This window comes from Benincasa hispida, chromosome 2 (genome assembly GCF_027475165.1).
Source record: "Benincasa hispida cultivar pf3 chromosome 2, pf3_genome.v1.1, whole genome shotgun sequence".
NCBI lineage: Eukaryota > Viridiplantae > Streptophyta > Magnoliopsida > Cucurbitales > Cucurbitaceae > Benincasa > Benincasa hispida.
This window is the reverse complement of record NC_143479.1, coordinates 15,386,963-15,459,051: the sequence shown is the minus strand read 5'-3', so window position 1 is coordinate 15,459,051 and position 72,089 is coordinate 15,386,963. Positions and strand designations below refer to the sequence as shown.

General features: G+C 35.1%; 4 protein-coding genes and 1 long non-coding RNA gene across 10 annotated transcripts; 2 read left to right on the top strand and 3 right to left on the bottom strand.

The window, feature by feature from the left end:
* Window positions 1-1,980: 1,980 nt before the first annotated feature.
* On the bottom strand, window positions 1,981-3,440 carry LOC150037670 (uncharacterized). Its single transcript, XR_016527642.1, has 2 exons — window positions 3,251-3,440; window positions 1,981-3,134 (listed from the first exon to the last, which is right to left on the bottom strand). It is a non-coding gene; the product is annotated as an uncharacterized LOC150037670 (long non-coding RNA).
* Window positions 3,441-20,473: 17,033 nt separating this feature from the next.
* Window positions 20,474-24,941, top strand: LOC120071511 (ATP-dependent RNA helicase). The gene is made up of 2 exons (XM_039023834.2): window positions 20,474-20,806; window positions 24,629-24,941. The coding sequence occupies exon 1, from the start codon at window positions 20,513-20,515 to the stop codon at window positions 20,783-20,785; it is 273 nt and encodes a 90-aa protein (XP_038879762.1). The 5' UTR covers window positions 20,474-20,512; the 3' UTR covers window positions 20,786-20,806; window positions 24,629-24,941.
* Window positions 24,942-26,712: 1,771 nt separating this feature from the next.
* Window positions 26,713-35,737, top strand: PRHA (pathogenesis related homeodomain protein A). 2 transcript variants are annotated; one of them, XM_090310886.1, is made up of 11 exons: window positions 26,713-27,351; window positions 28,920-29,542; window positions 31,123-31,288; window positions 31,787-31,910; window positions 31,999-32,111; window positions 32,241-32,594; window positions 33,263-33,493; window positions 33,597-33,686; window positions 33,793-33,843; window positions 34,102-34,299; window positions 35,374-35,737. In XM_090310886.1, exons 2-11 carry the CDS (start codon window positions 28,998-29,000, stop codon window positions 35,647-35,649), a joined length of 2,148 nt encoding a protein of 715 aa, XP_090167012.1. In that variant the 5' UTR covers window positions 26,713-27,351; window positions 28,920-28,997; the 3' UTR covers window positions 35,650-35,737. The 2 variants fall into 2 exon arrangements, with proteins under 2 accessions (XP_090167012.1, XP_090167013.1); XM_090310887.1 differs by lacking the exon at window positions 26,713-27,351 and adding an exon at window positions 28,216-28,280.
* On the bottom strand, window positions 33,655-51,746 carry LOC120070708 (RING/FYVE/PHD zinc finger superfamily protein). Of its 4 annotated transcripts, XR_016527765.1 has the most exons (9): window positions 51,282-51,706; window positions 49,437-50,476; window positions 42,094-42,154; window positions 41,872-41,987; window positions 41,269-41,359; window positions 40,373-40,420; window positions 38,205-38,307; window positions 34,043-34,218; window positions 33,655-33,947 (listed from the first exon to the last, which is right to left on the bottom strand). XR_016527765.1 is itself a non-coding variant. In XM_090310888.1 (7 exons), the coding sequence occupies exons 2-7, from the start codon at window positions 50,474-50,476 to the stop codon at window positions 38,209-38,211; spliced, it is 1,455 nt and encodes a 484-aa protein (XP_090167014.1). In that variant the 5' UTR covers window positions 50,477-50,688; window positions 51,282-51,746; the 3' UTR covers window positions 37,907-38,208. The 4 variants fall into 4 exon arrangements, 3 of the variants coding, with proteins under 3 accessions (XP_090167014.1, XP_038878484.1, XP_038878482.1); XM_090310888.1 differs by lacking the exons at window positions 33,655-33,947; window positions 34,043-34,218 and having other exon boundaries at window positions 37,907-38,307; window positions 49,437-50,688; window positions 51,282-51,746; XM_039022556.2 differs by lacking the exons at window positions 33,655-33,947; window positions 34,043-34,218 and having other exon boundaries at window positions 37,907-38,307; window positions 49,437-50,435; window positions 51,282-51,746.
* Window positions 51,747-53,641: 1,895 nt separating this feature from the next.
* Window positions 53,642-70,027, bottom strand: EMB2191 (Cytidine/deoxycytidylate deaminase family protein). 2 transcript variants are annotated; one of them, XM_039024655.2, is made up of 7 exons: window positions 69,790-70,027; window positions 68,985-69,022; window positions 68,633-68,699; window positions 60,311-60,470; window positions 60,060-60,156; window positions 54,364-54,464; window positions 53,642-54,173 (listed from the first exon to the last, which is right to left on the bottom strand). In XM_039024655.2, exons 1-7 carry the CDS (start codon window positions 69,859-69,861, stop codon window positions 54,127-54,129), a joined length of 582 nt encoding a protein of 193 aa, XP_038880583.1. In that variant the 5' UTR covers window positions 69,862-70,027; the 3' UTR covers window positions 53,642-54,126. The 2 variants fall into 2 exon arrangements, with proteins under 2 accessions (XP_038880583.1, XP_038880582.1); XM_039024654.2 differs by having other exon boundaries at window positions 69,899-70,022.
* Window positions 70,028-72,089: the final 2,062 nt, after the last annotated feature.

The window sequence follows — 72,089 nt, the reverse complement described above, 5'->3', positions numbered from 1 at the left end:
GGTATGAATCTAGGGACACAAGTTTTTCCTTCCGCATCTTTTTAGTTTTTGCCTTGAGAGAAAATCAAGAGAACTTGTACCTTGTGTTATAAAATAAAGAAGTTTTTCATTTCTCCCAAAACAATTCAAGTAAGTTCATATTTCCAATACCTACTTTATTTACATCAATTTATCTCTATCAAGAGAACTTGTACCTTGTGTTATAAAATAAAGAAGTTTTTCATTTCTCCCAAACAATTCAAGTAAGTTCATATTTCCAATACCTACTTTATTTACATCAATTTATCTTTATCAATTTTTATAATTTCAACAACTAATATAGTCTTCTTTTATTAACTTTCAATTTACACAAAGTTTTCATCATCATTTCAAACACACATATTATATTAAACCTTTGCCTCATAATACCAACATACTCATTCCATTGCATCATCATAATTTTTCATTCCATAAGAATCATCATTTCACTTCTCTCTTTGCCACGTGTCAGCCATGCATGCTTCCATAAATTCCATGTACTTTATATTCTCCATACTTCCTTTTAGTTTTTGCCTTGAGAGAAAATCAAGAGAATTTGTACCTTGTATTATAAAATAAAGTTCTTCATTTCTCCCAAACAATTCAAGTAAGTTCATATTTCCAATACCTACTTTATTTACATCAATTTTTATAATTTCAACAACTAATTTAGTCTTATTTTATTAACTTTCAATTTACACAAAGTTTTCATCATCATTTCAAACACATATTATATTAAACACTTGCCTCATCAAATACCAACATATTCATCATTCACCATAATTTTACATTCTATTCTATCATCATAATTTTCCATTCCAAAAGAATCATCATTTCACTTCTCTCTTTGCCACATGTCAGCCATGCATGCTTCTACCAACTCCATCAACTCCATATTCTTCATGCAAATGGCATTTGCATTCTCTCTTTACCACGTGTCAGTCGTGCATGTTTCCATCAACTCCATCAACTCTATATTCTTCATGCAAATGACATTTGCATTCTCACGTGTCAGCCATGCATGCTTCTACCAACTCCATCAACTCCATATTCTTCATGCAAATGGCATTTACATGAAGCATGGAAGAAATTGAAGAAATGGACACGTGATATATGTGTAGCATGAAGAATATGAAGTTGATGGAGTTGGTAGAAACATGCATGGCTAACACGTGACAAAGAGAGAAGTGAAATGATGATTCTTTTGGAATAGAAAATTATGATGATAGAATGGAATGCGTATGTTGGTATTGATGAGGCAAAGGTTTAATATAATATGTGTGTTTGAAATAATGATGAAAACTTTGTGTAAATTGAAAGTTAATAAAAGAAGACTAAATTAGTTATTGAAATTATAAAAATTGATGCAAATAAAGAAAAATTGATGTAAATAAAGTAGGTATTGGAAATATGAACTTACTTGAATTGTCTGGGAGAAATGAACTTCTTTATATATATATACGTATGTTCAATATATTTGTATCTTGTATCGCTATATCATATTCGTATCATGTATCTATATTTGTGCTTCTTAGAGACCACACAGCCATTTCAAGACCAACGAACAGGTGTAGTTTTTTAAAGACCAAAACCCTGCTTTTGGAAACGATCCTTTTTCGTTTTTGAATATTCTTAACAATTTTGAAAACGTTTTCAAATTAAAATAACAAAAAACTCAATTAGATGATTAAATCCGTTTTTTATAAAAAGTAAAAATAAAAACTAATTGGTTATTAGATGGCCCCTTAGTTATTGCAATCACAATTTCTAAAAATAGGTTTGAAAAATAAATATCTACCGAATTCAAAAGAAGACAAAAAAACAAAATATATCAAATATGTTATATTTACAATTTTTCCTTTAAACACAAACTAAAATTCAATAACTTATCAAACACAAAATAAAATGTTTAAGAATTTAAAAAGAGGTTCTTCTAATGATAGAATGATCTAACAAACACAATTCTAAAATCCAAATATCAAACATGTAATTAACATACAATACATCATTGAAAAATGTCAATTTCCCTTCTTTCAACTTTATTCAAAAGAGAGAAATTACATTATCTTTATAACTATGCCAATCGCTAATCATCCATCATCTCCCGCCAAAATCTTTTGAAGAGAAACGATAGAGAAGGAATCTATTCGACAAACCGAGAAAAAAAGGGACAAAAAAATGTTGGCCGTCGCTCAGATTGATCCAATATCTTGAAGGTCTCATACTTTGGATTATACAAAATAGAAAATCTACATTTGATGAGGCACAATATCTCTCCATCTTCATAGCATTTGATGAATTTAAAGTATGTATTCTCAGATCTCATCAACCAATCTTTTGGTAGATCCTTAATAAGAAATTCTCTTCTCCATATATCTCCCCTTCCACAATTTTGCATCTTCCACACTTCAATCTCATAAGATGGGTGCATGAAAAGAAAAGTAACGTAAACACTGTCATTAAATACCTCTAAGGTCACCGGTATAGATGGAAATGGCTCCAAGATCACCTGTAAAGAACGGGCAATTACTGGAAGACAAATTGTTGATTCAATCCTCTCATTTTCGAGATCGAAACGACATATGACATACTCAATCCCATTTCCTCTGTTGCCCAGACAAATCCAATACAAACCTCCATTAAAGTAAACACCATTCTCTCGAATGAAAAAAGGTACATGTTGTACACATCTCCATTGATGGTTATTATTGCTTCCACCAAATGTGAAAATTTCAAAATTGTATTCCCTATAAGGAAATTTGGGTACTCTAACCACTTTGTATCGCTTTGTCTTAAGGCCGAAACCAAATCCGTAAGCGTAAGAATCAAGTGAACGTGGATGGGGATACAAAGCTATATCATCTTCATATGAATTGTCGCCTCAAGGAATTCTAAAGTACTCATTCGTCATCGGATTTAATATCTCCAAATTACTAACAAGTTTATTGACAGGGGTGTCAATTAACAACAGTCCATTACAAGAACACATAATATAGAGGTGCGACAAATAATCCTCAGAACCAATCGAGGCCACAAGACTCATCGATCCAAAATATTCTGGATCAAAGTTGATGCAATGCATTTTGTGACCAAGCGTCGTACAGAGAAACAGAGTACTGTGTGGAATGATTATAGAAGATGAAGAAAAGTAGTTTAAAATCAAATCATTCCAATTTTTACAGACCACCCTGCAGGCGGGCAGATTGAGGACCGGAAGTTTCGAGAATATTACCTCAAACACATTTGGTGAAAGCCTCAGATTTATGTTCATCGTAGTCCTCTTCCTTTTCAGCTTCTCCATCTTTGATGTAATTTCAATGAGAATCCCAAGGGAACAAAATTTGTGATTGCGAAGAAGATGAAGCGAGCCCGGTACAGCTAGGGCTTTCTTTTTTTTTCTTTTTGTGTTGAATCCCAATTATAATTTCGCTGGCTTGGTTTTTAAGCGTTTTTCCGTTATCTATTTTTTTTTTTTTTTTCTTTAGCCGTTTCATTATCGTCAAGACGTCAACTAGTGTATTGTTTTTTAATTTAAAATTTATTTTGATTTTATTGGATAATCATTTTATTTTTTTATTTTTATTTTAAAAGATTAAGCTTATAATATCTACATTTCTTGCCAAATTCTAAAAATAAAAACTAACTTTTTGAAAGCTATTTTTTTTAGTTATCAAATTTTGACTGGTTTTTTACACCATAGGTGATTAGTTAATAAAAGGAGAAATTTGAAGGTGGAAATAGTATTCATAGGCTTAATTTTCAAAAACAAAAACAAAAAATAAATATTACCAAACGAGACCTTAATTTTATATTATTTAGGTCAAAGCTTATAATTAAATAGGATTATTACTATTATTTTTATAACACGATTACAGAGATAAAAGATACTTAGTTTTTGTAACAATGAAATGAAATCATATCTTAATTAATTTTGTTGTGAAATTGAGGAGCACAACGAAATACGGATATAGAGAAAATATAATATAATAATATTAAATATATAAATATAAAATAAAATAACTAAAATTATAAAATTGGATAATATGAAAATTAGTGAAATTTTAAAGTGGAATTCTCACCAATGTATGTATGATTTTAAGAGCCACCAAATGCCACTATTCATAGCCAAAGTGGTAAGTAGGATGTGGATTTACATAAACACCAAACATGAATAATTACAAGGCACATGGACAACATGAAAATGTGACACATGGCTTTTGGGACACTAAGCAATAGACATCTATATATATGAAATATGCCTTGTTAAAACCTTACTAGAAAAAAACTCAATGAAAAAAAAAACCCTAACGAAAGAAAAAGAATACAATATATTTACTCCCCTCATGAAAACATCACTTTGATGGAGTAAATTAACATGTAGCGGAGAAAACCAGAATCAATAAGCACTCTAATTATACTTAATTTGAGTTTAAAACGTGTTTCAAAGTAACTATTATAGAAAAGGGTTTGCTGAACACAATACCTTTAATGAAACCTCTTCAAAAACCAGTTGAGCTCCACGTAAAGTTGCTTCAATCTACAAGTAGACCACCACGAAGATCTTCTCTACTATTCTCTTGCAAGGATTGTGTAGTAAAGACACTAAATTGAGTTGGATTTGATGAAGACTGAAGAGGATTTAGAGAGGGTTATGAATTTTGCAGAATTCTTGTAGAAGTTTTAAATGTTTGGTTAATCATTCAGCCCAACACTCTAATTTATAAAGCTTTCATCATGCAATCTCAAAGCTTGCATGAAGGTCAACTCACCTTCATGGATTGAGGGGAATTGGATGGATAAGGTGCTTGCACCATAGTGGAGATTTCCAACTTTTGGAAATTTCCATTTTGTGTTTTCAAAATTGATTTCTAAAATCAATTTACAAATAAACTAATTTATTTGTTTATTAGTTTTATAAAAATTAATTTAATTAATTAATTTTAAATATAATTAAGTAATTAAACATTTTAATTAATTTTGTTACTTTAATATCCAATATTAAAATAATAAAATACCAATTTCACTACAATGAATTTAACTTCATATAATTAATATTTAAATCATAATTTAAACATTAATTGATTCTCCAATTTTGTTTATTTTCTATAAAATTAAACATTTCGATTGTATAGAATACAATTAATAGAAACCCTAATTGAATTCGAATATTTCAAATTCTAAACCCTAATTTCAAATCTCATCAAGATTATTCAATTTATTAATCAAAATTACGAGCTATAGAGGGATCTTATGGACCTACAGATCATGAGCTCTAACGATTTGCAATTAATTGGTTAAACTCTTTAAACCGAATTAATCATTATTCGTTAACTACCAAGACATTCCATGATAATTGCACTCTCCTCACTGTAGATATATTTTTGTCCATTTTAACCATAATCGGTAAGTCAATTCTTCACAGGTCTTTCATATTTACAGTTGGGTCAAAGAGTACTGTTTTACCCCTGTAAATACATCTTGCTCCTTAAGCTCCCACTGATCCTCTAATGAACAATTGATTTATAGTCCAACTTATAGATCATAACCCTCTCTTCCATAAGAGGGTGGGGCCCCGTTGTTTAAGACAATGCATCAGCATTTAAGAGAACAACTCATCTGCTAACCTTAAATCGGGTAGAAGTGAAATTCCATATTGCAAAGCTATGTCCCCAGCTATCTATCCGGTCTTATCCCCAAAATGAGAGGCTTATTGACCAGTGTTATTGGACTACTATCATCTATGCAAATCAAAGGATAATCCCGAATAAATAGGAATTTATAGTTAGCTCAGGATTAAGATCAAGTTATCCTAGGTCATTGAGTTTGAGATAGTCAATTTTAACAGTAAACGATTGTTATAAAGAAAATTGACTATTTCGAAGTCCGGTCTTATGCAAACTCATTGCACAGGATGCCCCCACTCACATGTCTCCACATGAATGATTTTTGGATCACATCATTTGTATCGATATACAAAATGGGTCGCATCCAATAGTGTCACAAGGATGAGGTACTCAATCTCATTCGTATACTTATAGACCATTTTGGCTACATACTAGAACTTGATCCTCTCTTATGTCGACGCATAAAGTTAAAGTATTCATATTATAACCATGGATTTGTTTATTGGATTTTCATAAAAGAATGTAATATCAATAATAATATATTGAAAATACTCAACAACATTTTTATTGATAAATAGAATATGTTAACAATATTTATGAATTGCGAGTTTAGGACATTCTCAACAATCCCTCACTTGGATTGACACTCCAGTGAGACAAACATATAAATTTATAATGTTTACAATATTGAGAAATAAAGAGAGATAAATACAATAAACTAGGGCATCAAAAATACCCTTTGACATTCTCCAACTTGTCTTAGATTATGATACTCGTAGTCCTAGTCCAACCAGGTGGCCCTCGAACACTCTAACTGAGAGGGCCTTCGTAAAAGAATCAGCAAGGTTGTATTGTGAGGCTATCTGCGTGACTATCACATCTCCTCAGCCTAAGATCTATCTGATGAGATGATACTTTCTTTCGATATGTTTTCCATGTTTATGACTTCTTGGTTCCTTGGAATTAGCAAATGCACCACTGTTGTCACAATACAGAATTATAGACAGGTGCATATTTGGAACCACTTCCAAATCTGTCAGGAACTTGCGCAGCCACACTGCTTCTTTAGCTGCTTCGCATGCAGCTACGTATTTTGCTTCCATCATGGAGTCAGCTATACAACTTTGTTTAATGATTCTTCATACTATAGCTCCTCCGTTAAGAGTAAAAACTGATCATGAAGTAGATTTTTTAGAACCTACGTCAGTTTGAAAATCAGAATCAGTGTACCCTGTAAGGATCAAATCCTCAGGTTCATACACAGGCATATAGTGAAGGAAATCTAAAACATAGACATCCAGTGAGCGGAAGTGGATAGTTCCAAATCCCATTGAGAAAGAACACATACAATTACAGTCTAAACGGAAACGATTATACATAAATAGTAAATTACAATATGCTTATTTAAATGAACAAACAGAGATAGAGTATGCAAACTTTTGAGAACTTTTCTTCAAGTATCTCTCGATCGTTCAGCAAATCGTTCAATCAGCATGAACTTCAAATGCAACGATCAGAACTCGATCTCAACGAACATCTGAATGAACCTCAATCGCAATTGAGTCTAACTCGATTCTCGAACAGAATTAGAACACCACCACAATGGTACTTTGGTATTCTCGGTGTGAAAATCCAAGAGTTGTGGGCTTTGTATAATTTTGGATTGAGAAAAGCAAGAGGTAAATGATTGAGTAAGTGGGAGATGAATGTTGTCTATCGTATAGATGAAGTACTCGATCGTTTAGAAAGATGAAGCCTATCATATAGACTTTGTTACTCGATTGTGTAGCAACGAGTAAACGAGTAACTATCGTTAATAAACTCGTAACTCGATCGTGTTGCTCTCATGCTATCGTGCCTTTCTGTGAATATTCCTAATGAATCATCAATGAATTTTGAAAAACTATTTTCCTTTTTCTCACAATGACCATAAAAATTCCAATAACTCTCACTCAGTTCGATTATTAGAGAAAAAAAAATAATTAATTATCATATAATTAATATGTCATAAATAAATATAATAATCAACTTATCATATTATATTTATAACATATAGTTTTAATATTTCATCATATGAAACATACAAACCATAGTTCTTTTTTTATTTTATGGTATTTAATATAAATCATATTTATATTAAATCATCCAATTAATGTATCTAATACATCATATCAATTATATCACATATAATTGAATTTCCTCTTGTTAATTTGAACACTTCAAATTAACCTAAAATTCGATTCTCAACTTGAACCTACTAAGGGGACCTCATAGACCTGTAGCTTGAAGCTCCAACAGTACGTGAATAACTTATTAAACTCTTTAATCGCGAGATCCACCATCTGTTAACTGTTGTTCACTCCACTATAGACCGACAGCTGCACTCTTCGCATTACAGATATATTTCTGTGTCCATATGACCAATCAACGGTGCGATGACCCTTCACAAATCGCTTGTAAGTACAAGTGGGCCAATTCACTGTTTTGCCCCGTGTAGTTACATTTAACTTCTTAAGTACCACTGATTCCTCTAATGAACAATAAATTATAGTCCTACTATGACTATGTTCTCTCGGGCCAGGAGAGGGTGTGGCCACTATGTTCAAGACCTAAAATCAGCTTTTAAGGAAGCAATTTATCTACTTACCCCTGCTTCGGGAAAGGAGTGAATTCCGTCTTGTGTAGCTAAGTTCCTAACTCCCCAATCAGATGAATCCCCAAAATGGTAGGCTAGTTGAGTTGGCAATCTGGTCACTCTCACCCATAAAAATCAAATGACCACCCTCATAGGCAGGAGTTTCCAACTCACTTAGGATTAAGGTTATGTCACATATGGTCATTTTAGTAAAATGTAAGTCTCAATTATCAACGACGTTATATAAAGAGATTAATCATCTCGTGGTCCGGTCTTATACAAACTCTTTGTATAGGATACCCCCAGTTGAATGTCTCCACATGAATGGTCAAGATCATACCATTTGTAGCACTTTACAACACTTGTAACATCTACAAAGCGGATTGTATCCATAGTGTCATCAGGATAAGATATCCCTTCTTTATTCATCTACTACAGACCATTTAGGTTATTACTTAAAGCATGATCCACTTGTATATCTCCACATGCATGCTTAAGTTACAAGAAATAACCACGGATCTTAGTTTATTGGATTTGAGTAAATGCTTATAAAATAACATTTATTTTAGTAATAACAATATGTGTACAAAATGTTTACAAACTACGAGACCATCGGGAGAATTAGGACACCAATCCCAACATATAGTTTCTCGATCACCTGAGATACTTGAGGATGTTTTTTACAGATGTCTAATGACTATGTCTTGGGTTAGATTGGAACCTGCTGACGATTCTAACTATAAAGCATATGTCAGGACGTGCACATAACATAGCTTACATCAGACTCCCAACTGCCGATGCATATGAAATTCTTTTCATTTCCTCAATTTCTTGAGGTGTCTTAGGACACTGTTCCTTTGGCAGATGAATTTCATGTGTAAAAGGTAACATACCATTTTTGAAATTTTGCATATTATATCTCGACAACATTTTGTCAATATAAGATGCTTGAGATAGTGTTAGGATTTTGTTCTTTCGATTTCGAAAAATTTGAATCCCAAGAACATATTGAGCATTTCCCAAATCTTTTATTTGGAATTGTGATGCTAATCATCTTTTTATATCAGCAAGGAAACTTGTCTCATTCCCAATGAGCAAGATATCATCAACATAAAATACTAAGAAAGCTACGGTTTTGTGACTATTTTCTTGTATACACAAGGTTTGTCAACATTCTGTTCAAAGCCATAAGATTTGATCACAGTGTCAAACCTTATATTCCAAGATCTAGAAGCTTGCTTCAATCCATAAATGGATCTTTTTGTTGGGGATGATGCCCTAACCTCGCGTGTCCTGTAGTTTGTAAACACAGTTTTGAATAAACGTTTGTGATGTATAATATATGATATTTTCTTCACTTTTGTCTATAAACTTTGGATGTTTTATTTGCTTTACCACAAACCAATAAATTAAGATCCCTGGTTGTCGTTTGTAACTTAAACATGTATGTGGAGACACACAAGTGGATCATGTCTTAGTGATAACCAAAATGGTCTATAGTATATGGATATAGGAGGAAAACCTTATCCTGGTAACGCTATGGATGCGGCCCGCTTTGTAGAATAGTTACAAGTGTTGTGACTGTGTTGTGACTTGCTACAGATGGTCTGATCCTGATCATTCATGTGGAGACATGCGAGTGGGGGCATCTTATACAAAGAGTTTGTATAAGACCGGACCACGAAGTGTTACAGTCTCGTTATATAACGTCGTTCATGACAGAGACTTCATTTCACTAGAATGGCTATAGGTAACATGACCTCAATTCTGAGTGAGTTGAGAACTCATGCCTTTAAGGGCGGTCCTTTGATTTACATGGGTGTGAGTGGCTAGATCGTCGACTCAAACCTACCACTTTGAGGTTTCGTCTGATATGGGAGCTGGGAACTCAGCTACACAAGATGGAATTTACTCATTCCCTGAAACAGGGGTAAGTAGATAGATTGTTCCCTTAAGGTCTGATTCTAGAGCTTGAACGATGTGGCGCCACACACCTTTTAATGGCCCGAGAGGTGTCTACACATAGTAGGACTATGTTGCATCGTTCAGTATTGTTCATTAGAAGGATCAGTGGTACTTAAGGAATTAGATGTAACTATAGAGGCAAAATGGTAAATTGGCCCAGCTATACTTACGAGCATCTATGAAGGGTTATGTACTGTTGATTGATTATTTCCGATGAACACAAAAATATATCTATGGTGAGAAGAGTGTAGTTTTCAGTCTTTAGTGGAATGTCTGGCAGTTAACGGATGGTGGATCTCGTGGCTAAAGATTTTAGTTAGCTATTCACGTATGGTTGGAGCTTCGAGCCATAGGTCCAAAAGATCCCCTTAATAGCTCAATGGATTCAAATTGAGAATCAGTTTTTAGGTTAGTTTGAAGTGTTCAAATTGACAAGAGAGAGTTCGATTATATACTATATGATCGAACTAGTCGATTATATATGATATGGTTGAATTTATGTATGAGATACATTTTTTTGGAGGAAAATGATATAAATATGATTTATATCTAGTGGAGGAGAAAAATACTATGGTTCATATGTTACATTTGATGTGATATTAAACCATAGGTTAATAAATATAATATGATTATATTTATTATTTAATTTGACGATTATAGGATAATTGTTGTACCGATTTTTTCTCCGTAACCGAATGATAGTGGGAGGTTGCATTCAGTTTTCGTAACTGAATGATAAAAGGAAAATTGTTTTCATTTTGCAAGAGATTAAACATTGACTCACGTTTTGTGTATACTGCCTATTGCATAGTAAATCGATAGCCTACACGATAGCTCAACATTTCTAAACGATTGTATACACGCGTGCTGCTTACTAAACGATCTCATAGGATTTGCTAAACGATCGTCTAGCTTTTTCCTAAACGATCGCGTGCCTGAGCGTTTACTAAACGATCGTCTATACGATCGCAACCATTTTACTAAACGATCGTGTATCTCTTCCTAAACGATCAAGCATAGTATATACGATAAACACCCGATATTCTCCCACTTGCTTGGTCGTGGTATACGATCTTTTCTTCCTTCTTCCCTCTACCAAATCCAACAGAGTCCACACCTCTGGATTCTCACACCAAGAATACCAAGGGTTCTAAGTGATAGTGTCTGCCTTGCTGCCGTGTTCGTGAGAAGGTCGTTCGTGGGTAGACGATTTGGTGGACGATTGCTTGGATTTTCTCAGCGAGAGCAAGAGGAGCAGTCATTGGACGAGAACAAGTTCTAAGGCGAAGAAGGGTTCTTCAACTGGTATGTATTTCGTTCTCTTGTTGTTTATTTTTCAAAGCATGCTTGTAATTAGTTGTTACATGCATATCTATTCTGTTTGATTGTGAATGCGTTAATTTTGTCACAATAAGTTTGGAACGATCTCGCTTCTGCTCAGAGGTACTCTTTGACCAAATGGATCTTTTAAGCATACAAACTTTGTATTCTTAACCCTGTTCAATGAACCCTTCTGGTTGAGACATAAAAATACTTTCATCAAGATGGCCATTCAAAAAAGTTATCTTGACATCCATTTGTCATATTTCATAGTTATAATATGCAGTAATGGATAAGAGTATTCTTATTGATTTTATCATGGTAACAGAAGAGAAGGTTTCTTCATAGTCAACCCTCTCCTTTTGGTTAAAACATTTTGCCAAGTCTGGTTTTATAGTTTTGCATGTTGCCAATTTGGTCTCTTTTCCTCTTGTAGATCTATTTGCAACCTATAGGTTTAACCTCATGTGGTTGATCTATAAGATCTCAGACAGAATTGAAGTACATGGACTCCATTTCTACGTCCATGGCTTTTATCCATTGTTCCCTATTAACATCTTCTGTTTAAAGGTCAATGGATCCTCTAGACCATCATCAAGTATGATGTTTTGAGTTTCTATTAAACCCATGTAGCGTTAGACGGATTAATAACACTCCCACTACGTTGAGGCATTCTCAACTCTTAAGAATAATGTGATGGGGCAACATCTGTTGTTGATGGACCAACTTGATCAACAACTTTTGTTGATTTGTCTGTAATATCTTTGGTCATTTCTTTCAAGATTAGTTTACTGCGAGGTTGATGACTAATGATCTTCTTCCAATAATGTAGCATTTTTCGAAACAAATATTTTATATTCTTGGGGATCATAGAACAACCCACCTTTTGTTTCTTTAGGGTATCCAATAAAGAGGCCTAATTTTGAACGCCATTCCAATTTCTTAGGGTTTTGTACTAACACATGTGCCAAACATCCCCAGACACGAAAGTAATGTAAATTACCTTTACATCCTTTCCACAGCTCATATGGTGTTTTAAAAACGCTTTTTGAGGGAACCGTGTTCAGAATATATACCGCAATTTGTACTGCATACCCCCAAAAGGATTGAGGTAACTGAGCAAAACTCATCATTGATCGAACCATGTCTAACAAGGTTCGGTTTCTCCTTTCTGCAACACCGTTTTGTTGTGGTGTTTCAGGTACTATGAGTTAGGATTGAATTCCATGATCTACCAAATAGTTCTGAAATTGTAAATCCATATACTCACTACCTCGATCTGATTAAAGTGTCTTAATTTTTTTACCTGATAAGTTTTTTGTTTTGATATTGAATTCCTTGAACTTTTCAAGAGTTTCAAACTTGTGACTTATTAAGTAAATATAGCCACATCTAAAATAGTCGTCAATAAAACTGACAAAATATTCATATCCACCTCATGTTCTTACATTCATTGGACCATAAAGGTCTGAATGTATAAGTTTGAGGGGTTATTTGGCACGACGACCTTTTCCAGAAAAAGAATTTTTAGTCATTTTTCCTTCAAGACATGTCACAAGGAGGTAAAGAACTGTCTTCTAACTGATTTAGATGATCATTTTTAACTAATCTCTCAATCCTGTTGAGATTTATGTGACCAAATCTGAGATGCCAAAGATAGGCGTTAGGAGAAATTTTCCGTTTTCTACTTTGAGTTTCTGCCATTTTAAACATCTCTATATTTAAAATGGCTTTTGCTTCAGGTGGTTTTAACACATACAAGTTATTTTCAAGTCTAGCAGAACAAATATGAACACCTCTTGAAAAAACAAACACTTTATTAAGTTCAAAAAATACTTTATACATATTTTCCAGTAGACATGATATGGAGATCAAGTTTCTTTTCATCTTTAGTACATAGAATACATTTCTTAACAAGATAAAATATTCTCCAAAAATAAAAAACTTGACATCTCCACTGCTTCAGCTGAAATTACTTCTCTTGTTTCCACTTTGAAAGTCATTTCATACTCTAATAGTTGATTCCAAGAACTAGTTTCCTGTAGAAAAGTGCAAACATGGTTAGCGGCTCCTGAATCTAATATCCAGGTCAAGTGAGAATTTTTCACTAAACATGTTTCAATTACAAGTAATCTAATTTACTTTGATTTACCTTCCGCTTTCTTCTCAGCCAAATACTTTGGGCAGTTTCGTTTCCAGTGCCCATCTTCTCCACAATGGAAACATTTTCCTTTGGGAGCCTTGTTTTTCTTTACAGTGGGTTGTTTATTTTTTTTCCCTTTTTCTTCATATGTACACTTTTGTATTTAGATGATGAAGAGACAGACTTCTTTTTGTCAGAGGGTTTCATTCTTGACGATGAACCCTTCAGAAATTTCTTTTGTCTTGAAACAACATTTGTTTCATTCTCTTTCAATTTCATCATTTACTGATAAGTCTGTAGTTCGTTTAATAAAGTAGTTAAATTGTAATTAATTTTATTCATTACGGCATTAGTACGGAAGGTTGGGTAGCTCTTCAGAAGAGACTGTAATATCATACTAACTTGACTAGTTTCATCTATGGTAGCCTTGTGAGCTTCTGCAACGTTAAAATGAACTATCATGTCTAAGACATATTCCCTGACATTGGTTCCATCTTTCATGTGCGAGTTATAAACATACTTTATAGCCTCAAGTCGTACAGAAGATTACGGTTGCCCGAACATTTCCTGTAATGACACCATAATTTCACGAGTTGTGGGCATGGCTTCACGTTTCTTGTTGAGCACATCGAATATGCATGCATAAATGTAACTCTTATATTATATGCATGAGCATGCTCTTACGTAATTTAAATCATGCCTTTCTAAACCATAACACTTATAATAAAGAGATGATGCATGACCAATGCATAACTTAAGGTGGGATTTTCTATATGTACATACCATATGACATATAAAATAAACCATACATCTCATGTATAAAACCACAGATTAATGGACCGAAATGAACCACCATTAAAACCAGAATGAAAAATTCTATCTATTACATTTTTCCACCGACCAAACCGGTTCACAGGTGAACCGAGACTTGAACCACTAGGCCAAGCTTCCATCGTATAGTAAACGTCTTCAGGTAAACGACCGTGTAGCGCAAACTAGACAATAGCACGAATGTAAACGATCGCTTAGACGACAACGAGGTTGCGAAGCCTGATCATCTAGACGATCACTTAACACGCGACAGGTAAATGATTTACCACGCAATTTACTCTGAGATCATATAGTCAGTAACTAAGCGATAAGGCTTGCTAAGCTATACGATCGTCTAGTGCGTGCACGCGTGCGTTAAACGACACCCGAGTATCCGATATTCAAAAATCGTATACACGACCCGACCAATGCTTGATCGTTTTCTTCCTTGAAGAACAACAATCCTTGCTTTGAAGCTTCTCATGAATGACTCAAAACTCAAACTAACTTTGAATACAGACTTGATAGCAATTAATTATGCCCAAAAATGAAGAGACCTTTACAATTAACTATAAATGTAAAAGAATTTAACAAACTGAGGTTTCATCCCAAAAAATTCTATTAATCCACAAACTAATTAACAATTAAAACAGAGAGTAAAAATGCTTTTACCCACTGAAAATGTAAATGCAATTCTTTGTATCAATAAATTTGGAATATCATAAACCAGGCTTTGATACCAATTGAAGGAACTCTTATACAAGAGTACTTATGAGCGGAAGTGGATCTTTCCAATTCATTGTGATAGAATTTTCACATATACATTCACACATACAAATATGCATTAACGACACTAAATTACCAGCATGCTTAAAGGATAAATGACAAGAGAACGAGTAAACATATAAGTTGAAGACTTTCTTCTCGGCAAGACTCGCTCTCTCTATGAACGAACTCCTTTCGCTCTCGCTAGACTAATAAGCAATCGTTCAATAACACCTTGGTCGTCTTCCACGAACAATTTCGCACGAACAATAGGAAATGAGGACGACACCGCCACTCGGAGCCCTTAGTATTCTCGGAGTGAGAATCCAAAGTATGAGCTTTGTTCGGATTTGGTAGAGGTGAGGAGGAAAGGCTATTGTGTACAAAGATCAAGCAAATGGGAGAAGACAACAACTATCGTATAGTTAGGATGCTTGATTGTTTAGGCGAGGTACACGATCGTGTAGGAAAAGTTAAATGATCGTCTATACAATCGTTTAGTAAGGCCCGGGCACTAAGCGATCGTTTAGTAAATGGAACGCGATCATCTAGAAAATGCGCGTGCAAGTGTAAGTGGTCGTTTAGTAAACTGGCACTATCGTAAAGGCTATGAAAATACTACGTGATCGTTTGCTAAACACTCTGTGAGCAAATATGCGTATATTTTGCAAAATGAAAACCATTTTCATTTTATTCTTTAGTTACGAAAAACCAAATTGTACTTTTCACTAACGCATGATTACGGAGAAATCGTTGGGAAATTATCTCATAACTGTCCAATTAATAAAATAATAAATATAATCCTATTATATTCATAACCTATAGTTTGATATCATATATCAATCATAACATTTTCTCCTCTACTTGATATAAATCATATTTATATCCAATTTCCTCCAAATTAATGTATCTCATACATTTGGTCAATCATATCATATATAATTAACCGGTTCAATTATATCATATATAATCAAACTCTCTTTTGTCAATTTGAACATTTCAAAATGACCCAAAAACTGATTCCCAACTTGAATTCAAGCTACCAAGGGGACCTTTTGGACCTATGGCTCAAAGCTCCAATGGTACATGAATAGCTGACTAAACTCTTTAGTCACAAGATCTTCCGTTAACTGTCAGGCATTCCACTTAAGACCGATAGTTGAACTCTTCTTACCACAGATATATTTTTGTGTCCATTGGAACCAATCATCAATATGATTACCCTTCATAGATGCTCGTAAGTACAGTTGGGCCAATTTACCATTTACCCCTGTAGTTATATCTTACTCCTTAAGTACCACTGATCCCTCTAATGAACAATACAACATAGTCCTACTATGTGTGAACACCTCTCGGGCCATGGGAAGGTGTATGGTGCCATATTGTTCAAGCCCCAGGATCAGACCTTAAGGGAGCTATCTATCTACTTACTCTTGCTTTAGAGACTGAATGAATTTCATCTTGTGTAGCTGAGTTCCTAGCTCCCAAATCAGATGAATCCCCAAAGTGGTAGCTCCCAAATCAGATGAATCCCCAAAGTGGTAAGTTGAGTCTGCGACCTGGACACTCGCACCCATGCAAATCAAAGAATTGCCCTCAATGGCAGGAGTTCACAACTCACTCAGAATTGAGGTCATGTTACCTATGGTCATCCTAGTGAAGTAAAGTCTCTGACATGAATGGCGTTATATAATGAGACGTTAACACTTCGTGGTCAGATCTTATACAAACTCTTTGTATAGGACGCCCCCGCTCACATGTCCCCTACGCGAATGATCAGGATCAGACCATCTGTGACAAGTCATAACACTTGTAACCATTCCACAAAGCATGACGCATCCGTAGCATTACCAGGATAAGGTTTCCCTCCTATATTCATATACTATAGACCATTTTGGTTGTCTCTTAAGACATGATCTACTTGTATGTCACCACATACATGCTTAAGTTACATAAAGACAACCAGAGATTTTAGTTTATTGGTTTGTGGTAAAGCAAATAAAACATCCAATGTACAAAGTCAAGAAGTGAAGTAAATATCATATACTATACATCACAAGTATTCGTACAAACTATTTACAAACTACATGACACGATACTTTAGGGCATTATCCCCAACAATATAGGCTTTGGGTCATGTGTTGGGATGTTTAGCCCTTTGGGGGCATATCTGCATGCACGTATGAGAGTTTTAAAGGTAATGACACTGAGTGTTGAAGATCACTCTTCATCAGTCGAGGAGATGAAGCTAATGATTAATAGTTTCTCAACTTCGACTAAGGTCAAGTATCATTTTAGATTATTTACTTTAAAGTATTATTGTTTTATGAATGAATTGCTTAGAATTTGTGATCATGCAACATTTTCATACCTGATGATTTCTACGAGTATTACAGACTTATGAATGTTATGTTGAAAGTTTATTGAGTGATTTTACAAGTCTCACATGGCAAATATAGTTTGACAAGTTTATAAATATTTTATAAAGTAAAACTATATGTTCCTACAAAGATACCACTCACTGGGTTTAGCTCATGTTTTCCTTGTTTTATATTCCCCCCCCCCACCCCCCCCCCCCCCCTTTTCCCCCAGGTGACAGTTGAGTTTTCGAAGGCATAGTGCTGTCATACCTTGCTGAAGATAGGTAACTTCACTTAGTACATATATAGGTTTCATTGTCATACTCAAGAGAGGCATGGGAATTGTAAGGTCTATTGTGTAACTCATGTACGGGTCCGTTGGAGTTGTGTAAATAATCTAATAAAGCCTTTTGAGGAGGGTTTATATAACCGTAAATCAATATAACATATTAAGATGTTCTTGCTGGTTAGCATGTATAGAAGAGTTTATAATTGAATGAGCTATATAATTATCTATTAGAATGAGTAGGTGAATAGGTTAAACAAGTCTCAGGTTGGCAGTAGATGTCATAAGAGGGTTGACATTTGCTGTCTTCACATCCCTTTTCAGGTTAAGAGAGTAATTTGGGACGGGGTGTGACAATTTATAACAATTTTAACAATTATAAAGTGGGTCATATCCATAGTATATGGTGGGTCATATACTGTAGACCATTTATGTTATTACTCAAACATGATCTATTTGTATGTCAATCTCATATATATTTATGTTATATAAAATAACAATGGATTTTAGTTTATTTGATTGAGTTAATACATAAATAAAATAACTTTTATTTTATTAATAACAATTCGTTTATACAAGTTTTCAAACTATGAAAATAAAGAGATTTAGGACACCAATCCCAACATTTCCATCACCAAATCTTTTGGTAGGTCCTTAATAACAAATTCTCATTCGCTGTGAATCTTCCCTTCCACAATTTTGCATTCTCCGCACTTCAATTGATGAATGTGAAAGAAAAGTTGCATAAACACTGTCATTAAATGCCTCCAAAGCCATCTTTCTAGAAGAGCCAATTTTTGGAAGAGAAATTGTTGATTCAATCTTCTCGTTTTCAAGATCAAAACAATCTATGACATACTCAAATAATCCATTTACTCTTGCTTCTAAACTAATCCAATATAGAGCTCCATTAAAGCAAACACCATTATTTTGAATAAAAAGGTACAAGTTCTACACATTTCCATTGATTGTTTCCACCAAATGTGAATTTCCAAACTGTAGTATATGTAAAAAAGATATGGGTACCCTAACCACCTTATATTACTTTGTCTTAAAGGCTAAAACCAAATATGTAAGCATAAAAGTCTCTATATATTGTCACTTTCAGGAAGTCTAAAGTACTCATTCGTCATCGGAGTTAATATGTTCAAATGGTACTCATTGATGATGGGATTTAATTTTTATTTGTCCAAATGAACAAATCTATTGACATCCTTGTGAATTAAAACCAATGCATTGTAAAAACACACAATTTTGACATCCTTGGGTAGGGTTAGTTTTGTTTTTAGGTTGAGTTGAATTTTTATATTTTTGTCGGGTTAGGTTGAATCTTGGATTTAATAAAAGATTTTGAATTGCTCCAACTCAAACCAAATTACTAATATATATATATATATATATATATATATATATATATATATATATATATATATATACTTCTAATTTGTGATTTTTTAATGTTTTCTTTGTTTAAAGTTTGCAGCAGACTATATCGAAGATAATTGGTATTTAAGATTTGAATTTTGTGAAATATTAGTTATTAGAAATGTGTTTTACATAAATTTAAATATTTTAAATTAATAAAAAAATAATAATCCGACAACCCAATGCAATTCAACCCGAATTAGGTTAGGTTGGGTTTGGTTAAGTTGGATTGGAGACCATATTTGTTGTCAACCAAACCAATCCGAATTTTTTGGTTGGTCTAAAAAAACCTCCACAACTCAATTCATGTACACCCCTATTTCAAACTTATACAATCGTTACAATTTCTTGATTTTTAAAATTTAATTTTAATACTTAAATGGTTGAATATTAAATATTAAAAATTTGAGAGTGTAATTAGTTTAACCTAATAACCATACATAGGAAGCTTATAGGCGCATAAAACTAGGGAGAAAAAGTGGAAAAACAAAACAAAGGGATTAAGCACCTCAAACAAATAAAAAGTTGGATAAAAGATCTACCTAAGAGCTGGAAAAAAATGCCTAAAAAATGAATATAAAAGAAAACTGCAACGAAATATTAAAAAAGAGAGATACTCATAGAATTGGCAGTGTAATATAGTTAAATTATAGATAAAATTTAGATTTTATTTTAAATTAAATCTATCTATATATATATGGAATAAATTTATTTTAATCAATCTAGTTTCAAATTATTTTAAAATTAGTAAATGTTTAATCATAATAAATAACATAAATTATCTAAAATAACAATATAATCATCAAATAAAATGGAAAAGAAATTTTAAAAAAAAATCTTTTCTAACCTGTTTAAAATAATATAGATATAGATAGATTGATAGATTGATGGTTTGATCATTCTTTTTTTTTCCTTTAAAAAAACAACTTCATCTAATGTATTTGACCACGATACAATCAAAATTAGTAAATTCGGGAGACTTAGCCATTTGGCAACGACATTTGTCAAAATCCAAACCGTCCAATCTACAAAATGGGGCCAGGTAATAAACGGTCACGATTGGAACGCCATCTCTCCCTTGCGAAAACGCTTCTATCGATCCCGATCTTGTATTTCAGGGTTAGGGTTTGAGATTTGTGTTACTCTGCAAATCAGACAGAGATGGCAATGAAGCAGTTCTTCTCCGAAATCAGGGGCTTGAAGGTTAAGGAGCTGCCCGCATACGTGAAGCCGATGCTCTCCATTGATTCTGCTAAGAAGGCAGTGCAGAGAGGTCTCGACAATTACAACGCCAAGTACATTCAAACTGGTTCTATTGACCCTCTCTATCATGTCTGCTTTGGCGGTATGATCTTTTCGTACCTTGTTGCGCTTCCTGAGGAACGGCGCCACCTTGAACATCAGCAACACGCCAAAGAACATGGTGGCCACTGATTGAGTTCTTTATATTTTGAGGTACGGTTTTCAATGTGGAGTATTTGTCTTAGTATTGGTTTGAGTAATTAGGATTTTGTAGATCAAATCGTTCTGTATGTGTTGGGTCTTCTTGGATTGATTGATTATGGTTCAATTCGCGCATCTATTGAAATGGGTATTTGTGATCTGAAACTTCGGATTTTCTCTGATCGATGGAATTCGTTTCCCTTTTTCATTGTCAACTAGCTTTGGGTGCCGAGATTGAGTTTGTTTCCATTGATATTTGTTTTTTATCACCCTTCATTTTCTGAGATTTGGACCTGGAAACCAAGACAATTGTTATTACTGTGTTGTATTTGGTTGATGCTGGCGCTCAAATGATCATAACTTTTTCTTTTTTTTTTGTGATTACTATTGTTAATACATCATGAGCTATGAAACATAGACACAGATACGGCTACACAATACGAATACGATTGGATACGGCGATTCGTCAATTTCTAAAAACTAAGATATCGATACGTCTAATGATGTCTCATTTTTTTTTATATATATTTTTTAATATATATATATTTCTAAAAAACGAGTATACATGATACGTTGAAGATACATTCTTTTTCTTTAAAAAAAATCTAGAATATAGATAAATTTAGCCTGCAAGTTAATAACAATAACATAAATAGAATACAAACACTGTAATACAATACAAAAAAAGCAACATCTAAGATGTTAGAGTATAATAGTTAATAAAATGCAATAGAAAAGTGACTCATATTGCAAAGAAGAAGAAGAAGATTAGAGAGAGAAGTATGAAGATAAACGAAGAACTTATTGTTGAAGATATCCAAATAGTTTATATTTTGGTGGACTTTGTGGGGACTCAAATGTGAAGATGGAGATTAGATAATTCTAGTTTAGGATTTGGTCCATGATTTATTTATTTTTTTCTTTTAGTTTTAGACTCGAGTAGTGATCTTTTTAAATAGATTGCCTAATTTTAGATTGGGAAAGATTAGATGAATTACTTGTCTTTTTTTCTTAAAAAAAAAGGTACGCATAGAAATAGATATGCGATTATACGTATCTGGAGAGTATTTGAAGGTATAGATATGTCAAATTGCATGTTAGATACATATCTGGGAAATATCTGGAGATATCGATATCCGATACGTGTTTGATACTGATTCTTTGCCTCACATGAGGTATCTGTGTTTCATTGATCATGAGTATTGTTTCCTGGGGAGTCTGTTAATTTTTAATTGTATGAGAGCATTCAGCATATGATACATGTACAGATTTTTTTTTTTTTTGGGGTGAAATCTTCCAAGCGTCTATTTTTCTCACGCCATTTTGATTTGGAGAAAAAGGGACGAGAATCGAAGAATGTGTATACCGGCCCCGGTCGAAGAAACTATTTGGATTAAAGAAAAATGAAACGGTGACTTTTTTTTTAGTTTTTAGTTATATATATACACACACTGACACACACATATAATACATACATATTACCACACTTGTCACTAAAAGAATGAGAAGAGATTAATCAATTCTCTTGTTTATATTACAACTTACCAAACCCATTTCAGTAGATTGTTGCATTATCTGTACTTATTTTTTTCTGTTCTCATAAAACCTATTTTAGGTGCATTTATAATTGACTGTATTTAGCTCCTTAATAAGGAAAATTCTTCTAATTCTGGCATAGTCCGGGGTCTTGAGATTTTTTTGTGTTTGGCTGACCGTGGATATGACTTCTCAAGTGTAAAGCATCCAGATTTACAGCCCATAACATGACCCTGGGCTTTTGTTGACCTCGTAGGCTTGTAGGCTTGAACTTTTAGTACTTGAATGTTAGTGCCACGAAGACTAATTTTCCATAATTTAAAAGTGACGTGCATTTTCACCACTTCATTCTTTATTACTTATTCATTAAAATAATCTATGCATGTTTGGTGTTTGAAAGATGATAGAAAGAGGAGATAATACTGTGTAACTGAATGACTGCTTTTTCATGGGACATAGAGGCACGAGTGACATCTTTTCTTTTTCCAAGTTTAATGGTCGGTGTTTAATGGTGCATGTGAGTATCGTTCATTGTGAGCTTGTGAGGTCTAGCCTTGCAGTTTTGAGTTTGTCACATCCACTTTTTCTCCAGAATTAGGACATCTCATTGCTCTTGATGATTTCTTGTAGTTCCCTGTTGAAAGAAACATGTCTGATATGCATAATTACCGTAATTATAGCCTTAAAAGATATTAGTACTCTTACCGTATTAGTAAGTCTTTTTTTTTTTTAATTAATTAATACTACTAAGTCTATCTTATTTCCTAAGAATAAAGTTTCGTTGCTTTCTGTTGCTGCTTGTTTGTTCCTTTTCAATATGTTGAATCTGTTGTCTTTTGTGCTTTGGCTTCTTACAAGGCCTAGCAGGTGAAAGTAAAGTGATTAAAAGAGTAGGATAACAAGTATCTAAATGTAGAATATTTAAGGAAATAAAGTACCCATGTTAGGAGTCCTAGAATTGCTTACCTTTGCCAGAATTTAAGCCTCCTTTCATTGCATTCTGTGCAAATGACTGCAGATCAGTGAATAATCTAATGGAATACGAGTCTGGAATTGTATTGACCAATCCTCGTCCAAAGTAATTTGCTTTATAGTTGGGTCTAGTAGTTGACTTGTGTTGTGGATCTGGCTGGGCGAATCGAACCGAATGCAATGGGGAGGAAGAAGTGGCATACGCTTGGGGTAGGTTGTCTAACATTGAATGTTGATGCTACTAATCATCTGAGCAAAATGGGGTTTTGGTTTGGGGCTGTAATCAGAGATGAATTTGGTGTGTTGGCAGCAGTCCACACCATCTTTCGTTCGGAGAGAGTTTGGAGGCAGAGGCGGAGGAAAGTGCTGTTGGGGGGTGGGAGTTATCAGGTGTGGATTGAAATTGATGCTGAAGTTGTTGTTAAGAAAATACATCTTTGAGTGTTGCCCTCTCTCCTTGGGGAGTTATTTATGCAGAGATCTACAATTTGATGATTAGACTGAGAACCACTAGTTTAAATTTTGCCCCTAGATCTTGTAGTAAGGTGCCTCATAATCTGGTTGCCCATGCTGTTCATTAATCTTCTTCTGATATTTGGACCCATTTATTTTCTAATTGGCTCACCTAGATTGTTGGAGCTGAGAAGGAAGAAGTGGGGCTGTAATTGTTTCTCTTCGTGAATGAAGTTATTTTTTGTCCCAGAAAGAAATATAGTTGACTTTTGTTGTGACAGCCTCCATAGACCAGGAAAAGACAAGATATATGTTTTTTTTTTTTTTTGGAAAGGAAATATCGATGGGGTGAAAAGAGACTAATGCTAAAAATACAAGAGACTCAAAATAGGATACAAAATCATGATAGAAAGTGAATTTAAACAACAAAACATAACAGAGTTGTGAGTACAAATATAAAAGCTTTCTAATTGAGACAAATATCTTGAATAGATATCCTACAAAGCTTTTAGAAAGAGAACACCATGACGAGGCCTTCAGACAAGAAGACCCAAACCAGATCATTCTAAGAAAAATGTTTGTTATGAAAAATTCTCAGATCCGTTCAAACCACAGGTGAGGTAATAAAGCTTTCACTGTATTAAACCATAAGACTTTTGACTTTAAAGCTATGGCCAGACCAATTAGTAGATGAGATATATGCTTTTTCTTAGCACAAATTTTCGTGCAGGTTTTTCAATCTTGCTTATACAGTTATACTTATTCATGTGATTGTATAGTAAACTCACGCCTCTTTCGATGCTGGAGATTTAGATTTCATTTATATTTCAAAACTTAACTCCCCTTTTTATACTTTTTTGGTTATTTTTACAGGGTGAAGGTGCCACAAAGGTGTTTCTGGTCAATAATTTGTTTCCCGAATGATTTTGTATCCTAGTCTTACTGGCTGAAACTTGCAATTATTTTCTTTAACATTCGGTGCCAGAGGAAATAAACAGACTTTTCTGTGATTGTTAACCATATATGGCAATCATTTTTGAGGTGCAGCACAAGTTCGTGGCTGTTTTCTTTACTTTCTTGCACGTGATCCTTCCCCCATCATGCTTGTTTCTCTAGTTAGTTCTTTGTCAAAGGCCTATAAAACTATTGCTGCAGACTTCAAATGCAAATTGATGTCTTTCATTTCCTCTGTGTTGTTAAAAAAGTAATCTATAAGATTACTATGATGAATTGAATACCCCTTCTGATTCTGAGTAATGATCAAGTTGAATACCTCACTAATTTTTCAAATGGTCACGAAATTTTGAGATAATCTGCATAAATCATTGAAACTTGGAAATTACTTGAGATGACAAATTTAATACTTCTTCTGTATGCTTTTATTTTCCAACATTATTTGTATTTATACTCTTTTAAGTCGCAACACAGGAAGCCAAAGAGAAAAAATGTGAAAAAGTCTTTTCACACAAGGAATTATAAGTTTTCTTTTCATAGATTATCCATTATTGGATTTGATGGGTGATTTTTTAATTTTTGTACAATAAATTTGCATTCTTAATGGATTCGGTTTGGTGCCATTGATGGTTATCGGAGAAAGAGTAGCAGAATAATGGAATTTCAAGTCATTTTCTTATTAATTGTCTAAATTTACAAAGAAAGGTTAATGGCTATAAACAACTAATAAATAGCAAAGACTTTAGATTGAGAGTTCATAACTGAAAAAGAATGAAAATAATAATAAGACAGTGTATAATACCAAGTGTTATAATTAAAGTCAACCATATTTGTTTTTGCTATCCGTATAAGAGGATCTTTTAAATTTTTCCACACTTCCACCACCTGTATTCAGTTGTCCGATTAGAATGCTTGAATTTGGTAGGATTTCATATGAAATGAAAGTAAATTACTTAGGTCTGTTTAGTAATAATTTAAGTCTCTTTAAGCCAAATTTTGAGGACTAAAAAAAAGCTACTTTCAAAAAGTTTTTGTTTTTTGAATTTGGTTAAGAATTTAACTATTATACTTAACAAATATGCAAATCATTATAAGAAATATGAATGAAATAGACTTGATTTCCAAACTAAAAACCAAATAGTTATGTTTTATATTTTTGTTTTTATTCAAAGTACTTAAGAGCGAGATACAAATGATTGTAAGAAATAATGAGAAAATAGACTTAATTTTCAAAAATTAAAAATAAAAAATGAAATAGTTACCAAATGGGATATTAATTAATCTTGTCAGATTCTAATTTTCAATTAAGACATCCGTTAAAATTCTATATTAGTAAATTCTTAACTCCAAATCCAAAATTTAAAATCCTTTCTTAAACTTTCTTTAATCCAAACATAAAAGAGGGGGAAAAAAGACCAATTGCTTCATAAAGTTTGAACTAAATGTTATTATATTTATGATAATATTGATATTTTAATCTATAGTTCTACATTTTTATGGTGTTAATATTGAGATAGGAGGTGAATTGATATTTTCATTATATCGTGAAAAAAAAATCATGAAATATTAAAATAAATAAATAAATAAGCAACAAATTCTTCTCTAACACCCGTAAACAAGGAGGGAAATTACACAATCCAAAAAGAAGAAAAAAAATCTTTTCAAATCAAAGAACCAATAACATTAATAATGTTTCCCTATGCAACAAAATCGTCCTTCCCATTTAGTAGCATAATGACTTTCAATGTATCAGACTCTATTTTAATCAAACGTAAACATTAATAGCATTTCTGCTTTTAGAAAACTGACATTTTACATTGTATTGGTCTCTAATTTTGTATATGTGTATGTATATAAAATTATCCAATTTGATCAAAATCTAATCATTTTAATACAATGATTAATAATGTAAACAAGCCAATAATAATAATAATAATATTATTATTATTAATATCAACGATATCAATACAATGCCAAAAGGTCTCGTCTTGTAAGTTGTTCCCAAAATTTACCTCAACTTGATTTTATTATATCTTAAATAATAATTATTAAGAATTTAAACCCAAGTTCAACAAATAATGAGAACAATTTCTCTTTCAAGATTACTTCATAGTTGAACTAGGAATTCCCACATGTAGTCTCCCTTGGCGTTTGAATAATCGCTTATTTTAGTATTTCACAATCATTTTTCTTTCCACCATAATCTGAATCAATCAATCAATCATTCTCAGGAGTTATTAGAACATCAAATCCATTTTAGTTCGAATCCTTTCATCACAGAGTATGAGCATTTGATGATCCAAAGAGGGAGCATTGCAGTCGCTTATGGTATGTTTGTTGTTTTTGGTTGGTGTCGAGTCAATTCCGGGACAGAGTTTCCAAGTCCAGAGATCGCAGAAGCAGAGGCTGAGATACAGAGCGGTGACCATTGGTATGGTATCTCTGTAGGAAAATAGGAAGAACTGTGGCGGCTACTCATAAATGTAGTATTCAAACCCAGATTCTCGATTCAGTATGAGAAGCATCTTCTTACTTGCCATTAGCTCTTTTGATTTCACTTTCCTTCCGTCTGCTGCTGTAAATTTTGGCTGTAGATGGTTAGAACATTCAATTTGAAGATCCCCTTCGTTTCGCCATTCGAGGTATCCTCCTTTTTTTTTTTTTTAATTTCCGTCCATTCTTTTAGTCCATAATGTGATTTTTTTTCCTTTAATTTCTAGCCATGTTCTTGGGGGTCTACTTAAAGGTTTATGTTTGTGTGGATTTATTGGGGATTTTGGCCAAATAGCGTCTGGGTATCTGTGGAATTGGTCTGTTACGGATCACAAGTACTTGACCTTTTGGATAGTTTTGAACGGCCTTCCATTTGTAATATTGATGAATGATGATCATTCATGATAGATTCTTTAAACAAATTACTCTATTTTCCCCAATGTATTTTGAAGAATTAAATTTTTGTTGCGGCGATCCATGTAGCTTTTCTTTTTCTACAAGAACTCATTACCTTACCTCACGTTGGTTGTTAAGTTGCCATTTTTGGTGAAAATGCGCGAGGAATTTCCATTCATGTTTTGTGGATTCGTGCCCTATTACCATATCTCACTACCTGGTGATTTTTGTTGAGGAGATTAATTGTAATGTGCATATTTGTTGGGGATTTCGGCCTAACAAGCTTCTGTTGTCTATTTAGTTTGCTTATTAGGTATAACAGGTGGTTTAGATTTCTTTTCATGTTTTTCCATTAGCCATTTTGGTGTTTATCGATAATAAAAGAATTGCTCTATTACACCTCATATATTTGAAAGTGTTAATTTTCTATTGCAGAGGTTGATGTAATCTTTCTTCAAGAACTTACTGCCTTAACTCATGTTGGTCGTTATTTGTTTGTATGTCATTTTCAAATTGCACAGGGAAACTTGATTTCAGATTTTGCTAAGACTCAGTTATTTGTGTTACATTTTGCAACATACGTGAGAATCTCTTGTATGATTAATTGTACAGACTTGTGCACTTACGAAGCCCACGGACTTGGATTTTGAATAGTTTTGTGGAGGATCTGCAGTGAATGAAGGCAAGAAGAAAGATGGTCTTCAAATCAGCTGTTTTTGAGTTTCATATCTAGGACTGTACTGAAATTCTTTCAAAAACAGTGCCTTGAATTTGATTTCAAAAATATGTTAAGATCATCATATCCATTTTTTCAAGTTAAACCAACTTTGTGATTAGAAAATTTTGTTAATTCTTTCTTTTATTGGAGAAGATTGTCGTTATATGCCAGCCGAATTGGCCTTTTCTGTTCACATGGTGAACTCCATCGTTCTCAGAGATAGACCGTGAGGTGCATCAGCACACTTTATTCCATCTTCTATATGAGCTCCAGAAGCTTTATATCTGTCTGTTTTCCTTGTTAGACTAGCTATAAAATTTAGCTAATTTGTACAATACCATTCTGTTTAGATTTTAAGGCATTATTGTGGATAGTTTTCTCCTCTTCAGAGGAATGGTAATGCTATTTTTCTATAATATGAATTGGTTTGGAATTGCACGAAGAAGAGGACATCTGCTGTTGGGTTTGTCTTATAACAAAAGAAACACTTTTATTTATTTTCTTAAATTACAAATAAAACTCTAGTTGTGCGTGGGGGGGCTGTAATTCCTCTCTTTTATTAATTCTCCATGTTTATGCTGTGGAGATTGACCTGTTCTATAGTTCCATGTGTAGGTACACTTGAAGAACAGTTATCAGTTTTTTGGACAAATTCTCTATGAGAATACATTGGAGATCAATATGAGAGGTGCTGGAAGGAGATTGATTGAGAAGGAATCTGGAAAATGTTCTCACTCCAAGCTGGAAACTGGATCAGAGTTTATCTTTCCTCTGAAGTTGAAAAGGTGTAGCAAAATATCCCATTCCAAGCAGAAAAAATCAAGAACAAAGTCGCACTCACAGCCAATTTCTTCAACATTCAAGAGGAGACCTCTTCCTAAATCCTTGAGCAAGGGGAATAAAAATGTGACAATTAGACAACTGGCCGTTAAAAAATTTCAGCTAAAAAAACTTGATACAAAATCTTCCAAGGAGTTACTTTTGTCAAAGCTTCAAGGTGGTAAATCCCTGTCATCAGCTAATACGAAAGGGAATGCAGAAAAGGTTGAGCCGGTGGTCAAGATAAACCAACAAAGGAAAAGGAGGAAGAACAAAGGAAAAAAGGAAAAAGTGGAGTTAGATGAAGCTTCTCGCCTACAGAGGAGAACAAGATACCTTATAATTAAAATGAAGCTAGAGCAAAACCTTATTGATGCTTACTCTGGAGAAGGTTGGAAAGGCCAGAGGTAAAAAGTATTATTTCAACATCTCACAGTATTCAGTTAAGTTCTGTATTTGTTTTCTCATCTTTATAATGATAGATTTGATGTTTCTTCACCCCCTTTAACAAAGTGGGGGAGGAGGAATGATGTGAGTTTGATGAGAGAGAATCTATCTCTGAGAGAATGAGATTACAAAGAAAAAAACATGATCGTTAAGGTTTGGAATTGATGAAATGTGGAATTAATAGGAGCAGCTTATAGTTATTAGCTTTCGATTTATCATGTCCCTCTCTAATAGGATGCCATCCTCTTTTAAAAGAAACCATAGGTATTGGACAATGAGATTTTCAATAAAGGCCATGGAAATTTTATACCTTTCCAAGCCAGCAGCATGGAAACTTGTAAAAGTTAAATCTTTTTTTCCTGAAATGAAGATAGGGGTATAAATGCAAACATTCTTACTACAAATGATTAACTTGCCATTTCTTCATAAAACTGATTAACTAGCCATATTTATCCTATGTTCCCAAAATGTAGAGCTCTTTTATGTATCTATCTTCAAGAGTCTTCTGTTTCTTACTTTCCAGATTTCCTGTAAACTACCACCTACAAATAGAATATTTCCCTTGAAACCTAAGAGAACACTAGCTTTAATACCAGACCTATTCTTTGAAAAATGGACTTTGACACAGTTGATCTAGGTACATGTTACCCATCCTTAATCAGATAGCCCTGCCAAAACCAAAACCGCTGACATAGATCTAATTTGTTGTTTCATAACAGGACAAGCCTATCCGAGAACCAGAGTAGGCTGCATTGCACACATGTTAGATTTTTTTATTTTTTTATTATTTTTTTTAAAAAAAAAAAAAAAAAAATCTATTTTGAACTTTGGAGTTAATGGGATGTGTTCTAAAGCAGCAACACATTTAGTAGAAACGATGAAAAGAAGTTTAATATCCATAATTTTGTGTATTCTTGGAGATGTTGATATCAAAGAATTATGAGTAAAGAAGAACAATAACCTAAAACGCAGACATATGAAGAGCCGAGCTCTTAATTTTAAGATTTTCCGACAAATATCTAATTTGTAGTTTCACTTTCTTTTAGAACACTAGTTTCATGGTGTTATTGAAAATAAACATTGTAAATAATCATCAGGAGTTTCTTTGTCAGTATAAATTAAAATTTTGTTCTTCTCTCTGCAATAAAATGACTCCTATATGATAATTACATGCTCATTTCCCTCATAGGCTGCTGATTTTTATAGGTGACTGAACTGAGAATTTCATGCAATTGACATTTCTGCTATAGAAAAATGGAGAAGTGAAGCTATTGTTTATATCTTTTTCCTTGAATACAGTACATAATGATATGAAACTACTATTCTGTTAAGCCATTACATCCTTGCAACTACCTCAAAGATTTCAATAGTGTGATGTACTCCCCATTTCTTTTGTTTTAAATTATTCCATGAAGAATTTTTTTTTAAAATTCAGATGATAAAGTTCTTTTAGAAGCTGAAACCTTTGTGTTGAAAGTGGAAAATGATCTGACCTTTTGTTGTTATGTGGGTTCTCCCCCCACATAACTATTTACTACAGCCGAGAAAAAATTAGGCCAGAAAAGGAACTTCAGAGAGCCATGAAGCAGATATTAAAGTGCAAACTTGGAATCCGTGATGCTATTCGCCAGCTGGATTTGCTTGGTTCAGTAGGATGCATTGAAGACTCTGTTATTGGTCCTGATGGATCTGTCTACCACGAACATGTAAATAGTGTAGTTAGAAGTATTCTACCCTAAGCAAATTACACATGTTGGTTCTTTTTTGAATCAAATTAATTAGAGAACTATAATAAGTTATACATCATTGTGGTTTGTTCCGGGTGGACGACAACTGTGGTTCATGACAAGTTTAGAAAGGAGAGAGATAAATTCATGCAACAAGGTATATTCATTGGGGTGCATAGATGAGAGTCTGGAAGTAATGAACTCGGCTCTTTCCTATTGAACATTTTAACTTTTCAAATAACTTTTAGATTTGGGATATTGATGGATGGATTTTATCTGGTATTTTCTGCATTGCTTCTTTGACCGGAAAATATGTGAATCTTGTGGGAAAGTTTGAACCATGGTCGGTTTAACCCGACCAACTATTATGGCATTTATTTTCTTACAATGAATTGAATACATAGCCCGTAAAAGTTAGGATGCTATAATCTTGTATCTGAAGTTCTATTGCATTAAAGTCTGTCTTCTGTTCTCTAGATATTCTGTGCAAAATGCAAATTGCGTGAAGCTTTCCCGGACAATGACATTATACTTTGCGATGGGACATGCAACTGTGCTTTTCACCAAAAATGTCTGGATCCACCATTAGACACGAAAAATAGTAAGTTGACCCCATATTTTTCTCCTGAATTTGCAAACTGGGGTTTTATCTGGTAGCTTATGACACTGATTCCTGAAATTATATGTAGTTCCTCCAGGAGACCAGGGTTGGTTTTGCAAATTTTGTGAGTGCAAGATGGAAATATTGGAAGGAATGAATGCACATCTTGGTACTCGATTCTCATTGAACATTAGTTGGGAGGTTAGTTTCTTTGAAGATCTTCCAAACTCAGTTTTCATCTTTGTTAATGTTATTATCTTTCCTTCTTTAATTTGTGATATTTGTATCATAATCAATTGTAATTATAAAATCTAACCCTTCTTGGGATAGGACGTTTTCAAAGAAGAAGCTGCTTTCCCGGATGGTGGAAATGCGTTGCTTAATCATGAGGAAGATTGGCCCTCAGATGATTCTGAAGATGATGACTATGATCCAGATAAGAAGGAGAATAGCTATGACAACGCAAGTGGGGAAGAAAATGATAAGGATGTTTTGGAGGAGTCCAGTAGTTCAACCAGCTTGAGTTGGTCTTTAGATGGCGAGGATTTAACTGCTAAAGATGGTATTGGATGTGAAGATCACTTGGGTGCTGGTAGCAGCTTAGTTTCTGATGGATCCAATGAAGAGAGTATTGCATGCGGCCGTCGGCAGCGGCAGGCTGTTGATTATAAAAAGTTATATGTTGTAAGTTTCTCGGCATTCTATTTCCTTCCAAGCCTAGGAAGTAATATTCTCAGGCTGCCTGGCTTGTGAAATTGAGCATTTTGTTCGACCTTACCTGTTAATCAATTATAAAGGCGGAAGAAAGATGTGGTAGTTGGATTGCACGAAGTTTGAGCCTGGGTGTAGTAGAAAATTTTAATCATAAGTTATATATATATATATTACTTCAAGTCATAGGTCATGTCCCGGTAAATTTCTCCTCCGGTCAATATTACAATTTCTTGGCAGTTTTCTTTTTGGGTAGGGATCAAGAGAGAATTCATTGATCACAATAATTTTTATTTTATTTTATATTAGGAATATTCCTGTCAAGCGTTCTATGAGAGGCAAGGCACCATTGTGATCAATGAATAGTTAACCACATGGGTTGTCTAAGACTTACAATGGAGGAGCATTGCCACTATTTTTTTTTTAAAAAGTTCCCTTTTTAGTTATAAGCCCTGTTCACTTTCAAATAATTCTGTAATGTATCCTCCTTTTGTAATTGACTCAAATTATGGGCTCCGTTTATTGAACTACAGGGAAGTTATTAGTTTGTGTTACGTACTATCATGTGGAATCTTCCGGAATCAATTTTAAGGATATCTTCTATAAATACTTATGGTTGAGGTTACTATTCTTCCTTTCAGGAAATGTTTGGAAAGGATGCTCCACCACACGAACAAGAAGAAGTTAGTGAAGATGAAGACTGGGGACCTGCAAAAAGAAGACGGAGAGAAAAGGAATGTGATGCTGCAAGTACTCTCATGTCCCTCAGTGAAAGCGAAAAAAAGAGTCAAGACATTGACATGGCAGCAGAGAAAAAACTTCCCAATTCTCACAGTAGATCATGTTTCAGAATCCCACGTTATGCAGTTGAGGTACAGATTTAACCATCCAATGTCTATAGTTTTCCATTTAATGTTTGTAGGAGCTCTTCTCCCTCCAAATCAACATGTTACCCACTTTGTGAAACCTTACCAGAAACTTCGCCAAGTATTTGCTGAAAATGAACTTCCCTCTAGAGACGTGAAGGAGAACCTTTCAAAAGAATTGGGTCTTGATGCTGAAAAGGTAACGACAATCATATAAGTTATCAAGTTGGTTGGTTGGTTTACATTGTCATTTATAACTTTTTTTTGTTACATGTTCATATATTTAAGTTTGTCTTGACTTTCAGGTCAGCAAATGGTTCAAGAATGCACGGTACTCTGCACTAAGAAATAGAAAGGTGAAATTGGTGTCCTTGTGGCTTTGCCAGTTCCTTTGTTGCTTCATATCATATCCGACATCTTGTGAAAATTTAGCAGTCCTGATCTTCTCAAGATTATTTGTCTGTAAATGATGACAACTTTAATCTCTTTAGAAGCAGTTCTTTAAACTTAACCAAATAATAGAAAGAAAGAAATAGAGGAATTTTTAACTTTTACCAGCTTTGTGCCTGCATATGACTCTGACACTGATCCTCACATTCTTCTTTACATTACAGGCGGAGGGAGCAACACAACCCCACAGTTCTCATAAGACTTCCAATGAGTCCAGACTAGCAGATTCAAAGGAAATGTCTGAGAATCTTCTTTCATTTGAGGACGCCCCAGTAAAAGAACTGCAGCAGAAGTTGCGGGGAAGTCATTGGAAGAAAAATCAGCACAGAAAATCATCACTTGTATCTTCCAACTATAACAAGGTACCGTTTGCCCATAACAAATAATAATAATAGTAATAAAAAAAATAAAAAATGAAATCTAGTATTTTCTAATGCGTGACAAAATATAATCAAAGACAAATCAGCATTGAGGGAAATTCCAAGTCAAGTGTGATACAAGTTTTTATCAGAAAGAAAATGCGTTGAAAAAGGCCTCAAATTATAAGGCTGACGCTTGTTTGAAAATCTGTTAGGAAGGACATTGTTTCCCCTTTGCTTTACTACTTAGCTTTTCATTTTAAAGACATTCATATGATAGAAGTGTTGTAGTTTTTGATGATAAAATCTGCTGGCTCATCTTAATGCTTCATCTTCTTGCACTCTTTTCCATCATTGTGCTGGCTCCTTTATTCACATTTTATGTATTATTTGGGATGCTTATTTTATGCTATATCAATGTTCTATTGATTTTCTGCTTCATGTCTTATTTCAAGATCATTAGTCTCTTTTCCATTTCATCAATGAAAAATCTTGTTGTCTTATTCTTTTCTTTTTTTTTTTTCTTGAAGTAATAATGCAATAAATAAAATTTTAAACATGAAAATATTGTTCTGGTTTCAAAAAACAGTTTGCAGTGAACTAAGAAACCATGTTTGGACTTGGAAATAATAGACACCTGTTTCGGTGAACCTTTCTGGAACACGAGTTTTCATGTTTTCATAGACTGCATTGGAAGCTAGAATCGCTGATTTAGTTGTTATCTTGTGATCATCTTCTTCATACCCAGTATTTTGTTCTGTTGTTTCTTTTGTGCATATGTAAAAAATCACTTTTAGCTTGAAATTCTCAAAATGAACATTGAGCTGATATCTGAAGCAACGTCGTATGACGATAAAATAACCTTGTAAATCTCACTTTATCTGATTTAGGTTCATTCAACATAGTGCATATACCAAAATAAGATCGGCTTATGTAGACATAGACATGTTGACTGTTCATGTCAAGTTTTTCCTATTTTGTTAAATGCAAGCTAGAAACTGACTCATCATATTTAGCTGTTATAAACTGGAAACCTGAACTCTGGTTAACTTGGATATGTTTATTTGCTTTATCCAGGATGCTTTTGATTTTGGTGATGATATAAGCTTGAAGAATCTCCTAAAGAATAGAAAAACGAAGGTAAAGAGGGTAAACTTTGTAGCTAGAGGTGGAGGTCAAGAAGCAGAAGTGGAGATGGAAAGATTGTGTAAAATTAAAGGTAGATTAGAGGCAATGAAGCAGCAATTACTTAGACTATCAAATAAGAAAGATGATGGGATTTTAGATAGGTCACACATGTTTGAACAGACTATTGTATATGTTCCTGTGGCAGTGTTAAAGGAAAAGGTTTGATCCTGTACAGTGACTTTAATTCTTCTACCCCATATTCAAAGTTGGGGATCTTATGATAAATCTTAAATACCTGATTTTTGTTTTTAAACTTTGAATCAGATGCTACAGGTTCCCATATTGCACGAGTGAAATATTCTCTTGAACATTTCTTCTGCCAGACTTGGCTCCCAAGACCAATGATGAAAAAGAAAAGTATACTTTCAGATATAATCTATATCTATTGAATAATAACCTATTTTGAATGACATTTTTAAGTGCTTAAGAACACTTGGAAATTCATTTCAAAAAGGCTCTAAATATATACATACATTCTACCAAAAGCTTCCATTTGTTGATATATAAAAGCAATAAAGTTAGTTGGTTTAATTTGTATCAGTCAAGCATTGTATATTTTTTTAAAGTTTGACTTTGAGCAGATTTTTCCTTTTCCTTTTGTGGTTCCTATTATACAAGTTTAGTTTAGAGTTTGAAAGTGATATTCAAGACTTGAAAGTTGAATGGGATATTTTAGGCCTATTTGCACTTAAAATAATATTGTTCCATTAGATCGATCTGGATGGACTTTTTACCTCTTTTAACAATTAATTGTCAGAAATCAGAAGTGCATTCATGACTAGATATATACTCCATATTTTCAAATTTTATTTTTCAGTAGTCAATCCTGTCTTCTTTTTTTCATTTAGCTTTGTGTGTGTGTGTGTGTGGGGGGGGGGGGGGGGGGGGGGGGGGGGGTATTAGTTATAAAAGAGAATTTGAAATTTGCAGCTAATAATTGGAGATATATATGCAATTCACACCATCAATAAATACAGTCAAATAAAATATAAATCCTTCAAACAACATTTTCTTAGTTTATAATCACATAATCAATCTCAAGAATGTTCAACAGTTGGGGGGAATTAGTGGGAATTTTCCCTCAAAACATTTCTGTAAGAGAAATGGAAAAGAAAAATATATATACAACACTCAATACTTGCTATATTAGCAAGATTGATATAATGAATAATTTGTTGACAAAAAATCTAAGAGGTCCTCAACCTGCTCTACTTTGAAAGAGGATAATGGTAAAAGATTTGTAAAACATAATCATATCCATATTATAAGTTAAACAGAAGTCTCCTTTCTTTTCTTCTGGTCCTTTTGGAGGCAAGGCTTCTCTAGTGGGGATTTTGCAGATATCAAATTAAATCAACTCCCCCATTTGAAGACATTAGACTACTATTGATTTACATTAAATTTTACCATGCAACATTAGTTCATATAACATATGCAATAAATAATTGGAAAAGTGAAAGCACATAAATCAAATGTGATCACAATCGCAATTTATTTAACATAACATCAATTCTATTGATCACCCTACTAACAAATGTTTTTAAACAAGAGACAAGCTGAACAAATCAAAAGAGACTAATGTTCAAAGACACCTTACTAACACATTTTATAGATGTCGTTAAAGAATGAGGTACAAAAGAGGAAATAAAATTAGTAATAAGATATCTAGAAAAAGAAAAAGACACTTAATAGATATAGATCAATAAATGGAAAGAATCAAAAGAACACCAATTATGCCTAAATCTTGGCAATCACAGGATACAAACTTCAGTTAGGAAAAAGAAATGGACCCAAAACTCCCCAGGTTTTCACTCAGACCATATGATCTTTCACTAGCATTTAAGCTTATAGCATCAAATTATCTTTACTAAATTAATTTTCTTCAAATTCAGTTGACGCCGGTATGGGAATATCTATAGTAGGTACCCTCGAATGGGATGGTGAAGCCCACATAAACAAAATATATCTTGATTAATTATGTACCTGGATATTCAAGGAATGAGTACTGTAGTAAACATTTCCCCGCTCTTAATAATGTTACACAACTAAATAATGATTATTTTTCTGTGGTTTTCTCTTCTGATAGTTTTTTTTAGAATATTACAAATTCATGTGGAACATCAGACAGTCAACAGTCCAATAATTTTCCATCCCCTTCGTCACATTTCTTTCTACCTCTCATACTTGACATTAATCTCTCCACCTAATTCACCCCAAACTCTCCTGCAATATTCAAATGGAAAAGAGAGCCAATCTAGGCTTCTCTAGTTCCCATACTTCTGCTCTCAAAAACATACCCCACATCCCACGAAACCATACTTCCTTTCTAGGTAGAAGCAGATTTGAAATAAACTATACCGTTAAAGTACTCGACTAGCTATCAGTGTTCAATCAAACTTCAGTAACAAAAACAATACCGAACTGTAAAAGATCTTGAACTATTCCAATTTCATTTCTCTACGCACTAACAAAAAGCAATTTCCATTTACCCACTTTACTCTTGACAGACGTTCTCCAAGAAAAAAAGAGACAAAAAGCCAGCAGAAGATGGTAAATATGGCTCACACATCATATTTAGTCCTTAATTTGCAAACATACAAGATATTACTATTACAATGCTTCTTAAGGTAGAGAATATAAGACCTAACTTTAATCTGAATTACTTGATTTTGTAAGAAATATGGAGTTACGGTACTTGAATACTATCAAGCAGTTCTCACCATATCAAGGTTTGTGTTCTGTATCCTCTGTAAGGTTCTGCACATCACTTCTGCTCTTGGCCTCATCCAATTTCCGTCTTTTGGAAGCTAACCGAGGCCTCAACTACAAATCCACAGGAGGGAGTGTGTGTGTGAGAGAGAGAGAGAGAGAAGAATTAATATTATCAGAACCAAACAAACGAGGATGAGAAAAAAGTGTGCACGGAACTTTCCGAATTTCCAAAAGATTATCAGTAATATAAGTGGGGAAATGTTAGGAATATAATCAGGATATTAGAAAAGCATATCAGTCATTACCAAGGAGTGTACTAATGGAATGGTTGCATATAGAGTATGTTGGAAGGGTTTTAGTCCCCCGAATTTTGGAAGAGAACTAAGCCACTTGAATGCTAAGTTGTTAGTACCCTTAGATTTTCTTTGTAGAACATTATAATTCCACTTTCTTGATTTCAAATCCCGGTTCTGATTTCCATCAATAGTTTTCCCAGGGAGGAGATAATCTGGACGTAAATAGCCAATGTGGAATGGACGAATGTAAGAAGCTCCAACACTGCTTATTTCCACATTATTGCTAATGACAGTAGGAAGAAAAATATCATTTGCAAGGTGGAACATGGAGATGAGAGAAATTTGTCGAGAAAAGAGAAGATAGGAGGGATGATTGAGTTCCATAGCAATCTTGTCGAGAAGGATCCTCCTCCAAGGTATACTTTGGATAATTTTTTATTAACATCAACTTTATCAGGATGAAGGATTAATCAATCCAGTTGTCTTTATAATCGTAGGAAACTATTGGCTGCTAGACCAAACTTCAGAGGAGGCGATCCATTTGATTATTTCGGGATTCTAATTTTCTTAACAAGAAATATAATTTACATGGTTTTAGTAGCTAACAAAACAGTTGATAAGTTGACAATAGAAAGCAAGACAGCAAAAATGTCAAAATTGATTCGAAGAAGATGCATCGACATATAGATTGACATTTCTTGACTTGGTATTGATGATGAAGAGTTCTAACTTCTAGACTAAGATGGAGAACTTCTATATTTAATTGTTGCTTGGGCTTCCAAAACCTTTTAGGGGGTGTTTGGGCGAAAGAGTTGATTATTATAATCCTAGGTTTATAGTTGGGTTATAATAGTTTGTGTTTGGGATGTAGATTATTTTAATTTGAGTTATAATAGTATGTGTTTGAAGTGTAAACTATTTTAGTTTGAGAAGGAAATAGTAAACACTATAGCAAGGAATAAAAAAATGATTGTAAAATAGTAAATACTGTAGCAAATAGTAAATACTGTAACAATCGAGGGTTTTGAAATAGTGTTGCTGTAGCTAATTAGAGACTACAAAATAGTATTTACTGTAGTAAGAGGTGGTTACTATAGTCTTAGGAAGTTCTTGCCCCAAACGCCCCCAGGGTTATAAATGGAAAACAAGGAGACCCAATGTCTATGAAGGGATATTGGACAATAGGGGTGTTCATGAGTTAGGTTGGATTTGGTTGAAAGACTTTTTAGACCCGACCCAATTGTTCAGGTTGTAAATTTCTTCAACCCAAATAATCCTTATTAAAAAATAAACCCAACCCAACCCAACCATGAAATATTTAGGTTGGGTTGGTTCGGGTTATTTATTTAAAATTTTATTCTAAAAAGAAGCAAAACGTAAACATGTAAAAATCTAATTTAATTATTTTCATATATTGAATTAAGATTAACTACTTAATTTCAATTTATATAGTGGAAATTTTCTTTCTAAAGTGCAAAGAAACTACTTTTAAGAGTTATTGAAAAATAAATTATTCAAAAAATATTGGAATTCAATAAAATTAAAATCAATATATGTATAAATAATTGTATTATAAGTAACAAAAAATATATATTTTAAAGTTAATAATAAATTCAGGTCGGTTTGGGTTATATTAGGTAAATCTATGAACCAACCCAACCATAAAATTCTCATTTATTTGAACCCAACCCAACCCAAACCGCACAGGTTGGGTTGGGTTGATTGATTTTTTCGAATCATCGGGTTTTTTTAACATCCCTATTGGACAACATTTTGGACAATGCATACAAATAATAATAATAATAAAAGAAAGGTTAACTAAGAAAATCTACAGTAAAAGCAGATTTAACGTGAAGACTATGTGAGAGAAATGACGATACCATCTCAATGTACTTCAACTGCTTTAAAACTTGACCCGTCTCCAATTCCTGCAATTTTACACAAGGAATTGCTTTAGTTAAATTTATTGCAACCTATTATGATTAAAAAATTTCTGACTCAATTCCAAATGATACAAGGAAAAAGAGAGAACAACGGTGCCTAAAGCTCTCTCAGTGAGAAATATGACTCGGAAATGAATTTGGTAATCGTAATTAATGAATAAGAAGCCCAAATCTTCTATTTATAAAGGAATAGCTCAACTAACTCAGAACTATTTACTAACAAAGTATTCAATTTGAACGAATCTTGTTAGATCTCTAGTATTTTCTTTTTCACAGTAAAAGCTTGATTGAAAAAAAAAATTCACCAACTAAAAGGAAATTGCAAAACTCCCCTATAATTTCCCATAATAAAAAAAATATCATTCATCCACATGCATTTCCTAGTTCTCCATGTTGGTGCATTAAAATTCTACCTTTACGTGGACTTCGATGTTGACAAAAATGTCAGGATACTCAATTTATGAAAATAAAGACAATATCAATATCTCTGTAAAAAAATTAAAAATATAAAATTTTGTAAAAATATTTGAATTAAGAAATAAGCATTTGTCATTCTAAAATAAGTTTAAATATCTGTTTTTCTGTAATCTATGGGAATCTTAGAACCACGTGGGTTGAGAAAAAAAACCAAAGAAATGCCTTCAAACGCTCCTTCCAAGGCAGATCTTAAGATTTTAGGAGCCATATAGCCGAGCAATAAACATATGAATGAGCATACAAGATTTCACAACGACCTCTTGAAAATAATGTCAACTCCTAAAATGAGCATTGTCTGCCGAAGACTTGTGTACACAAGATCAAGTGAGAAAGGCCCAGTATAGAGGTCATTTCACCTGAGGTACAGCACAATCTGCATGTGCCGGATCCCAGAGGATAGAGCAGAAGCATTCCCAGTCATCAGTTTGGACTTCGAAAAGAGGAGCCCTACGGTGCCAGATTAAAATTAAAAAGAGATAGTACCTCAAGATTTGGCATGTTCACAAAATTATCTAAAGATTCAAAATCATGAACGACAATCAAGATAGCAATGAAAAGGAAAAAATTAAAGTAGATCAGGATTTCATCCCCTAACTTACTATGACAACAAATGAATACATGAGCATAAAGTTCATTTCCTGGCAAACATTTAAAGAAATTAATTTAAACCATCAGCTACTAGAAGAACACATAATAACCTAAATAACAAGGTCTATAACTTTCATCTTTTGTAAAAGGAAGAAATTCCTGCAAAATAGACAGGATATTAATCCTGCCTAAATTTGAAATTCAATAATATTTCCAAAGTTGAGGTGATTGGAGAAACAAGTAAACTTGTCAATGTAATGGCAATTGAGATCATTTAGAACAAATTTTTAGTTCCAAAATACAAACAAGATATTAGTTAGAGAGAGTAAGAGAGTAAGAGAGTGCAGAATAAGATATAACATTTTCCTTACCTGCGCCACTTGCCACATATGGCTCCATTAACACCACCCAGTCCATCTATAACTTGTTGACATTGAAGCCAATTTCCAATAGTGCTCAATCTACAAGGTTTATTGGTACTCTCCTCCTATTATTTTGTTGGTCAGGAAGTAGAAAGCCAAGTCATTTTTTTCTCATTGATTTACAAACTCTGTTACTGAATGAAATTTAACACAAGCAAATTGATGCCTTACATGCATAAGAAAAGATTCTGAAGGATCCACTTCCAATGGCTCTCCGGTGGCATCAGTATCACTACATCGGCCCAAAAGAAATATATGCTTTAAGAGAATGGAAGAAATATGACCAGGAATTCAAAAGTAAATACTGCATCCTAGCGTGCACATTTTCTCCATATCATTGACACGTAAAAGTATGTCATTTGTAACTACTGACTAAAACTGTTAAATCACCATTGAACCCAGAAATTTAATTGAATAGACTACAATACATCTAGTTTTAGAGGGTTTGAAATTTTGTAGAATGCCCTTTTCAATATTAACTGGAGAGGAAATTACAATCAAGTGTTTAAACACAAATCTACTACTCAAATCACTGATGAACCCAAAAGTCTAAGTTGATCAATTTGGTGAACTAATGTATCAATACTCTGACAAAAACTAATGTAAGGGTTGTTAAAAATATAACTGATGTAAAGGCTCACAAAAGGCATGAGTAATGAGACTAACTCTTGTACCCACAAGACCATCAATTGCATGTGCAAAAAGAAAATAACAAACACCTATACTTCTTTAGTCTAGCTTTGACGCAAGAAAACCATATAAACGAGGTACAAAATTAAAGTGCAATCTCTAGATGAACTCTTAGACACCAATATGGTACCAAAAAAAAAGCCATAAACAAAACCAAATCCATAAACCTATTAAAAGAGGGGAAAGAATCCTTGAAAATACGATCATTCAGTCTTTTAGTACCACCATAAGAGAAGCCAAAATATCAAAAATATGGTTAGAGCATGTTAGGAACCAACCAAAAGCCTCCAAAACAATGTGTCAGAAACGAGAAGCAGAATAGCAATGCACAAAAAAGATGAGCTAGTGATTCCAAATTGCATTGACACATAATGCACCAAGAAGGCAAAAGAGACATATAAGGCATATGAGGTTGTAGACAATCTTTGTGATTGATCGCACCAAGACTAAGCTCAAGAGGACTATGAGTTGTGCTTTGGGCCAAAGACTCGAGGCATTCACAGTTAAATCAACATCAAATCTTTTAGCTCTATGGTCAAATTGAACGGACAACTGTCTAAGCAACTTTTGGAGAAAAGAACTCCTGAAAAGGTCAAGTTCTTTTGTGGACCCGACTCCTAGCACACACAAGCATCAACACCCAATACAAGTTACCCAGCAGAACCTGCGCCCTATGCTCTGTCCTCAAGCCTGTCTGAACTGCCTTGGAAGTGAATAGAACATAGATGATAGAGCATCTATTATTAACTAGTTTTTTAGGTGAAACGCCTTGTAGACAGTCAGAAATGCATTGAGGGCAATCTTGTTGGACAGTTTTATTTTTTCTTTAAGACAAACAAAGAAATCTAATGAACAAAAGGGGAGAACATAGCCTAGAGGCCTAACGGATGAGAGGTCCTTACACCTAAATCAGAGTATTAACAAGGAACATCCTCCTGTCTAAACTGACGAAGAATCATTGTGTAACAAAAAGAATTGTGCAACACACTCCAAGGCGAGGCGACAAACTACATTTTCAACAAGAAAAGGGGGACAAAAAATAACCAAAAGGAGACCTATTTTTGCATGAGGGAACGTGTTTTTATGGGAAACCAATAATTACTTAAAAATAAAAAATGAAAAAAGAAGAGGAATATAGAATAGAGGGACAAGGAACCCCTCACGGACCAAAGAGAATTGCTGGAAAGGTCCCAGTAGGGAAAAACAAAAAAACTATATTTAAGAAAAAAAACTACAAAAACATCACGCTTACTAATTCCATGACACAATGCACCTGCAAAATCAACCTAAGCACCACACCACTTATCTTCCTTAATTATAGAAATGTCTCAGAAAATCCTTTGTTTTTTTTCATAAGAGATAACTAGTACAAGTCAGACTAAAAACTTAGGTAAAGAGGAAAAAAATATAAATTGCATCGGGTAGTAGCTCCCAAAAAAAAATATATCCCATTAAAAAGAGAGTTTTCTTCATAAAAGATTGTACTCCTTTCATTACAGAAGATCCAGAAAACCCTCTTTTTATATTTTACAAAATGGTTTTGGGTATGTCTTTAAATCAAAATGGTGCTGAGAAAAGGGATAAAGGTTTGAATATCTTTCTTTTTTATGAGCAACAAAGGATGTCATTTAAAACAGCGTGAGGCCCCAACAAAACAACCTAAGGGAGGGGATAAGGCATCTCCTTTCCCGAAGGAAGAGTTACAAAAAGACCTTCCAGCCTAAGTTAATGGTATGGTGTCTATAGTGTAGTTCCAAAACAACGTGAGTTGACACTCCAACTTTTAAGTTTTTCTGGTCTACTATCAAGTTAGATATTATGTCAAAGGTCAATGACTTTTTCTCGTCCGGTATATCATCAATGCATCTTTGAATGAGACTTATCGCACGGATGCTCTCTAATCGATTAAAACTTGTCCTCCCTCGTACTATTGCTGCTAATCAACTTGCTTCCGTGGCTGATAGATAGATCTTGGATGCCTCTTTAATGGAAAATAAGCTGATTGATGATGGGTTTTCTACTAATAAGGCTGGTGTGGTTATTAAATTAGATCTTGAGAAAGCTTTTGATACGGTGGACTAGGATTTTTTTTGGATGTTGTGTAACAGGCTAAAGGTTTTAAGGTTGTTTGGCATCGGTGGATTAGAGGATGTGTCGCTAGTGCAAACTATTCTATCATTCTGAATAGTAATCCTCGTGAGAAGATCATTCCATCTCAGGGTATTTGGCAAGGAGATCCTCTTTCTCCATTTCTCTTTATTTTGGTTGCTAATTGCTTGAGCCGCCTCAAGATAGGTCATCTCAGGGTCAAACTGTTTCTCATCCTATTGGTACTTCTTCTCTCACTTTAAATCGCCTTCAATTTGCAGATGAAACCTTATTATTTTCTACAGCGAATCATTCAGCTTTGCAAAATCTATTTGACGTGGTTGGTATCTTTGAGAGTGCCATTGGTTTAAATATCGATCTATCTAAAAATGAGTTGCTTGGTATTCACCTTGTTGATTCTAGTGGCGGTTGAATACCTTTGGTTGTAAGAGGGGTTTCTGGCCATCTTCCTATTTGGGTTTGCCCTTTGCTGGAAATTTTGAGTCTATGGCTTTTTGGCAACTTGTTGTTAAGAAAATTAAACACAAGCTCCATAAATATACACATATCTCTAAAGGCGGCAGACATACTCTTATTCAGGCTACCCTGTCTAATTTACCCACTTATTCTTATCCTTGTTCGTGCTCCCAGTTCTATCATTTCTATGTTGGAGGATGGTTCGTGACTTCTTCTGGGAAGGCTCTTGTGATAAGGGTGTGATAAGGGTGGTATGCATAATGTGAACTGGGAGTCTACCCAGCGTCCCAAATTAATGAATGGCCTTGACATTGGTAATTTTAACCATCGTAATTTTGCGCTTCTGGCTAAATGGGTCTGCCGTTTTATTACTGAGTCTGATGCATTATGGCAGAAAGTTACTGTTGCTATGCACCATTTGAATGAAAGGGGTTGGCCTTCTTCTAGACATCAGGGTTCTCATCTCTCCCCTTAGAGGTATATTTGTCAGAACGTTGGGATGATTGATAGTCGTGTCCACTGGTGTATTGGTAATGATTCTACTACCTCTTTTTGGATGGATCCTTGGCTTAGTTGTGGTATTTTATCTACTACTTTCCCTCGTCTATTCTGCCTAGCCCTTCGCCCTAATGATATGGCAGTTGATGTCTAGATTGCTAAAACTGAATCCCGAGATTTTCATCTTCATCGTAATCTTAATGATCTGGAAATATCTGAATGGGCTATTTTTATCCCATCATCTTACATATATTAGATTTCGCCTCTCTATTGATGTTTGGATTTGGCTTTAGATTCTTCTAGTTATTATACTGTCAAACCTTTTATGGTTGACTTGCTGGAGACTGTTGATCCTCACCGGAAGGACCTCAACCACGTAATTTGTGGAAGGATTCCTATCGAAGAAGATTAAAATTTTCTTATGGGAGCTCAACCTTGTAGCCATGAATATTGATGATTAATTGCAACGTCGCATGCCTTACATGCTTCTCTCCCCCTCTTGGTGCTCTATGTGTTGCCGTAGTTTTGAAACACAGGCTCATTGGTCTTAAATCACCAATTGATTCAAAAACTTAAGTTGATGGGTGAAGGTAAATTTAAATATATCATCTAACACTTCCGCTCACTTGTGGGTTTGAAATACGAAGAAGACTCAACAAGTGGAAATGAATATTAATTGGGGAGGAAACAATAATGCAGGGACTTGAACACAGGACCTCCCTGGACTACCTGCTCTGATACCATCTTAAATCACCAACTGACCCAAAAGCTTAAGTTGATGGGTGAAGATAAATTTAATTATATATCATCAAACAATTAGCTTGCCCATTGCCCTTTTGAGCAGCATTTTTGGACTCTCGTTTTGGATGCTTTCAGTTGGTCTTTGGTCTTCCCTAATTCCATTTTTGATATCTTAGCTACCCTACTTGTGGGGCATCCTTTTGGTGGTTCTAGGAAAATTCTTTGGCTTGGCTATTGTGCGGAGTTTCTTTTGGACTCTTTGGAATGAATACAATGATCTTCCGGGACACATCTTTTGCTTTTGATCTTTTTTTTATTTTGTCCTTTCTCATGCATTTAATTGGTGTAATACTAAATCTCCTTTAAATTCTTATTCCTTTTTCCTCTCTCATTGAAGAGATTTTTTGTAATCCACTATTTCATTGATGAATGAAATGTTTCTATTTCTGGAAAAAAATAAAAAAACATATCATTACCCAACCAACCACCAATTAGACCATGGTCAATTAAACAATTTAAGACATGACTACAAATAAAAAGAGAAAATGACGGTGGAGCATTTATCTCAAACCTTTTGCTGCATCTCATCATCCATATTGATATGACATCAGACACCTTTTCTAATTCATGGCTGCTAACAAAAATTTCCAATCAACTCTACCATATGCTTTCTATAAATCTTTTTTTCCTTAAAGAAAACTATTTCATGGAGATATGAAATACTTTCTTTTATGAGAAATGATGGTTTCTTCGTTTCATAGAAACTACGGCATCCCCTATGCCAAAGGAATAACTATAGCTATGAAAGAAAGGGGAGAACTTACACTAAAAGAGGGCAGTGTAAGATAAGTGTTCAAATACACAATCAAAATAAGTATCTTTGTCCTATGAAATACAATGGTTTCTTCATCTAAATGGACCAAAAGAAGGCTCCGATGAAGTTAAGCCAAATGACTTCCCTTTTTCTCCGAAATGGGTGACAAACATAGATTCTAGCATGATAGAGGATCTCCCAGTAGAGAAATTGACCAATGTGGAAATATTAAATGTTTTTTCTCTTTTCTTTTTTTTTTTTTCTTTGATAGGAAGGAGATATGAAATGTTTAAAACCCCACTTTCTTTCTAAATCGATAATCCATATCAACTAAACCACCATAAGTTGACCTTGTGGTTGTTGGAGCGAGTGAAAAGGTAACAAATTTATTGAGAGAATGGATTCAAACACTATAGTGACTACCTAACTAGAATATTAAAATCCTATGAGTTTCATAACAACCCAATATATTAAGGTTAGACAGATTGTCGAGAACACTCAAGGTGCACTTAAATTGGTTTGAATACTAACGATATAAGAAAAAAGTAATCCACCAATAGTTAATTTGTTATCAAGATCATGCCTACTTTTTAAGAATGAAAGACCAACTCTCATTCATAAAAAAGAAAGAATATATAATGGTAATATTTTTTTGAGAATATACAAAAAAGAAAAGGGAAGTCACAAGAAAAGTGATGGCTAGCAAACTACAAAAATACGAGAAAGGCCTCCCAATCACAACAATGAGGGAAAAAAGAATAATCACTAAAATCCTTGATTATAAAGGTCCAAAATAGGGATCATAGTGTGAAGCCCCCAATCATACAGACTTATACTAAGAGGGGTAAGAAGGAAAATTGGTGATGGAATGTGGGTTAGTGGGTCGGAGGAGATTTTGTGTGGTACACCGTACACTCTGATAGACATTCATTATTTCAATAGAGGAATGAAGGAGGGAGAGCACTAAGAATTTTGGATCTTATCCCTTTTGGAGGAGAGAAACCAACCCTCTAGAATTGCTGGAGTGTCTTTACATTTTCGTTTGTTTTGTTGTCATCTTGTTGAACTCTTTGAAGTTGCAGGTTATTTTCGATAGAACATTAAACATTCTAGTTTATTGTTGTGTTCTATGTAATTTTCATTGTTTGCAGGTTAATTTAGGGGCCTAACACATAGCCAAGACCCAAACGTCACTCCAAGAACTCTCTGTGCCTTTTAAAACTTTCCTATTCACTCAAACTAAAAATTCCATAAGATCCCAAAGAGCCACTCTACAATTTTCCATCCTTTCATGAAAGCATAATGATTTATAGGCATTGTCATGACCTCTAAGGCACCAACACTTCTAAATTGGTGAAGTGTTGGTGTCAGACACGTGTTGGATCGTGACACACAAGCTGACAGGTCCATTATTTTGTTATTATCTTTTTGTTTTCCGACACGTCAGGACATGCCAAGATACGTCTAGGACACACCAAGGACACTCCATATGCAAAAATTAAATTGAATTGAATTAAAATAAATTAAACAAATTAAAAAAATTAAAATTTAAAAAAACAATGAAACAAGACCCACTATCGATAGCCCATTAAGTAGCAGTTTCAGCTAATTAAAATTAACTGTTCAGCCCAACTTTTTCAAGATTCTAGAGTTGAACTTCAAGATCCACATCCACGACCTCTTACTGTTTTTTTTTTCTTTTCTCATTTCTATTTTTTTCCTTCCGTCTTTATCTTTCCTTTTTTTCCATTTATGTTTTTTTATTACATTTTGTTAAATATATGTGCACATATTTCACAATATGTCAAAATTATGCACATATGTATTTATTTTTGTAAGATAATAATAATAATGATAAATAGCATATCCCAATGTGTCGTGTCCTACTTTTTTGTTAATTGATGTGTCGTCATGTCGGTGTCGTGTCGTGTCGTGGGCCAGTATCTGTGCTTCTTAGGTCATGGCCAATGGGCAACAACTACTTCTACCTTTCACTTAATGCTTCTAATATCGTTTAAGGAAAAAGTTCGGATAATGATCAATAACATGAGTTAGGCAAAACCTCAGTTTTGTTTTCTCTACCCAAAAAAAAGGGAAGGAAGAAGAAGAGAATTGACCTTACACATAAAATGCATTACCTAACAAAGCCATTAATTTTTATGCATGAAAAAAATATATATATATATAATTAAAGAAAATAACATACTCTGAAATCGGGCCAGACCAATCTGGAACTTCTGCTTGAAAACCTTTGCCAATACGAACACCAGTTGTATAAGGTTCTGTGTCCTTTAACATTAATGCTATGGAATTTGATTCACCCTTAGAAGATCCATTTCTACTCGAGATGTTTGCCAATTTCTTTGAGATTGTTTCCTTCAAAATTTTATGCTTCTTCTTCAGACATGAATTGCAATACCACTCATCATTCGACACTTTCTTCATGCGATGATTGCAACATGAGACATGAAATGCATCTTCACAATGATCACAGATTAACATCTTCAAGACTGATTCTGAAGAGCCACAAGTTTTACACAATCGAAAACAATTATTGTCGCTTCTAAAATCACTTTCTTCCTCAGGAGCATGAGCCATAGAAGACAAGAGCCCATTACTTCTAAGGATAACGATACATAGATCTCTTCCTGAAATATCCTCGACCATATCCTCCATAACTTGAATGCTAGAAGAGGAGCACTCACCTGTGTCATCCACTTCAACTTTCACAGAAGTTGAAACAAGTTCCATGTTTGACTTAGATGAGGAGCAGCTATCATTAATGCTGTCAACCTCCAAACTTTTTTGCAGGTTATTATTAGGTGTTTCGTCTGAACCATGCCCTTCCCCAAAGATACAACCATTGACTGATTCTAGTTCTGAAACTTGAGTTTTTCCATTGTAAACAGGAAAAGGAGGGACAGGATTTCCAATGATTTCATTCTTGTGGTTATGTTGAGAAGCTGCAGCTTGCTCCTTGTCTTCTCCCAAATGACCATCACAACTAGTCAAAGATATACAATCTGTCCCATTAGCCAACAACCTGGAATCAGAATTGCCTCGCAGTTTCTTTCTCCTATATACTACATTAGATTTTGAACTTTCGGGCATCATACTAACAGTTGATATCTGGGGAAAGGCCCTTGGAAAATTTAAGCAACGTCCACCATTGTTCTTCTTTTCCTCTATGATTGGTCCAGCTTTTCTGCAGCCATCACGAGAGAATTCATCACAATGGGGGCACATCTGTGAATTTCAAGAGCAAGCACGACATAAGACATCAAGTAGAACTAAAAGAAGTTTTGCTTGAGCAGTGGAGCACATCCGATCATTTATCTAGCATCAGTGTATTATCTCGGACAGACAAAAAGCAACATGCCTCTCTTAAGAAATTCAACTGTAGATCTCACGAAAATCAATAATCCGTCAACGGGGTCTCAAAGATTTCTTTTAATTTTCTGAAAAAGGAAAAAAAGAAACGAAACATAACTCCATTATGTGTCAATCTTCCTCCTGATTGGAAGTTTTTAAAGCTGACATAGCCAATGACACGATGGTAAATCAAGAAAACACGGACAAAGTCTCACCCTGGAACTCACCAAAATCTATCTACTCGGCCGCAATCTTCCCAACTCCAAAACATTGAACCCTAAATTTTCATACTCAATCAATAATAACCGTCCATCCAACTTCACATTATCGAGCAACTCGGAGAACAAATATCATGCAAATTTATGCCATCCTCCAATATAACCTTTCACTTTACATCACAACCCATGAAAGAAAAAAACAGTCTGCGGCAAGTAATTGTCAAGTTTTCGTCGAGTACCAAAACCACATCAGAAAATCTATCATAACAGAGCATATTTTCACAATAATATCTCTTAAATTAGTCACTTATATACTCAAACACTGCTAAAGAATCCATTCAAATAACAAATGAAGTTTAAACACAAGCAACGAGCAATTAAAAGGGCCAAAAAAGTTGAACACCATCATGCTATACTTTGTTCCCGATTCTTAGAAGTAGAGAAGGAAAGATTAAACTAACCAAAAGAAGCGTACAATCTGCCAGTTCTTCTGAATGATCAACCCAACCCAGTTGTGAGAAATGCTTCTTCCCTTGTGCTCCTTTACCACTCAGAATCCCAGATTCATCTATATTTCAAAATTTATGCGTTTTTATTACCCTTCTTTTATATTTCAGAAAAGACAACGTCCGTGTTTATATACTCAAATTGATTCATTGGGGGGTTCCCTGACTAGAATAGACGCAACTTTTCATCTTGCCTTTGTAGATCACCCGTTTTGCATATTACACACAGTTTTTTCTTTGTAATATACAAAAGTGTTACAAAGAGAAAAGGCAAAATGACCAAACATAATTGATGATTCCGAATAGGTGCTTTGACAGCTATAATCTATTCGGGGTTTTGTACGGGTGGACAGAGACTATGAAACTTGGAAAAATGATCCATTGAAAAAATAATGAGACACAATGAGACTTTTGTGTGGTGAATATGTGTGTAATTTCCATTGTATTCTTAGCCAAAAAAAAGTCAAAAGTTCGAAAATGTAGATATGTTAGTCTAAAGGTTAAATGAGCCCGGTAAAAATAAAAGGTATGTCAACATATGAATAGTCGTAAAATATATACGTCATTGGATGAAAATAGTTAATAAAATTACTTTTAGATTGATGGATATTGTATCGAAACTAACATATAGTATCCTTATTTAGTGGCTATCAGTATATTTTAGACAAAATTCAAATTGTGAGAGTGGTGATTTAAAAATTGGTTTTGGCCTCTAGATCTATTAGGTAGGAGATATCCACACTAATTATCTAAAAACATGTTTTTCTTCGATTATTCATTGACAACTAGTCAACATCAACATACATGATCCATTTATTTTGAGTATTATGTTAATGTTATTGCTAATGGGACATAAAAGCGATACGGAATTGGTCAATGTGAAAAAGTTTTGTGTGCAAGTTATATTGAACAAATGGTTTCTTAATATATTGTGAAAACGAGCATGAAACTAGTTTTTCAATAAATATATATATGTAACAATCATATCAAGAGTTTGGAATGTATGACCTTTTAGAACAAGTAAAGATATCTTAATTATTGAACTACATGAACGTAATTTAGTTTGTCGATATCATCATAACTCCAATTAGTTGATTAATCACATGCCTGCTATTGAGACATAATTTTAGAAGAGGTGACCTTGTTGAAATATTCTTGAACACTACAATCCAAATGATACCATTGAATCATTAAATTTGTTCTTCACATCCTTTGAGACATCAAAGATCGTCGTGGAGTGAGTTTGAAGAGTTCATTGTTCTCTTTTGGGCTATTTGGTGTTGTTATAATAAGATTCATTTTTCAGGAACTCGATTTGATTCAAATATCAATGTGTGGGTCAGTGATTATATTGCTACTTTTCACTCTGCTAATTTGAGGAATGGTCGAGTTTCTATGTCAACATCTTCTCGGATCCAAGGTCGAGGTTTCCTCCTCTAGCTAACTGGTTCAAACTAAATATAGATGTTGCTTCAATCGATATGAAACCAAAATAGGTGTGGATGTAGTGGTTAATAATGCATCAAACCAAGTTCTTTGCAACGCGGTTTCTATGTAATGTTGGCTCGGTGGCAATGGCAAAAGATCTGACTGAAGTGGTGGATTTGTGTCGATCGAGATGGATCTTTTTCTATTGGTGATTGAAACTGATTCTATGCCTATTTCAATTTGAGATTTATCTGAGTTGGGGGTACTTTAGGATTTCAAAAGGCAGATTATAGCCCTCAATCATTTCTATTCATATTGCCTTTCAGAGAGGGGAATGTAGTGGCTCATCACCTTGCTCGTATGGCTTTGGAAGAAGAAATTGATGTTGTTTGGTTGGAGTCTATCCCTGTGGCTCTTAATGCTGCGTTGCTTTAGTCTTTCCTTCATTTGTTTTTCAAAGAAAAACAAAACAAAAACATTGAAGCAATTCCAACCTCGAGCAAATTGTGCAAATAATCAAATACAATTTGTTGAATCTCAAAACTACGACACTTGAATATCAACTTATGATCACAAGTAGTGGCAATCTTGTTTTCCGTTCCATTCAATATAACAACAAATCGAAGGACATGCAAAAAAGTGAAAAATGTAAACAAACCTTACAGATGGAGGAAAATGAATCAGTCCCCAAAGAGCACGACGCAAGTTCCCACGCCATCCAAAAATGTGTGTGCAACAAACAATCCACGAGCTTTACAATTAGCCAATTGCTCTGCCCCTTAGCTAAAAAGGCAAACACTTCCATCTGAATTTCCTATTCCCCTTTCATTTGAGTTTTGGCACACCATAGTTTTGCATAAATGAAACTAATTCAAGTTCAAAAGGGGTGGTAAAGTTCTCTATAGTATTTAAATAAAATTCAACCAAGCAGCATTTGGACAATAATAGAATAGTTTCTCCCCTAGTTGTAAGCCACTATATTTGGTGGAAGTTTTTCCTCTGGCCTTTCAATCACTGCTCTCCCCCTACCAATTTAATTTTCCAGCAAAATCTATTTGCAGACATTTGATAATGAAAACTGATTCATAGTCGATATAAATGATTTAGTTACAATCTGAGAGAACATTTGAATAAATATAAACATATAGGACTAGTTAAGGTAGCAGTTCCTAAGTGGACAGAATTGGTAGAGCATGACCTCGAGGTTGGCATCTTCAAGCTCAAACACTGACATTGTTTGAGACAAGAACTAAATGGGGATTGAAATTCATCCACCATTTGCCTTGGCCGTTTCAAAAGTTCTTCTCATTGTCAATGTCGATTTTGACAGGAACGGTACCATAACCAAAAGTAACCTCATTTCAACAGCCTCTCATTGGTCCACCTGATGGTTAACAAGGGGCCTGTGAGGTTTTGGAGCTGCAACAGAACACCATCATTAACAATGAAACCTCTAAGATGCGATACATTTTTTCAGTCTCTTGATTCAAAAGAGAAAAAATCATACAAATAGATTACACCGGCAAAATAAACGGGTCGATTTGGGATATACAATATGCAATACACAGAGCGAATCATGCAGATCAGATTATCAAATAATTTCACATACCATTGGGATTCCCCTGTTCATAAAAACTTCGAAAAAGAGCAACAGCTTCCGATGCCATTATTCCTGCAGTACATTTGAACCCCCTTCCTTGCCCATTACCGCTATCATAACAAATTAAAGAGATTTAGGCAACAACAAAGAAAAGTAATACAGAAGCTTAAAAATAAAAAGATTAGACAAAATGTGAAAGGACTTCACGTTTTCAAATTATCAGCCCTACCAAAAATCTACACTCTTACCTAGTTTATTTTATATCGTTTTATTACTTTATAGCATCCAGAACATATGAACTAACCTTTTCTTCATGTGGGAGGATGATAGTGCAAAAAGTAAAATGCTGGATGAATCTAGGTTCTCTTAATGCTTAACCATTATGAACACTGGATAAAAAGCTTTCTACATAATAGTATTCCAAGCCTGAAATGGACGATGATCATTGCCAAGATATTGAATTCTGTGGCCGTAACTTATATCTATTTCCACTACTCAGACCAATTGAACAAATGTTAAAAGGGTGGAAGTTGCTAACTTTGTGGTTCGGACAAAGGGTGGAATGGACGATTTCATTGAAATGGGCGATGTTCGTGTTGGTTGTCATAGAGGATGTTTGTGTTGTTGAAGAGGCAGCTATTACGCTGAAGCCATACAGGCCACAAAGGCTCTAATGAGACAATTTGACTGAACCAAAGCTCCCCCTAAAAAAACCACCATCACAACCAACACAAACACTCTCAATTTGAATATTTTTCTTTCTATAAGAGACAATTTCATTGATGAATGAAGTACAAAAGAGAGGGAAAGAAGCCCGAATCAAAGGAGTTACAGAAGACATCTCCAATTGGCCAAAAGAGAATTAAAACTATAAGAATGGAATAATTTTGACAATTTACACCCGGAGATAGCAATATGAACAACAAGATCCATAAAGAAATCATAGTGCAGAGCTCTGTATGAGCTGTTTCAAGAGGATGCACTTCCTATCCTTGAAAGGATGACCTTCAAGCACAAGAGAGAGGAAGTGATTGGTGTCCGATGGAAAGGCCACAGACCAGCTGAAAGCTTGAAGAATGTGGTTCCAAAACTGAGTAAAGGGTAGAAAATGAAGAGGTGGCTTTGAGTCTCGTTGCCCTTACAAAGGGGGCAACAACTGGGAAAAATCATCACCGAAGGAAGACGACGCTAGAGTTTATCGTGTGTAAGGATCGCTGTATGAGCAATTTCCCACATAAAGATGATCTTTGTGGGGTAGTTGTCAGACCAAATAGCTTCGGTGGGGCCAGCAAAAGCATTAGCACTGCTGCGGTGCCTAAGAGTAATCCAAGATTTAGAGAAGACCGATGGATCGGGCTTCCAATACCATTTGTCATCAGATTGTAGGGGCTGGTGGTTTGTGAGCAGAAGAGACAGATCAGCCCATTCAGCAATTTCGAAGTCATTGAGATGCCTACGAAGATGTGGTCCCAACAGCCCTCCAAAGTGTTCCAAAGGTCAAAAACTGTGACCTCCTTGGCAAGGGATAGAGCAGATAGATTAGGGAAGGGTATATGAAGAGGTTGGGTGCCCACCAAGAGTCAAGCCAAAACAAGATAGAGCGCCCATTGCCAAGAATAGCAGCAGCATATTGATCCCCAAGGGTTGAAGGCTAGACAAGTTTTTCTATGGGCCTTTGGCAGTGAACAAAGAGCGGGATCCGGCTTGAGCCAAACTTGGCAGCAAGGACTCTTCTCCACAAAGCATGTTTTTCCATCCTAAACCTCCAAATCCATTTTGCAAGGAGACTCATTTCTCATTTTATATTGGTGATCCGAAGTCCGTGTCCTTTTGGGGGAGAGTGACAAGATCCCATCGGACAAGGTGAAGGTTGGTACCCTCCTCGTTCCCTTTCCAAAGAAAATCTCTATAGAGCTTTTCAATCATATGGGCCACTTTGCTGGGTATTTTGAAAAGGGAAAGCATCCCCAAGATCACATCCACTCGGCCAAGTTCCAAAGGTAGGAAGTCCTCTATTATAGTCAGTTCCGACAACACCACCACTACCGACTTATACACTCCCTTCTCTCTTATCGCATCACTGTTGCCTACTATCACTCCGTAATTCGACGTCTCGATCATTGGCAACTTCAACTCCTCCACTAATTTCTAATGTATAAAATTGTGAGTCGCTTTGCAATCGATCATGACCACCACCTCTCCCAGCTAACGTTCCTTTTCAGTTTCATGGTTCCTTTTCCAAATAACCCTAGTATCGACCTCGGAGAAATTTCCACATTCGTTGCAACGTCGGGCTTTCACCTCCAGTTCAATATCTTCTAACTCTTTTGATTCCTCTATCAATTCTTCGTCCTCCTGGTAGATTAACAGATTGAGCTCTCGTTTCTCTCTCAATTGGCACCGATGCCCCAGGAAGTATTTCTCATCACACCGAAAACACAATCCCTTCTCCCTTTTCTCCCTCGCCTCTGGGTCTGATAATCTTCGAAATGTCCTCTCCTTTCTCATGGCTCCTTTTTTTTTCTGGTAATACTACAATTTTTAGTGTTTCATTTGGTGCTCAATTCCCTTGCATTTTAGGTTCACCTTCCGCGATCTGTTTGTTAGGGACCTTTTGGGCCGCTGTTGGGCCCGAGCCCACTTCCTGCTGAGCCATCTGCAGCGCCAAGTTTCGATCACTCACGGCTTGGGCCTCTTTCATACATGCATCCAGGCCCACGGGATGCCGACTTACTACTTCCGCCTTGATCGACGGGGCTAACCTGTTGAGGAAGGTCTCCTTCAGCACCTCCTCCAACGTAGCTGGAATCAGAGCCGCGTAGGTCTCAAACTTCTTTCGATAGTCTTCATACGATCCTTCCTGTTTAATTCGTAAGAGTCGTGAAAGCCGAAAGGAGTGTACCTTCTTGCATGGACCGAAACCTATCGAACATCCGTCGTTTCAAATCCTCCCATGCCCATATCGGTCTCTGGTTGTGAGCCCATCTGAACCAATCCACAGGTTCAGGCGAAAATGCAATGACAGAGACCTTAATCTTCTCTTCATCCATCAACTCATGTATCTCGAAGTAATGTTCCGCCCTATAAACCCAGGAATCGGGGTGCTCACGAGTAATGTGGCCATTTCTAACCTCTTGTATTTGTTGTGATCATTCGATCCTTCGTGAGGCCTCGTCTGCGAGCTCTCCCCTTCTTCTCCTTCCTTATCCGTCTTGGATTTCTGAGTTTCCCTCGTGATGCTCGATTTCTCTTTTTCTCGCATCTCTGTCAGATGTTGGTATACAAGTCATCTCTTGGATATTCGATCGAGCCATAATTGCAGTGTCCACCTGAATGAAGTCAGCAACTCCTGTGCCATATTCAAACCCGCCGATGAAGAGAAGCTTTACTAAAAGAGGGCTTCTCATTATGTGGATACAAAGGCTTCAAGTGGTGCGGTTCCCACAGGAATTGCAAACACCTGAAGGAAAATTTATGGATGGAATCAAATATGTAGTATTTACAGACAAAAGTATTCGGTTATTGGGGAAAAATCAATATACTTCTAATGTCGAATCGGGATCAACTAGGACAGAAATAAAGCATTGGGTCGAACTCTTCTTTGGTGTCAAGGTAATAGCTATGAATAGTCATCGACTCCCGGGAAAGGGTAGAAGAATGGGTAAACTGTGAAAGCCTAAAAATATACACACCCCGTTCATATGTGATATGATTGCATCACGATGCCTAAGTACACGATCTAATAGATCGTTATAGCGAGTCCCCAAACATCTGACTACATTTTCCAACTAAAATGGAATATTACTACCGAAATTGAATTGTACATCCAAAATAGCCCTAAAAAGACATGATCCCAAGCGGATACTTGACATGTACCCCCTCTTCCGGGTCCATCACAAGGGAAACAAAAACCAAGATTTGCTTTATCCGGTATCAACACAAGCTACGAGAAAATAGAACACCTTTCAGGAGTATCAATACCGTTACATGAATCGTAAATGCATGAATATGATGTACCAAAAAATCTGCGGTTCCTAATGGAATAGGTAACAAAGCAACTTTGCCGCCCACTGCCACTAAATCACCACCTCCCAAGTCAAACTGGTGCCTGTTGTTGCACCGGGGGGCCGTTATACTAGGTGCTAAAGCATGGTGTTTTGTATCCATTGAGTTATTTCACCGTAATACCTATTCGTTCCAGGCTCTTCTTCATTTCAATCATTCCTTCCCGGAGTTTAGCTATTCCTCATATTGCTATCATCTCATGTTTCTTCTCGGCTCGCATCTTTCCCAGATTTCCAAACTTGGCTCTGATACCAATTTGTTAGGAACCCACACCTACAATTAGAAATTCCCAACAAGTTTCCTAAGAACAGAGCAATACTCTGATATATATTTTATTTATGAACTTCAAAGGAAAAGTTACAATGACAAGCAACAAAAATGGAACAAAGAACAAGGAATCAAACAACCAAGAGTAACCTAATTTCCAGCACATGCAAGAAGGGTGGATATCCTCTCCACCAAGCTATCGCTCCTCACCAAAAATTCCCCACCCTCCACCTATGGGGTGCTCTCTTCTTAAGCCCCTCATGCCCCCCCCCCCCCCCCCTCCTAACAAACCGTCAGAATATTACCACTTAGTCCTTCCATCCCTCATTATTCCCTTTTGCGCCCCTACATTTATAAATTTTTATAATTAGGGGTCTTACAACCTCCTTTTGGTGGCCTCGGGCATTCAGATCGCCTTCATTAAGCCATATAGCCTTGCATTTTTGTCTCCAAAGGGTTTCTTCCTTAGCCACCATGGAGAGAAGTTGGGACTTAAGGCCTCTTTTCTGCACCTTATGTATAGGAAGACACTTGTTGGACTCCTCGAGGTTGTCCAGCAAGGTTATTTCGACAATGAGCTTATTTTTTTTAGCGTTGATACAATTAAAAATAGACTTGTTCCAGTCCTTGAGTACTGTTTTGAGACCTTTGAGCTTCACAATAAGACTGTGGCTCGGCCTACCATACAACGAGGTGTTCTTCCACCAATAATCAATAGTGCTATTAAAACCCCCGTGTTAAAGCCACATATTCTCAAAACGGAAACGGTGTTGGGCCCCATTTGTCGACACCGATAGATAGAAGAATAGGAAAATGATCCGAGGTGGGTGGATGTGGTAAAAGCAAATTTTTGTTGGACGTTTTCGGTGAGCAAGAACCGGTCAACGAGGGTGAAAATAGGGTAATGCCTATAGTCGAACCATGTATTGGCCTGAGTTTTCTTTTTCAAAAAGAAATTACCAAGGGAAAGTGAAAAAGTTATCCCGATAATTTGGAATATTATTGATTTTATTCATCTCTTTCCTATTTGACAATAATACAATGGTCAATCTTAAATAGAAGGAAAACCTAAAACTTAAACGGAAAAATCCTGCCAAAATAATGACAATATAATTGCAGCTAATGATTGGGGCATAAATCAACTAGTTAAAGAATTTTCCCAAGTAGGTGTAAACCATTTCATTGAAGAAAATCCAGTCAAAAGGAAGCATATGAATCGATTGCATGCAAGCATGTAAATGACTTAAATTATATAAAAATATAATTTGATTTTGAAAAGTGAACAGCTAACAGCCGCAATATGTTCAAGAAGAGAAGACCAAAGAGTTCACCCCCAAAACTAAAATCTAATAATGGTAGATAGAGAAATAAACCTTGTAGATGCCTCCTGACTACCTAAGTGAAGTGACAATATAGATCCACATCCACCAAATTTGTCATTTGCACAACCATAATATACTTCCTTTATACCTAAAACAGGAGATCCAATAGCAATGAATGAGTCACGTTCAGTGAAGGTAAGTGAAAGGTAAATATGACCTAGGAGCTATGACCCTTTGGGTAAACAATTACTCTCTGGATTGAGAAACGAGAAAAAGAAAACAAAAGGGCAAAGAAAACATACCGACTATTGATAGGGCAGAAGCACACATAATGCATGGTTCACAGGTAACATAAAGTTTGCACTTCGAGAACTTATCAGCCACTTCTGTGGTAGAAATTCCATCCCTCTGCCATGCCTCAATTAGGATATCGATAGCTTCCATCTCTGCGTGTCTGGTAGCCTATGTGGATATGAAGGGGGAAAATGTAGAGAAGAAAACTTATAAACATTGTAACTTGTAAGAAAAACAAGTCGGCAGAACACCACAATCAAAAAGGAAAGTTGGGCTTGGGGTAATGGAAATTCACATGTACCCTTCCTTTAAATCTAAGCAGGTTAACATTTAATGCTTCCTTCTTTTCTTTTTTAGTGGGATAACATGGATGTCCTAGTTAGCTTATGTGTACCTTGACTGATCTCACACAATAACTATGTGTGTGAAGTGGCTAGATTCACTTCCATTAATTTAGGGCTCCCATTGGGAGGAACCCTGCAAGTTAGTTGTTGAAGTCCTATGCGGAATAGTTGAAATGGTGGACTACTTGGAAAAAGGCCTATTTCTCTAGAGGAAGGAGACTGAATCTTATTCATATGGCTTTAAGTGGGATACCCAGCCTTTTCTTGTCCTTGTTTAGGTTCCCGGCCTTGGTAAGTAAAATTCTTGAGAGATTGACAAGGAACTTCATGTGGGATAGGTCGAGGCAGGGGGAAGTTCCTATTTGGTTAGGTGGGAGGTGGTGTTGAAATTGGTTGAACTTAGGGGATTGGGTATTGGAAAATTGAGATTACAAAATTAGGCTTTTTAGGCTAAGTGGTTGTCGCGGTTCTTTACAAAGACTGATGTGCTCTAGTATAGAGTGATCCTGAGTAGGTATAGGCCCACATCCTTTCGAGTGGACTTCGAGTGGGGAGTCAAGGGGGCCTTGGTATAACTCTTTGGGATGCTACCTCTTCTTCTCCTTCTTCTCTCAGTTGGGCAGTTGCTCAATTGGGGAAGGCTTACATGTCCATTTTTGGGAGGACCACAAGGTGTGAGATAAGTCTATGTATGTTTTACTTCCTCACCTTCACTTTCTCTTAGATAAAAGGATGCACAATGTGGCCACGGTGTTGCCTTCCTCATACCCATCTTCTTCGGCCTTTTTGGGCTTTCATTTTTTTTTTTTTTTTTGAAAAGAAAACGAGACTTTTTCATTGAAATAATGAAATGAGCCTAATGCTTAAAGTACAAAGAAACAAAAATAATAGTGAGAATACAATGGAAATTTCGCCACAACTAGAATAAGATCAAAAGAAAGGACCAGCCCTAAGAATAGGAAAAAAAACATCCAATGAACAAAAGATTCTGAATGAGACTGCTGACTGCTGTTGACAAAGAGACGTAATTGAAACTTGAGCGACATGGGACTTGGAGAGCAAAAGAGGCTTGATAAAGAGATCATAAAAGGAATGGTTTACAATCTGGACAACAGAATACCCTTAACATCCATTAATTGATCACCCTCTGATTTTATACACCACCTTCCATCAACAATTTCCACTTCCAAAAAGGAAGTTCCCCTCTTTGCATTCCTAACTAAGCTGTCCATTAACTGAGGTAACATAAAACTCTTCAAAAAGCTTCGTGAAGCTATCTTTTAATAATTCCCAGAATTTAAGGATGAATTCTAAAGTGTAACCATCTGGACCGGGGGCTTTATTCCTGCTCAAAGACATTACTGCTCTTCTAATTTCTGGATGTGTAAAGCTAGCTGCAAGTTGACTGCTTTGCTCTCTTGATACTTCTGCCCATTGCAGGTTGGTAGGGATTGACCTTACTCCAATGGCCTTGGAATAAAGGGATGTATAGAAGCCTACAATGAGTTCTTCAATTTCTCTAAATGATTTGGTTAGGATGCCCTGGTCGTTGATCAATTCTGAGATCAAATTTTTCCTCTTTGGGCTTTCATCATCCTATGTCAAATAGAAAGGCAATTGACATTGCCGGACTTATTTTTCCGGCAATTGATGGACCCCTGATTCTTCTAGGGGGTTCTATTGCCATCCCATTTTCATACTTTATCTCTCCCTTTTGCTTCGCCAACTGCTTTTGTGGCATATGTTTTTTTTCCTATTTATGGAATGAATTCCAAAGATTTCCTCTTCATGGAAGGTTAAAATTCTAGAGAAGGTTGTGTGGAAAATTTTAATTGAGGGAGTTAGTACTTTAGATTGTGTTCAAAGACAATTTTCCTTCGTTTTGCTTCAAAAATGGGGCATTTTCTGTAAAAGGCATCAAAAGAATTTAAACCATTTGTTATGGGATTTCCCGTTCACAAACTACTTTTGGGATCATTGGTTGGGTTTGTTTAGTGTTAGCGGGACATGCAATTGATATGAGTGATTTTTGTTGGAGTTACTTTTGAATCTACCATTAGAGAGAGGGGACAAGTGTTGTGACTGCTAGTTTCTTTGCTGTTTTGTGGGGTATATGACTTCAACGGAACAATAGGATTTTTAGAGAGGTAGAGAAGTCTGGAGAGGAGGTTTAGGAAGTAGTGAGGTTTAATGTTTCTCTATAGGCGTCAATCATTAGGCAATTCTTTAGTTATGATCTTAGTCTCGTTCTTTTAGTTTGTAGTTAGTGTTGGACTCCAAATTTTTCTAGACTTGTTTTCTATATGCCCCTGTATTCCTTTTGTTCTTCCAATGACAGTTCGGTTTCTTACCTTAAGAATATCTCACACAATAATTGCTTAAGCATTTAGCATAAAAATCTTGTAGGAACTTTAATATCTTTAGGTAAGCAATCCAATTTTAAAGACTCAAAAAGAGTCACTCAGTTGAGTTGAGTTGCAGCAAGATAATTCTCTTACGAGAATAAGAAATCCTCTAAACTTGAGAACTATGCAACCAACTTCTAAGCAAAGGAACCTCTCTAGTGAAATCAATCAGTTTAGGTATTCAGAGCTTGCCCCTGACTTTGATAGTCCAAAATCCTCTAAGTTGAAAGGTGAGAATAGACGTATGAAGCAGCCTTTCATCTACATCCAGAGCTCGCTATTTTCCTTTACACAAAAATGGAGAAGACCCCGTCATGGATGTTAATCATGCAAAGGTAAACACATCACAACAAAGAACATATTATCTAAAGCATTTTGAAATTCCGCATCTTATAGAAACTGCTTTTCAACCACAAAGCTACTTATTACTCTGAAATTTTTTCGCTGCCTAGTTAAAAGGGATTGTGCTATCGGCATACCAAATTATAGGTCACTCAAGTTGATTTTTTACAGAGCATTCAACATATCTTTCCATATATCCACATACTATATGTGAATAGATAACCCCATAAAAAAAAGACAAGTTCCAGCAATTCTTTGAGCAATCCCTCACCCAACTAATCACTCCATACATAATAGCTACCTCTCCCGTCCATCCATAAGTAACCTCCTTGATAAGAAATCTCCAAATCAACTCAATCTAATATACAAATGTGTTGGCAGACAAGTTATCTTTTTTATGGTATTTGTTGGATAGAGAGGTTGTGGAAGCTGCTTATTTCCTTGCTTTGTTGGACTCAACCTGTTTGTATCTAGGTGGCAAGGATATTGTGTGCAGTCCCATGTCCTTCAAAGGGGTTTTCTAGTGGATCCTTTTTTCATCTTAAATGGTCTGGGAACTCTTCTTCCTTTTCATTCAAGTTTCGTCATTCTCTTTCCAATAGGGAAACTACGAATGTGGCTGCTCTTCTTTCTTTACTATAGGGTCATCCCTTTAGATTGGGAAGAAGGGATATCAGATTTTGGAGCCTCAATTCTTTGGAAGGGTTCTTTGCAAGTCCTTCTTTCATTGTTTGGTTGATCCTTCCTGATAGAGTATTAAAATCTTGGAGTAAATCTTGAAGAATGCTTTATTAATTGTGTGAGAAATGAATACAAGTTCCCCTTAAATAGATCCAAGGGAAAAAGGCTGGGTAACCCCTAAACTAACTAACTAACTAATCTAAACCTAACCCCCTTTAAATAGACCCAAAGGGGAAGGGTGGGTTCACACCTAAACTAAAAGTTAACAAAATGAAAGTAAGAATGTTAATGAAAATACATTTGACTAAAAACATGTAAGAATTCCCAAAATAATCTATATCAATTTTCCTCCCCCAACAAAGAATAACTCGACCCAAGTTATGTTGCTAGTTGAAACTCATCCGGTGGGTAACAGGGAGTGAGGTCAGCAACATTGAAAGTTGAGTGAAGGAAGGAGGTCAATTTGATAGGCACTCTCCAATTTTATGTATGACTTTGAATGGTCTGAGCTTCTTGTTGGAGAGTTTGTTGTGTGTTCCAATGGGTAGCCTTGTTTTTCTTATGTGGATCATCACTAAATCTCCGGGTTGAAAGGTTAGAACGTGTCTGTGTTGATCTACTTTAGACTTATAAGATGCATTAGCAGCTTCTACGTGGTCGATTACTTCTTGCTGTAATTTTTTTATTTCGTCCACCATTTGTTCTACTTCTGCACTTAAATCAATAGATGATAGAAGATTAGTAAGATCAAAAGTTAGACGGTGAAGTTTAGTATAAACTACTTCAAATAGACACTGTGGATTTGTTTTGCATATTGTTGTATGCAAATTCAATTTAAGCAAGACGAGTATCCCATTGTCTCGATTTGTTGCTAGAAAGACACCGAAGGAGGTTGCCAAGTATCCTATTTTGTTACTTCCATTTGGCCGTCTGTTTGAGGGTAGCTCGTAGTGATGAATTTTAGACTTGTGTCAAACCTTTTCCAAAGACTTTTCCAAAAGAAGCTCATAAACTTTACGTCTCGATCCACTACTATTGATTTTGGGATCCCATGAATCCTGACAATTTCTCTAAAAAAGGAGTGAGCAATATTTATAGCACCGGATGTTTTCCTGCAAGCAATAAAATATCCCATCTTGCTAAATCTGTCCACTACAACAAATATGGAATCAAATCTTCTTTGTGTTCTAGGTAATCCAAGGATAAAATCCATGGATAGATTTTCCCTTATAGAACTTAGAATGGGTAAAAGGGTGTAGAGGCCATTGTTTTGAGTTTTCCCTTTGGCTTTTTGACATATAAAACATCTTTTTACAAAGTTGTTTGCATCTTTCCTTTGTTGTGGCCAATAAAAGCGTCCACTAATGGAAATTAAGGTTTTGTCTGTTCCAAAATGCTCGGCTAAGTCGTTTGAGTGAACTTCTTGGATAAGTGCCTTTCTAAGAGATCCTTGGAATATACATAAATGGTTGCCTTTAAAAAGGAATCCATCAAGTAAGTGGAAATCTTTACAACTGCTGTTAGTTAAACAAGATTGCCAAGTGAGTGTTAATAAATTGGCTCTCCTATTTAAAGCATCGGCTACCTTATTAATCCATTTAATGTGCATTCTGTTATAATATGTATTTATATTGTAATTATGATTAGTTCTCCTTTATTGTAATTTTATATCTCCTAGATTAGGATTTCTTAGTTGTCTATATATATATCTGGGTTTGCACTTTTCACAAGGTTAGGGTTTGAGTTGATTCATCAAGTTTGAGTGGTTGTTTGTCTACACCACCCATCCCAGGAGAAGCGTCCTCACCGTCCGATCGAGTTTGTCGTTGTCAATCTCCAGAAACGTCTGCACGTGAGGCTCACGCACAGCCACAAATATTCTTCTCCGTCGCCATGCGCCGGCGAGTGGGAGCACGTGGGACCACTTCCCCACGTTCCGTCAGTTGGGTTCTTCTCAGCTCATCTTTTATGATTGTTCTGTGCACTTGGTTCCATTGAAATCTACTTGGTTGTGAGTTATTTGAAAAAAAATGCCCTTTTGTGCTTAGGATTTATTGCTGTTTTGTTTCAATTTGGAGCTGTTTTGTTCTTTGGTTCACCTTTGATTTCGATTCTAATTTGTTCTTTCCACTCGTGAGATCTACAAACTGTTTATTAGCCCATAATGGATGAAGTGAAGCATAAGGTAGTATCTAATGTAATTCCCCTAGCATCGAAGATAACTGAACACAAGTTAAATGAATCGAATTACTATGATTGGTGTCAGACGATTCAATTTTATTTGCTTAGTACAGATATGGATGACCATGACTAGGGAACCACCAAAAGATGATAAGGAAGAGGCTTGGCTTCGTGATGACACTTGACTTTATCTTTAGATTAAGAATTCTATTAAAAGTGAGGTTGTTGGTTTGGTTGATCATTGTGATTCTGTGAAGGAACTCTTAGAATTCTTATAATTTTTATACTCTGGAAAAGAACACGTTCATTGAATGTTTGATGTTTGTATGCAATTCTTTCAAGCTAAAGAGAAAGTAGAATCTGTTACAAGTTACTCTATGAGACTTAAGAAGACAGTTGTCGAACTTGCTTTACTATTATTGTTTAGTCCCGATGTCAAAGTTCAACAAGTTCAGTGTATGATATTTTTTAATGGACTTTTACTTAAGTTTGGAATGGCTAAAACACATATTCTATCTAATTCTGAAATTCCGTCATTAGAGGAAACCTTCAGTCGTGTTCTTCGTATTGAGAGTTCTCAATCCAGTTCGCCTGTTTCTCAACCTAATAGTGCTCTTATGAGTAAGAATAATAATAACTCTTGGGGTACTTCAGGGATGACTAACAATTTTCAGAAGCCTAGTTATGATAATTGAAGATCAAATTCTCAAGAGATTGTCTGTCACTATTGTCGTAAGCCAGAACATATGAAACGTGATTATCAAAAGTTATTGTATAAGACTCAACGATCTCAACATGCTCAGATAGTTTCCACCAATGATATGGCTAAGAAGTCTATTACCATCTCTGCTGACGATTTTGCTAAATTTCAAGTATTCCAGATATCCTTATAGGCATCTTCTTCATCAAATCCTATTGCCACCATCATCTACCAAATAGGTCATGGACTCTAGTGTCATCGCTCATATGACAGGTAATTCTAACTTATTTTATATGCCTTTGTCCCTTGTCTCATCTCCGTCTGTCACTTTGGCAAATGGATCAACCTCCTCTATTCTTAGATCCAGCACCATTTTTCTCACTCCATCACTTTCTTTGTCCTCTGTATTACATTTGTCTCAATTGTCTTTTAATTTAATTTCCATTAACCAGCTTACTTGTGACCTTAATTGTTTTGTCTCGTTTTTTCCTGGTTATTGCTTATTTCAGGATCGTATGACGAAGAAGATTATTGGTAGAAGACATGAGTCAGGGGGCCTTTATATTTTTTACCATCGGATACCGAAAGTTGTGGCTTGCTCTGGAGTTACATCCCCATTTGAAGTTTGTTGTCGTTTGGGTCATCCATCGTTGTTCGTGTTGAAGAAACTTTATCCAGAATTTCGTTCCATGTCGTCTTTGAATTGTGATTCATGTCAGTTTTCTAAATTTCATCGTCTTAGTTCTGGTCCTAGAGTTCATAAACGAGCTAGTGCTCCTTTTGAGTTAGTTCATTCTAATATTTGGAGTCCTTGTCCAGTTGTGTCCCAAACAGATTTTCGTTACTTTGTTACTTTTGTTGATGATTATTCTATTGTAAGAATGTAGGTTAGTTTATTATAAAACTTTAAGCATTCCCAAAAATCTAAAAGGAACAACCTACCAATTTCAATTTATTATTTTGAGTAAAAAAAATAGTAAGCCATTTGCTGTAAGAATGTAGGTCAAATGAAACTCTTTTTTACCAACTTGAAACCCTCAAAAAATATCCTCTCCAACTTGGTTTATTATTCTACTCACCATACCTACTATCCAGAACAAAGAGAAATGGAGAAACTAATCTCCTTATCTTAACTCCAACTAACCCTTCGTTTCTTACATTCACTCTCAACCTTCAATAAAGGAAAATAGTGACTTGGTTAATACATTGGTATGTAGATGGTGTCTTGTCCTCATTTCTTTTAACTCAAGTTTTGTTTTCAAATAAAAAAGAAATGTCACTATCCTGGGTGGTTTGTTGAGAAATACTATCCTTCATTTCTTACATTCACTCTCAACCTTCAATAGAGGTAAATAGTGGCTTGGTTAATACATTGGTATATAGATGGAGTCTTGTCTTCATTTCTTTTAACTCAAGTTTTGTTTTCAAATAAAAAAGAAATGTCACTATCCTGGGTGGTTTGTTAAGAAATACTAGCTTCATCAAATGCTAAGATATGTATGTCAGCAAGCATACTCGCTCACTAAGTAACAGCTGACCAACAAGAATAATATGATGAAGGAATGGGACCCAAAAAAAGAAAGAATGTTGCCTAAAATTGACGCAACCACTAACAAACATTGAAAATTATATTAATCAAGAAAATGTGGAAGAAAGATAGGAACCATGATAGATTACATTTCGGGTCTCAGTAGTACAGTTCCTTCCAGTGGCAATGACCGTCCCATCTTCAACAATCACACAGCTGAACATCAAGTAATTAGATAACCTCATAAGGTCGCTCCCATAAATAACTACAATGATTATTGGCAAAGCCACACAAAAGGAAGAGTCAAAGAGTTTAAGTTAGAACTACAATAATCATTTTCAACTTAATTTCAACCGTAGTGTTCGAGCATGAATTATTCGTCAACATGGCCATTGAGATGGAACATTAATACGTCCTCTTGAAAACGCACCAAACAGTAAATTCATTTTGCAACATGGCAGATCTTGCTGGCAATAATGGTAAAAATAGACAATAACTTACCCCACGGGCACTTCAAGGCTTTGTAGTGCGAGCTTGGCCTGCCATGACATGGGAAAAAATTTGAGTTACTATAGAGATAGATAAATATGACACCAATAAGACAAACATTTAAGTTTGATGACAATCATGCGTCTAGAAGAAGCTTTCTGTTGAACAAAATAAGCAACCCCATTCAAAGACAAACGGCCCTGCAGAACTCTCAATCTCAGTTCCGAATCTGATATGGACGCATTCCTCCTTCACCAGAATATTACCATAGATATAGTGACCCAAACTTAATCTTAAAACTTTTTCAGCCTCCATTTTCCACAACCCCCAAATACTGACTTTTCATTCCGATGTTCCCATCCTTCACGAAAATGTATGATTTAAGGAGTCCCAACAATTTTAAGGATATCCGCATAGGAGAGAAAATTCAAGGGATAATCGTATTTTCTAGAAAAAATCGACCCCAGGGATCAAAATACCATGTAAAAAAATTCAATTAACTACGGTTGAGCATTCATTAAAGAAAATGCAAACTCCAATAAGCCTGGAGCTATTTGCAAGTATTTCTGATGAAATCAGAAAAGTTAAACGAGAGTATTCCAGCACCTCAATGACATTAGATAGTAACGATTGAAATCCTCATGCATAGGAATTAATGTTCATTGAAAAGTGAATGTTCAATAATGATCGTCTAAGTCTCATGCCCTACAGCACTTTCCTATAAAGTAAATGAACTACGAACAGTTCGAGTGTGAATATGTCATTTTGACAATTACAACACTTAAATTCACCATGTTCGTACAGAAAGGCTAATCACCTGCTGAATAGCAAGCTCCATAAACCCAATAGTATCGGAAGAGCAATCCTCCCCTGAACCTGAAGAATCCATCTTAAACTAGGAACGAGATGAATGAGAAGAAGAATACCCGTAGCAATATCACGAGTTTAACAAATGGCAAATGCGAAGAGCTGGAGAAAGAATTTGTTGCCAATACGCACTTGTCGAGAATAATAGACATTAGGGCAATTACGCAGATTTTCAGACAGAATGGCGCGAAAAAGGAAAAGGGGTATAATTGTAATTAGTAGAACTGGTAATACAGTTTCTTTTTCTTTTGGAAGAAGTCTCCGTTTTCCCTATTTTTAAGCTAATTTATAAATTGAGTCCTCTACTTTCTAATATTTTTTTTTTGGTCGAATATCCATTTATGTCCCTAAACTTTAATTATATCCATTTAAATTCTCAATTAATAATTTTATCAATTTAAACTCTAAAATATAAGTAATATCAATTTAAACCTCAACATAATAACTGTATCAATTTAAACTCTAAACTTTCGTAGATATATCAATTTAAACCTTAAACTTTTATAAGTGCATCCAAATATAACATAGTGGAGGATTTAGATTTATACACTTGTGAAACTCTAAGGTCTAAATTTACACAATTATGAAAGTTCAATATTTAAATTGACACCGTTATTAGTTTGTGGTTTAAATTATACATAAAGTTCAAGGTTTAAATTGATACAATTGGTTTAAGGTTCAAATTAATACAACCCCAAAAGTTTAGGGGTGTAAATTGATATTTGTCTCAGCTTTTTCTTTTTCCTGTTGCCTATTTCAAAATGTGTTACCTGTCATATTAAGTGGGAGTGCAAGTTTAATAATAATTTCTCCATTTTTATATGGGGTCGTTTGATGTTGGCACGAGTAGGTGGTTTCCCTTTTGAGTTATAGGATTGCTTGCGATTCTTATATTCGAGTGAGAAGTTGGACAAGGTGATGGTCATTATTTTAAATTTTTTGAACCTTATAGATGAGGTATGCTTTAGTAAATGGGTGCTTGATCTGATTTTGCTCAAGATGGGAATTAATTCCTAACGTAAGGACCCTGTAGATGGTTTAGGTCATACCTCATGAATACTCCTACTAGATTGGTAATTGGAAATTGAATGTAGATGCAACTTGGTCGTCGGTGAGTGGCAGAGGTAAACTTGGCTGGCTAGTTCGAAATCGTGAGGGTAGATGGTTTTGGGAGGTTACAAGTTTATTTAGAGGGGTGGAAGTGTTAGTCTACTAAAAGTGGAAGCATTGTTGAAGGGCTTATGTGCAATTTAGTAGGAGTAGGATTAGAGATGTCCAAAAAATTCATGGGGTCGGGGCCCATGGGGACCCGCCACAAACAAAGTAAGGAATCCCCGAATACACAAGGATGGGGAGGAAGAGGGGATTTTTTTTTCCCATTTACAATTCGGGGCCAGTGACGGGGATTATATTCCCTTCCTCGACCCCGCCCCGACTTTTATATATAAATTATAAAATTTATATATATATATATATATATATACTTTGTTAGGATAATTATTGGTGTATATATAAAAGTGAAATTGGATGTATAATGTCGGTTTTAAAAAAATGGATCTTTAATGTCGGTTTTCAACCAACATTGAAGATGGGTTTTAATGTCGGTTTCAAACCAACATTAAATAATAAAACCCTATATTTTTCGCCTCCTTCTCTCTTACGCCCAAACCCTATCTCGCTCGTCCGTCTTTCACCCTTATTCACTCGTCCGTCGATCTCCTTTCACGTCGTCGCTCGCCCATGTCCGTCGATCTCCTTCACGCTCGTGTCCGTCGATCTCCTTGTTAGATTTTATGTCCTAAAACTCATAGTTTGTAAATTAATAAACATATTCTGTTTTGTTTTTCGATAAAGTTGTTATTGAAATTGTAATCTTAAATCCAATAAACTAAGGTCCCGAGGTTATTTAATGTAGTTTGAACTTTATGTAGTAACATAAATATGGATCAAGTTCAAATATATAGCCAAAATAGTCTATAGTATATGAATAAGGTTGGGCGCCTTATTCTGGGGACACTATGGATGCGGCCCACTTTGTAGTTAGTACAAACAATGTGATCCTGAATCGTTCATATAGAGATATTTGAGTGGGGGCATCTTATGCAATGATTTGCATAAGACTGAACCATGAAATAGTCATTTTTTACGTTATAAATATTGTTTTATATATTAAACTGACTATTTCATTAATTGATGACTTAGGTAACTTTATCTTAATCGTGAGCTAACTATGAACTCCTGTTCACTTGA

Excerpts from the sequence above, each read along its gene's own strand:
- LOC120071511 (XM_039023834.2), top strand. The coding sequence starts at position 20,513 with ATGGCAATGAAGCAGTTCTTCTCCGAAATCAGGGGCTTGAAGGTTAAG.
- PRHA (XM_090310886.1), top strand. The coding sequence starts at position 28,998 with ATGAGAGGTGCTGGAAGGAGATTGATTGAGAAGGAATCTGGAAAATGT. Across the intron at positions 31,911-31,998 it reads ACCATTAGACACGAAAAATA|TTCCTCCAGGAGACCAGGGT; the intron begins GTAAGTTGACCC and ends AATTATATGTAG. Across the intron at positions 34,300-35,373 it reads TATCTTCCAACTATAACAAG|GATGCTTTTGATTTTGGTGA; the intron begins GTACCGTTTGCC and ends TGCTTTATCCAG.
- LOC120070708 (XM_090310888.1), bottom strand. The coding sequence starts at position 50,476 with ATGTGCCCCCATTGTGATGAATTCTCTCGTGATGGCTGCAGAAAAGCT. Across the intron at positions 42,155-49,436 it reads TGGTCTGGCCCGATTTCAGA|TGATACTGATGCCACCGGAG; the intron begins GTATGTTATTTT and ends GGGCCGATGTAG. Across the intron at positions 41,988-42,093 it reads CAGAATCTTTTCTTATGCAT|GAGGAGAGTACCAATAAACC; the intron begins GTAAGGCATCAA and ends ACAAAATAATAG.
- EMB2191 (XM_039024654.2), bottom strand. The coding sequence starts at position 69,991 with ATGTCTATTATTCTCGACAAGTGCGTATTGGCAACAAATTCTTTCTCC. Across the intron at positions 60,471-68,632 it reads GTACTACTGAGACCCGAAAT|GCTACCAGACACGCAGAGAT; the intron begins GTAATCTATCAT and ends ATATCCACATAG. Across the intron at positions 54,174-54,363 it reads TGAACAGGGGAATCCCAATG|CTCCAAAACCTCACAGGCCC; the intron begins GTATGTGAAATT and ends GTTCTGTTGCAG.